Source organism: Pseudophryne corroboree, chromosome 6 (assembly GCF_028390025.1).
Source record: "Pseudophryne corroboree isolate aPseCor3 chromosome 6, aPseCor3.hap2, whole genome shotgun sequence".
Taxonomy (NCBI): domain Eukaryota; kingdom Metazoa; phylum Chordata; class Amphibia; order Anura; family Myobatrachidae; genus Pseudophryne; species Pseudophryne corroboree.
Window position 1 is genome coordinate 84,418,698 of NC_086449.1, and position 52,062 is coordinate 84,470,759.

Below are 52,062 nucleotides of genomic sequence, written 5' to 3' on the forward strand. Positions count from 1 at the left end.
AACAAGACTTTAATAACAAACACAGTGGTAAGAGAGCAATGCTTGTCAGCTTACAATCTATATTAAGTATTTTTTTTTTCAAATGTGTATTTGAAAAGATACTTGATAATTATGGGCTTAGCCAGGGCCATGTTAACATATAGGCATACTGGGCAGGTGCCTAGAGACCCACAATTCTAGGGGCCTTCGAGGAGTGGTGGGTGGTGGTGGAGTTACGAGTCTGTACAATGTGACATCAGGACACATCGTGTTTTAAAGAATCCCCACCAGCTGAGCACAGCGCTTAGAGGCGTATCTGCTGCTTGACTGGAATGTACCATAAGGCCATTGGCCCTCCTGGTAGACATATACCGCATTCAGATCACAAATGCCGGATCCCACCCAGTAAGAGAAACGTGTCCTTACCGGGTGGGATCCGGCATTTGCTCTGCTATGGTGGCTTTCCGACCCGGCAATATACCGGGTCGGTTGCCATAGCAGCGGTGGGGCGCAGCAGCAGCAGGGCGGGGTTGGAGGCGGCTCATCTCCTGCGCCGCGTCTCCCTATGCTGTGAATGGGAACCGTGTCGCATCGACGCGGCTCCCATTCACACTGCACCTGACCCGGTATTCAACCCGGGTATAATCCTTCTTTTATACCGGGTTGAATTACCGGGTCAGGCGACCCGCTAATTCCAGCAGAGTGCTTTCACATCGCACACTGACCCGTGTCGACACGGCAATATGCCGTGTCGATACCGGGTTATTTGTGCAATGTGAAAGGGGTAATAGGTGACGGGGCAATGGGGACATGGAAAGGCGGTGTGGCCTCGGCTGAGAGAGTGTGGCCTTGACTGAGAGGGCGTGGCCTCATGATTTCTGTCTTTTGGGGGAGTGTCCAGTCCTCCCACAACAGCCGGGCAGCTCCCAACTCACCACCCTGCTTTGAATAGATCCGGCATCTATTCAGTGACCACCGGCTGCTTTGCAAATCAATGCTGTGGGCGATCAAAGACTCCCCCAACCCCTCCCTGATAATATAACACCTGTGCATAAGCATGTTTCCATAAAACATGGATTGTTATGGTAGGGTAACTTGAGGAGAGAATTTGAGAACCACTAAAATAATAATGATGTACGTCTTGCTGTGGATTACTTTAATAATTCATAATCTTAACTGTTCGGTGTTAAAGACAGCATTATGAGCAACATATAGCCAAGGTAAAGGATGTTAAACACCTATATCAGGCATTCCCAACCTCGTTCCTCAAGGCAGACTAACAGTCACTGTCGTAAGTTCATCCCAGTCATCGGGAGGCAAGTTGGTGTATCGTGCCCCCCTAAAAAATGGAAAACAAATATGGTGTGTTTGTGGCATCTCACCCTTGCTTCATATACTGTGGCTAGAGCTGACGCCCTATATATATTGTCTAGGGAGTGTCATTTGAGAAGTTATTTTGTATATGTTCTCTTTATCTGACCGTTTGTGATAATTGAAATACTGCGCCTTGGTGCTGGAAGTTCTTCTTGTATACAATATATATATTGAAGTTAGCCAGTCTAAGAGCCTGTGTAAGTCATGTGTGTTCCAGTTTTAAGGTATAGTACGGTAAGCCTATATATCTATTTTGGCCATCGACCATTGATGATTCAAAATCATCGATGGTCTATGGCAAGTGTTAAATACTTTTTCCATCAATGGGGCAGAACCAGATGGTTTCCCACAATTGATGCACAAGCAACAATTATTTTTTTCCAAGGGACACGGACCTTAGCTGTGCCCCAACACTCTGATGAAGCTCCGCCCCCGGGCTTTCATTGGCTTACACCTGAATGAATTATAAAGAAGGGGTGACCATTGGTGGGAAAAACCATCAACGGCTCCCCATAATCAATGGTTGAATCGATGCTAGTCAACAATGGGGGTCATTCCGAGTTGTTCGCTCGTTGACGATTTTCGCAACGGAGCGATTAAGGCAAAAATGCGCATGCGCATGGTTCGCAGTGCGCATGCGGTTTGTATTTTAACACAAAACTTAGTAGATTTACTCACGCCCGAACGAAGATTTTTCCTCGTTGAAGTGATCGTAGTGTGATTGACAGGCAGTGGGTGTTTATGGGCGGAAACTGGCCGTTTTCTGGGAGTGTGCGGAAAAACACAGGCGTGCCAGGGAAAAACGCGGGAGTGTCTGGAGAAACGGGGGAATGGCTGGCCGGACGCTGGGCGTGTGTGTGACGTCAAACCAGGAACGAAACTGACTGAACTGATCGCTATTTGTGAGTAAGTCTCGAGCTACTCAGAAACTGCTAAGAAATTTCTTTTCGCTATTCTGCGAATCTTTCGTTCGCAATTCTGCTAAGCTAAGATACACTCCCAGAGGGCGGCGGCTTAGCGTGTGCAATGCTGCTAAAATCAGCTAGCGAGCGAACAACTCGGAATCACCCCCAATGTGTAAACCACCAATGGCCATCCCTATTTTCAAGTACTTAAACAGTACTAAACTGCAATGCTAATGCAATGGAGTTTACCAAACAATTACATGATAAACCAGTAACAGAATTGTATTAACAGTGACAATTTACTGCCACAGCCGTCTTACATGTAATGTGTTATCCTGGAGTATATGCATGTGTTTGCAACTGGAAGTCTATTAAAAAAAAAAAAGTCCAGGTATAGGAGAAGGCGGGGTTAGTTGTTACAGAGGCAAGTTGAATTTAAAACCACGCCAACGTCACGCCGCGGCTCGAGAAGAAGTTTGAACAGGTTACCGTCAGAGCTAAACACTAACGCAGACATGTTTATGTAATAGGTACCTAAACAATCTCATTTTTCTTGTTACAAAGTAATAATTTTCACCTACATTTTAAGTCATATCTTGTCTGGACTGTTAAAGGTAAGGGATTATCGTTCATTTTATTAGAATCTCAGACCATTAATGTATTATCATTGTTACAATTGGGAAATGAAGCATGGAAATCGAACTATGGCCATCTTTGTTATCTGACGTTATCTAGGGCAGGTTGTTACACAATATCAGAGGCAAGGTGTTACTTGTAACAACGTGCCCCACACCACAATACTACCATTTTTACCATTCTTCTTTTTGGTTTAGATTCTCTTTTGCTTCTCTATATACGTAGGTTTGCCATGTTTAGAAATGAAAGAAAACAGACAGAGGAACAATACCTGAAACTACCTATGAAACGGCCGCAAATTATGTCATCAATGGAACATATTTTCTTTAAGAAACGGAGCTGATTTTCATAAAATTGTTTTTATGACACTGCAATATATGAAGTGAAAAGAGAAAGCTAGCTGCAAAACAAAATTGGTAGGATATACTAAACCCAGGCAAGTATTCTCAGATGAACAGGAACTGGCATCATACATATATAAATGTTGTAAAATATTTTATGTATTGACTAGGACTGATGCCAAAACACTGGTATATGAATATTGCTTTGGTAATAATATCCAAACTACAGGCAACTGGAATATTGAAAGAATTGCAACCAAAGATTGGTTGAAAGGTTTCATGAATCGAAATCCAATTCTGTCCATTCGTACACCTGAAGCAGGGCCGGACTGCCCATCTGGCAGAAGAGCTGATGGGCAGGTGGGCCAATCTGGTCATAGAGAGAGCAGGGAAGACCACGGGCAGTGCAGCTCCCGGCCCTCTGTTTGTGCCCCAAACTACCTGTTCTAACAAAAATGGGGGTGTGCCATGAGTCAACAACCCCATGACTTGTGGCACGCCCCCGTGTGACCTGTCAGGGCACCCCCGCCTATAGTATGCCCTCCCCCTCCCGTAGTGTGCATATCAACAAAATGGGGGGGTGCTGTGAGTCCACACACCCCTGACTCACGGCACACCCCCTGCACCGTGCCCGTGTTCCCCCTGTGCCGGGCATGCACACACATGACAATGCCAGGTCCGAATTCTGGCCCCAGTCCGTCCCTGACCTGAATCAATTAACTTGAGTAGAGCCACAAGCTTTCATAAACATAACATGGGCGAGTTTTAGGAAAACCTCGTTGACGTATATGAGAGATTTCATTTTAAGTTTCAAGACATATGGAACATCAACCAAATGGGAGTTATGACTGCTCAGAAGCCATTGAAAATTCTTGTCACTAAAGAAGAGAAGCAAATTGGAGCCGTTACATCTGCGGAGAGGGGAACGCTAGTGGTGATGATTGCGATGGTCAGTGCTAGTGGAAATTCAGTTCCTCCATTTTTTTTATATTTCTGCACAAATCTTTTAAGCCATATTTTATAACAGACAGTCCAGCAGGGAGGATCGGAACCGCAAATCCAAGAGGATGAGTAAATGATGAGGCATTTTTACTTTTCATGACACACTTCACGAAAAACGTATAATGCACTCCAGAAATACCAACTTTTCATCTCCTTGACAATCATGCAACATATCGTTCAACTGTAGGCATGAAGTATGCAAAAGGCAATGGCATTATTCTGCTTTAGTTTCCTCCACACACATCACATAAATTGTAGCCTCTGGATAGGTCAGTTTATGGCCCTTTCAAACGACCGTGAACAATTCTACAGATGGACGGATGAAAAGCAATCATAGGATAACAATGGGAATCTACAACATACCAACTGTTGCAAAACAAGCCTTGCCGCTAGCTGTAACACCTAAGAACATAGGGGTCTATTTACTATGCAAATTAGGGCCCCCTTCCCTCTGTAACTGATTCTATTTACTAAGCCTTGGATGGAGATAAAGTACCAACCAATCAGCTCCTAACTACTATGCCACAGGCTGTGTTTGAAAAATGACAGGAGTCGATTGGCTGGTACTTTATCCCCAGCGACTTTATCTCCATCCAACGCTTAGTAGATTGACCCCCTTAATGTCAGGCTTCCAAGTCTCCGGCATTTGGCCATTTAACCATGACGTATACTGTGATGAAGATTTTCTACCATCAGCGGCTACAGATCATCCCATGGCCAAACCATTAGGCAAGGATGATGAGCAGCAGCCCATATACCAACAATATTTTGAGCTAGAGCCCCAGTCATCAACAAGTGGAACCAATAAAAGGCACCATACATCACCAGAGCAGATTTGGCCGTTTGCAAAAGCAAAAGAGAGGAAAGGTCGCACAAGCATGCGAAATGTAAAACTGTGATACTCACTGACACTCCCATTAAAGATCAGCTAGAACTAGAGGCAAATATAAGAAGAAGAAAAAAAAAAGGCAAAACTACAGAAAGTTAATAAATCTTTACTCTGGAATGAAGGCAAAAATAAAAAGACTTAGAAGATGTCATCAAAATCTAAAAAAAAGAAAGCGGCCAAAAGATTGAGTTCTGAAGACGAGTGTTTCTGTATAATGGGGGTCATTCCGAGTTGTTCGCTCGTTATTTTTTTCTCGCAACGGAGCGATTAGTCGCTAATGCGCATGCGCAATGTCCGCAGTGCGACTGCGCCAAGTAAATTTGCTATGCAGTTAGGTATTTTACTCACGGCATTACGAGGTTTTTTCTTCGTTCTGGTGATCGTACTGTGATTGACAGGAAGTGGGTGTTTCTGGGCGGAAACTGGCCGTTTTATGGGTGTGTGTGAAAAAACGCTACCGTTTCTGGGAAAAACGCGGGAGTGGCTGGAGAAACGGAGGAGTGTCTGGGCGAACGCTGGGTGTGTTTGTGACGTCAAACCAGGAACGACACTGACTGAACTGATCGCAGATGCCGAGTAAGTCTGGAGCTACTCAGAAACTACTAAGAAGTGTCTATTCGCAATTCTGCTAATCTTTCGTTCGCAATTTTGATAAGCTAAGATTCACTCCCAGTAGGCGGCGGCTTAGCGTGTGCAAAGCTGCTAAAAGCAGCTTGTGAGCGAACAACTCAGAATGACCCCCAATGTGTACTAAGCATTACAATATGTCGAAACCTGGAGAGAAGTGGGTCCAGTGTATTGCATGTAAAGGGTGGGCTCAAAGCGTGTGCGTAAGATGTGATGTGGTAGCATTTACTCGCACTAAGGGCCTAATTCTGAGTTTATCGCAGCAGCAAGTTTGTTAGCAATTGGGCAAAACCATGTGCACTGCAGGGGGGGGGGGGTCAGATATAATATGTGCAGAGAGAGTTAGATTTGGGTGGGTTATATTGTTTCTGTGCAGGGTAAATGCTGGCTGCTTTATTATTACACTGCAATTTAGATTTCAGTTTGAACACACACCACCCAAATCTAACTCTCTCTGCACATATTATATCTCCCCCCCCCCCCCCCCCCTGCAGTACACAAGTACACATGGTTTTGCCCATCTGCTAACAAAGTTGCTGCTACGATCAGGTCTGAATTAGGCCCTAATTGCGAATCAGATATCGGCAGTGAATACGATGAGTGATGTCTGTCATTGTCATCAGTCTGTCACTGTCATCAATATATGCCAAATGTAATTTTGTGATATGCGTACAACATTTTCGAATGAATGCTTTCTATAATAAGATTTTTTTATAGATTATTTTATTGGTAACAAACCCTGTAACAAGTTACCCCTGTCAGGTGCAGATTTTTTTTGTTCCAAAAAACATGTTTTTTATTGTTAATATTAATTATTGGATGTAACTTATACACCCAATATAAACAGAAGAAAGAATATTTTTTTGCTTGTACATTTTTCTGTTTGGTTATGAGTAAAGATTTCTGAGATATCTGAATTTCTGTATTTTTGTCACAACTAGCTCTGCCTTCCTCTACTAAAATCTGTATTTGATTTTTTTAATTCGCTTAAATCTGGGATTTTTTGGAGAGTCAGCCTTCTTTCATATCTAGTGTATCTGGCCATTTAGCATAGGTGAGGAGATGGGGAGGGGGTGGAGGCTAGAGACAAAAGGGGAATGGAATGGGGAGGGGAGGGGTGGAGTAGTAGAACAGTGCAAACAGCAGCAGCAGGAATGTAGTCACTAGCTTGTTTTGCCGACTGATCCTTGCAAAAGCAAAGTATATTATACTGGGACTTTCATGTAACAGTTTATAGTACAAAATTAATTTTGGCTTATAAATCATCTATTACAATGTGTAAACCAAATAAACAGGGCTGGGGCATAGCCAGAACTTTGTGGGCCCCATAGCAACATTTTGAAGGGGCCCCGTCCCAATGCTTTTAGAGAGACGCTTCTCTGCAGCAGTTGTTAATTTTGTGCCCTAATTCATTCTCTGAACCATAGTAGAGCCTTATTTAATGTTATGCCCCATAGTAGTGCCCTAGTTTCTTTTGAGTCGCAGTAGTGCTTAAGTTCACCCTATGTCACATTTCAGAGCTGCCAGTACACATTGTGCCGTATAGTACCCCCAATTCACATTATGATATATAGTGCTCCCCGTTCATATTATATAACATTAAAATGCCCTCCAGTTCATTTTATACCACACTATAATGAGCAGGGGGCATACCTAGATATATTGCAGGCCCCCAGGAAAAAGTCTGAAAGGACCCCTACGTACCAGCCAATGGTGAAAAATGTATATAACACATGTAACTGTGACAGGGAAGGTGGCCCCTCTCAGCTCTGGGCCCCATAGCAGCTGCACTGCCTGCACCTGTGGTAGCTACGCCCTTGACAGAAGGAAAAAATAGTGAATTTTTCATTTATTTTACCAGGAAAAAAACCACACACAAAAAATTTACACCAAAGAAATACAAAATTTCAGTAAATTAATAACGCTGATTATCTGAAAGATGTGTTGCAAAATCTTAATGTTGCATAACGAATTGATTTGTAAACATTTCATTCAGTAGAACAACACTGCTGATCAGAAAGGAATGAAAATCAAAAATCTATCCATTAATTTAATTTTCTATTTTTAACACTGTCATCAGTCTCCAGAGAGACTGTCAAAAATTGCCGATGCTGACTATATTTCAAATCATCATGGCAGGGTATTGGGAAAAGTTTTCAATAAGCAATAATCACGCCTCGGATAAACCTCATTGGCTATGATACTGCCACTGCGCAAAGCTAACTAGTGTTTCGTCAAGCAGGGATCACCTTTCATAGAACCCTGACTCGGATTATGGAGACACAGCCTTTAGTTCACATCTCATTTGGAGCAGAGGATTGTGGGAATGGGTATGTAAGGATGTGCCCTGTGGGCACATCTGTGTTGTCCCTAGTTGGGGACAGCGCTGGGGCAGCTTGTCTGTCCCCAGCGCTGGGTGCGTGGCGGCGGCGGCGGGTGTCCGGTGCAGGGATTACCCTTTTCCCTGCACCGGACCCCAGGCTGGAGGGTTTGAATGTTGGCGCCCTCCGGGAGCCAATCGCGGCTCCCGGAGCGGCAGCCAATCGGAGGGTGACGCGGCGAGCCAATCGGCGCTCGCCGCGTCATAGGCCCCGCCCCCGGCGTCTAACGTCAGACGCCGGGCGGGAGCCATTCGAAAAGGAGGCCGCGCCGAAGAGCGGCGAAGAGGAGGAGCCCGCGCGCAGGAGGAAGAAGAAGAGGATCGCGTGGAAGAAGAGAAGACACGGCCGGGAGCAGCGGAGGAGGTCGTCGGCGCGCCGGAGCGCAGAAGAGGATCCGGCGCCGAGGAGAAGACGACGACCGCGGGGAGAGGAGGTCCTGAGGCCGCGGAAGAGGCCAGAAGACGTCGGCCTGCAGAAAGAAGATGTCCAGCGGCGGCTGGACGCAGGGAAGAGACGGAGGCGCTGCTGGCCAGGACGGGTCAGCGGCAGAAGACGGTGGAGGCCCCCAGGTTAGGTAAGGCCTCAGTGAGGCTATCCTCCCCCTCCCCTTTTCCTCCCTCGACCACCAGGGACGGGCATTAGGCCCGAGGACACAATTCAGGCGCTAGGCCTGGGCGCAGTTAGGAGTTTGGGCCCCCAATATTTGATGAGGTGGTTTGGGCATTAGGCCCAAGCCACCCCACCCATGCGGCACCAGTTAGGCGGGCACTAGGCCCGGGGGACAATCTAGGCACTAGGCCTGTGGGTAATAGAGGGCGTTAGGCCCTAGGGTATTTGTGGCCAAATCCGGGGTACGATAAGGTGACCTTGGGCACAAGGCCCAGGTCACCCAACGGGCAGCAAGGTAGGCGGGCGCTAGGCCCGTGGGCAAAGTCAGGCCTCCGGCCTGTGTGCAGTTAGGGGGCGCTAGGCCCAGCGAAGTAGTGTTTTCCCCGAGGTGAGTACAGGTGGCCCTGGGCGCTAGGCCCAGGTCACCCTGGGAGTACGGTAGGTGGGTGAGCTGTGCGGTCCCCACTACTTGGTGTTCTGGGTCGGGTAGATAAAGGGACAGCACCGTTTTATGTTGTAACTCCGATAGTGTGATATATGTTATCGTGCAGGGCAAAGTGTATGTGTTGTGTAAGTTGTGCATAGTTGTGTTGCACCACACCCACAGAGCTAGTTTGAGGGCTCTGTTGTTGTAGTTAGTATAGGGTGTGACACTAGGTCAGAGTTAGGCCCTGCACGGCTGTTTCTCTTTGCCTCCTTACAGGGACCTGTAAGTGGAGAAGATCGGAGTGCAAGACTCGTGACGGTGAGTAGCATCCGTGTACGTCTGTCCCTTGTTTGTCCCCGAGCGCCGGAGTTAGGATTGCTCACGGACGTGAGAATCCCTTTCATCACACTACGTGCGAAAGCGCGAGTGTGTGAAAGCTGGGTAGCTGAGGCTTTGTGCCGGTGATGACCATTCACCCAGCCGGTGAAGGTCGCAGCCACCCCTGGGGTATCCCCTGTTCCACCGGAAGCAGGGTCGATACCCCCTTTAATGTAGACCATTCTCTCCTCAGCTCGGTCGTCGGTCAGCTCCGAGAGGGAATCGCCGTGTCCGGATCCGACTGAAGATTTCCAGGTCCGTTGAAGGTTCCGGTACCTGAAGGTGAGAGAGAGCGGCGCCTGGTGAGTACTGAGTCTACACCTGCACGGCAGCAGGCACCACCACACGCACTCGCAGGCCCCCACCACCTCTCACACTTGGCGTAGTCGGCAGGATCAAAGAGACCGGATCACGGACACGATGTGGAACGCCACCAAGAAGACCTCCCTGCGGACGGCTCCGGAGAAGACTCACCCCCGGACGTGTGCGGACCAGAGCGACTGGGTGACGGTGTCTTGGGCAGACATCCTGAAGATGGTGCAGCGGTCGGTCCAGCGTGAAAAAGAAGAGCGCCGGGAGAAGGGGCGCAAGAAGGCCGCTGTGACGCCCTGCAAGAAATGTCGGCAAACAGGTCACTTTGCCGACGAGTGTACTTGGCGAGAGACGTCCCCAAAGAAGGTGGTCCAGGAAGCGGACCGAAGATGTCAGAAGGGCCAAGCGAAAGAGTCCTGGTGTTTGCTCTGCGGAAACTACGGGCATGAGCACAACAGTTGTCCCTGGGACGAAGAGTTGAGCGAAGACGAGGTTGATTCCCGGTGTGAAGGCTGTGGAGATCCCCGACATCGGCTCCTGGAATGTCCATGGACGGAAGACAGGACGGACTACGAGGCCACGGTGAAGCAGCTGACGGAGTCTCGTCAGCAGCTTTGGGACCGGGTGGCTGCAGAGCCTGTGTGTGCGCTCTGCGAGGCGAGAGGACATGCGCTTCCCGATTGTCCGTGGAATGAAGACCGGATGATTGCGGATGGTCGCGCCCAGAGATGGGAGGAGGAAACCAGGGAAATGGAGCGGAAGGCCTTGCTTGAAGTTAGTTCGCAGGTGCCCATTTCCTCTGAGCCGGAACCAACGGGTGAAGGAGGTGGACCAGGAACCCGTCTTGGAGAAGGTGGCAGTGGCCCTCCCTTGTTGGAAGTGTCGACGACCAGGACATGTGGCCAGTGAGTGCCCCTGGGAAGATGCCGCGGACCTACTCTGTCCCAAGAAAGTGACCCCAGTAAGGCAGAATCCTTTCCCGCATGAGGCGGAGGTGGACGACTGGGAGGTGAAGAGGCCACGCTGCGAAGAAAAGCGTGAAGACCCAGTGACTGAGACGTCCGGAATCTCCCCGCGATGGAACCGTCCACGACCAGGACGTGCGGAACAGGAGTGTCCTGGGTACCAAGAGATGCCAGCGGAAGCGCAGGAGTACGCTAAGGAAGTAACGATGCCAGCGGAAGCGAAGGAGTACGCTGAGGAAGTAGCGATGCCAGCGGAAACGAAGGAGTACGCTGAGGAAGCAGAGGTGCCAGCGGAAGCGAAGAAGTACGCTGAGGAGGAAAGTAATACCCCAGTCCAGATATCGGAGGAGGACTCTGACTACGGTGAGCTGTCCGCCGACGAATCCCTCCCAGAACAGATGGAGGACGACTCTGGCGTCGGAAGCGCCGACGAGAGTGACTGGCAGGATCGGGTGGAGTCATGCTCCCAGTTGAATGCCCTCCGTGAAGAGGAGGAGATAGTCCTGGAGCAAGAGTACCTGCCGGGAGTGCCGAGATGGACCGACGTACGGGGACAGGACTGTGATGCCGTGGGAGGACCCGTTCCAGAGGAAGACACAGGACCTTTGGAGATGCCCCACGAGGAAATTCGACATGTGGTGGCTGTTGCCCGGGAGGAAACGGATGCCCCGGAGGATTCCGCTGTTGGGTGGTGGTCGATACCACACCCGGAAGACAGGGACGAAGCCACAGACGATATCGGAGGCCAAGAGTGGGTGACTGTTGTCCCCGTGGAAGAAGATTCCCCTTGGTGGCCAACGTCAAGCGACCGTGAGGAGATGCCACTCCCCCAGAGGATCCGCCGATGGAGGTCAGGACGCAAGAGGAACCCGGAGCTGGAGGAGGAAGGATGTGGGGTCACAGCTGGTCCAGGCTGGGCCCCCGAATGCACCCTCGCCGGAGGGACCTCGGAATTCCCTGACCCGCGGACAATGGGCGTCGTGAGGAACTTTGTAGGGACTACAAAGGAAAAAGGGGGGGGAAATGTAAGGATGTGCCCTGTGGGCACATCTGTGTTGTCCCTAGTTGGGGACAGCGCTGGGGCAGCTTGTCTGTCCCCAGCGCTGGGTGCGTGGCGGCGGCGGCGGGTGTCCGGTGCAGGGATTACCCTTTTCCCTGCACCGGACCCCAGGCTGGAGGGTTTGAATGTTGGCGCCCTCCGGGAGCCAATCGCGGCTCCCGGAGCGGCAGCCAATCGGAGGGTGACGCGGCGAGCCAATCGGCGCTCGCCGCGTCATAGGCCCCGCCCCCGGCGTCTAACGTCAGACGCCGGGCGGGAGCCGTTCGAAAAGGAGGCCGCGCCGAAGAGCGGCGAAGAGGAGGAGCCCGCGCGCAGGAGGAAGAAGAAGAGGATCGCGTGGAAGAAGAGAAGACACGGCCGGGAGCAGCGGAGGAGGTCGTCGGCGCGCCGGAGCGCAGAAGAGGATCCGGCGCCGAGGAGAAGACGACGACCGCGGGGAGAGGAGGTCCTGAGGCCGCGGAAGAGGCCAGAAGACGTCGACCTGCAGAAAGAAGATGTCCAGCGGCGGCTGGACGCAGGGAAGAGACGGAGGCGCCGCTGGCCAGGACGGGTCAGCGGCAGAAGACGGTGGAGGCCCCCAGGTTAGGTAAGGCCTCAGTGAGGCTATCCTCCCCCTCCCCTTTTCCTCCCTCGACCACCAGGGACGGGCATTAGGCCCGAGGACACAATTCAGGCGCTAGGCCTGGGCGCAGTTAGGAGTTTGGGCCCCCAATATTTGATGAGGTGGTTTGGGCATTAGGCCCAAGCCACCCCACCCATGCGGCACCAGTTAGGCGGGCACTAGGCCCGGGGGACAATCTAGGCACTAGGCCTGTGGGTAATAGAGGGCGTTAGGCCCTAGGATATTTGTGGCCAAATCCGGGGTACGATAAGGTGACCTTGGGCACAAGGCCCAGGTCACCCAACGGGCAGCAAGGTAGGCGGGCGCTAGGCCCGTGGGCAAAGTCAGGCCTCCGGCCTGTGTGCAGTTAGGGGGCGCTAGGCCCAGCGAAGTAGTGTTTTCCCCGAGGTGAGTACAGGTGGCCCTGGGCGCTAGGCCCAGGTCACCCTGGGAGTACGGTAGGTGGGTGAGCTGTGCGGTCCCCACTACTGGGTGTTCTGGGTCGGGTAGATAAAGGGACAGCACCGTTTTATGTTGTAACTCCGATAGTGTGATATATGTTATCGTGCAGGGCAAAGTGTATGTGTTGTGTAAGTTGTGCATAGTTGTGTTGCACCACACCCACAGAGCTAGTTTGAGGGCTCTGTTGTTGTAGTTAGTATAGGGTGTGACACTAGGTCAGAGTTAGGCCCTGCACGGCTGTTTCTCTTTGCCTCCTTACAGGGACCTGTAAGTGGAGAAGATCGGAGTGCAAGACTCGTGACGGTGAGTAGCATCCGTGTACGTCTGTCCCTTGTTTGTCCCCGAGCGCCGGAGTTAGGATTGCTCACGGACGTGAGAATCCCTTTCATCACACTACGTGCGAAAGCGCGAGTGTGTGAAAGCTGGGTAGCTGAGGCTTTGTGCCGGTGATGACCATTCACCCAGCCGGTGAAGGTCGCAGCCACCCCTGGGGTATCCCCTGTTCCACCGGAAGCAGGGTCGATACCCCCTTTAATGTAGACCATTCTCTCCTCAGCTCGGTCGTCGGTCAGCTCCGAGAGGGAATCGCCGTGTCCGGATCCGACTGAAGATTTCCAGGTCCGTTGAAGGTTCCGGTACCTGAAGGTGAGAGAGAGCGGCGCCTGGTGAGTACTGAGTCTACACCTGCACGGCAGCAGGCACCACCACACGCACTCGCAGGCCCCCACCACCTCTCACAGGTATGCTAATAAGCCACACCTCCCAGACTCCGACATTGCCTTTTATGGTAATTATTGCCTCAGGCCGTTGTTGAGGGTAACTAAAACAGACTAGCCCTGCTTTAGAACTCCGTTACACTTTTCCACCGAAAATCCAGGTCCAACCCAAGATCATGAACATGGTTCCAACCCGAGTCAGTTCCCGGTCAGACCCTGTTTACACTGCTCCTCAGACCCAGGTTATTTCTGGGTCAGCCCCATTTACATTGAACCCGGGTCTGACCTACACGTCATTCACAGAGCCTCCCTTGAGATGGGCCTCTGCATACACAGCCAATCTACTGCTTTTAAACATAATCCAGGTTGGATAACCTGGGTCAAGCCATTTACATTGCATCGTTATCTGGGTCCATCTCTGGTAGCTATCAGGGTCAGATTCCCAGGTCACTTGACCAAGGTTATTTTTCAAGGACCCTTTTACACCAAGTTGTGACCTGGGTAGACCTGGCAATAACCCCGGTTATTGCAGCAGTGGAAAAGGAGTATCAGTCTGATTGAGTCCTCATATCAAAGTGTAGGTACATTTCTTCAACTAAATAAAAAAAAGACACTAAAAGAGCATTTCTCTTCACTTATTTATTTATTAACAGCTTCTTATATAGCGCAGCAAATTCCGTAGCACTTTACAATTGGACACAATGGTCCAACAAAACTGGGTAATAAACAAACAGTCAGAGGTAGGGAGGCCCTGCTTACACTTGACTTAGTATTGTCACAGGTGTGGAAAATTATACATACGTACATATATACAAACAGAAAATTCGGCACTCACCATAGCAAGCTCACTTATTTTCACAACATCAATAAATGATGGGGGTTTAGTTAGTGAATTGGCCATTGCACAGCAGCCTGCAAACCGCTCGCCAAGGTACCCCACCTACATGCAGGTCCTACACTATCACTGAGTCTCAAAAATTAAAACCTAGCAACTGTATCACATAATATAACTGCAAATATGCCCACTTGGTTTAATGTGTATCTGCCAATACTCCATGGCTTTTAAAGGTACACTAGTCACCTGACACTGGCTGATAAGTTACTAAAGAACAGATGACCCAGGTTTAAGATAATTGGGCTTGCATAGGGGTGAATGAACAAAGCTTGTGGCCACAGTTAATATGAGTTAACCAAAGATTAACCCTATATTTTTAAGTAGGTGGCCATGGGCTACATGCACCCCACCCTATGACTGGTGAGTGCAGACACTGCACCCCGCTTCTGGGGTGGTGAGTGCTGCGGTTTTATATTTGTTGGTATATATATATATATATATATATATATATATGTATATATATAATCAGCAACTGGACCCCGGCACTCCGGACTAACGCAAATCCTGCTCCGGTGCCTTCCCTTCAGGGCTTGTCACCTCTGTTTAGCATATAATACCTTGGAGAGGGCGGCACTCAAAGACTTGGCAAAATGATGTAGGTGAAGAAAAAACCCCGCAGGGCAACCTTTATTGTGACGTTTCGGGGACTAGCCTCTTCCTCAGACAACACACGTGAACAAAAACCAGTGTTTAAATACACAAAATAATTAAGTAAGACAACTTACCCTCCTCCCCAGTGTGCTCCCAGGCGTGCCCGGCCGCCGATCTGCAGCGGCACCTCCGGCCGCGGGACCCCCGTCGCGCCAGAAGTGACGTCACACGTCCGGCCCGGTTACCATGGAAACACACTGCAACAGAAAACGGGGCAGCATAAGTTGTGTGTACACACAAAACGACTGACAACAAGAATATACAATGATGTGCAATACAAATGCAATACATGACAGTGCAAAAGTAGTTTAAAATTGTAGTTTAAAATTGTGTAAGATACTGAACGGTGTTACATACATGTGCCCAGTTTACTTAATATCAACCACCATAAAATCATTCTAATTATCACACCTAGGAGCAAAGGTTAAAGTGCTAGTGCAAACAATATTGTTTATATGCTTATGGACTATTAAAATTCTTACAATTAAGAACACTCAATTGACCATGTGCAGTTAAGCAAATAGACTCCTAGACACTGTTGCCCTCTTGTGGTGAAAACTGGAAGCTGCATAAATTGTTTTTAAACGAATAGTTATTTAAAAGTAGTTGGTTTTTGCTACTAAAGAAAATATTCGATGAGATCAAATTACAGGAAATGTGACAGGCCCAGCGATTCGTTGAGTCCCTTAGGAGATAAACAATCCAACCTGAAGATCCAGCGGGATTCCAGTTGTAGTAATTTTCTCCCTCGGTCCCCACCACGACGTGATGGGGGTATGTGGTCAACAGCCTTATACCTCAAACTTGCCAGATTGTGTTTAAACTGGACAAAGTGTCGGGCTACCGGTTGTTCGCTTGTCCCTGACAGTAAGGCATTTCTAATAGCCGACCGATGCTGGGTCAACCTCACTTTTAGTTGGCACTCGGTCTTCCCGACATAATAGAGGCCACAAGGGCATACCAATATATAGATTACAAATCTGCTGGTACACGTTAGTGGCCAATTGATTTTGAATCGCTGCCCTGTGTGAGGATGGGGTATGGTGTCACCTGTTAATAAGTAAGAACATGTTGTACACCCCAAACATTTAAAACATCCATTTTTTCTGGTAAGAAAATTTTGGGGTGTGGGAGATGTTAAAAACCCTGTGACATCAGTCTTAACTAGCAGGTCTTTTAAATTCCTGCCGTGTGAATAGCTGGGTCTTAGTCTGGTTTTCTGGATCTGAACTGACCATCTGCCATAATTGTTTGGCCTGTTTTGTGATTCTTGGGCTTTGCGTGTTAAACTCATTTACCCAAGTAACCACCTCTAGAAAGAAAAAACAGGAGGTGGTTACTTGGGTAAATGAGTTTAACACGCAAAGCCCAAGAATCACAAAACAGGCCAAACCGATCCCCTGTCGTCCAGAGAACCGCGGTGCGCTCACTAGAGCGACATCGGGGTAGATCAGGACATAAAGGGGACACGGTTTGTCCGGAGTCCTCATTACCTTGAGCACTAGCTCTGTCCCAGTCCCTGCACTGCAAGTGGTCACTCAGGGGTACCCCACGCCTCATCTACTGGACTCCATTCTTATCAATAAGACATTCTACTTATCATTATTGCTATTGGCTCTGGACTATCCACATTTCAATCAAGGACACTATTCCACTACTTAGGTGGGACGCCACCTCTAGAAGTGGAGCACCAGCACACCCATCTGAGGGTGTTCCTATATACTTGAGGTTACTGCCGTATCCAAAGCACCAATATTACTCTTTCCCATCCCCTTCCCGGACCCCCCCCCCCCCTCTCTGCATACAGCAGACGTTGTCACTGCAGAAAATAAATACACACATTTTTTTCTTATTAGTTACTGTGTATTGGTATTGTTTATTTATTGTCAGCACCACAATAGAAAACATCACCTGTTCAGAGTGCATTAATTATCAGTCATTAACCATATAATTGTAACGGGCGCACTTGTGAAATTTCTTGTATCACATCTAAATATCAAACCAATCATTATGACAACTCCCAGGATACAAAGGAGAAACTTTCCTACACTCACGATAACATTTTGAGCCCATTCTCCTAAACCTGAGAACCAATTGCGTAAGTTCAACCATGAGACCCAGCCGGTCAGTTCATTACTCACAGCAGTAAGGGTAAGGTTGTGTCTCCTCCGGAACTCCCACTTCAATTGCAAGATATCGTCCATCTTTTGATCTATGACCTCGGTTGGGTCATCAGTGCTGTTTGTAATGTACGTGCAGCACTTTACACCATACTGAGTTGCTAAGGTGACACAGTACCCGCCTGTCACCGCTGTGATATAATTTATAACCATCCTGTGCTGGATCAGTTCCGTTTTGTAAGCTTGCAATTCCCTCCCCGTATACCTGAAGGTGTCATCATACATCTCGGTGATATTATCTATCAGGTTTGCTAGCGCATGAATATACCTATAATTTATAATTCCTCTGGCGGTACGGGTGATATCTAACGCGAGTAGGAATTGAATCCCGGTGGATTCGTGGATCAAATCAGAGGCTGCCTGCTCTGTCCTATCTATAAGGTGTCTCTTAACGATGTGTTCATAGTGAGTGTGAGTGTAAGGAGCTTGAGCATTGCGGTGAACGTCTTTCATCTTATTATGGGTTATGGTCATAACTTCTGGCAACACTCTTCCAATGTAACACGACCCCTCTGAGTTTGGGGCAAGCCACTTATACGCCTTCCTCCCGCATATGAAATATGCATCATCGGGGAGAACATATAGGACAGAATATGACATTACCATATTGCAAACCTTCCAAGTGAAAAATCCTATCCCTAACTCTCTCATCTGTTCAGTACACGTATCAGGCTGTATGATATGCGCACAGTACCCTGGTGATACTTCTCCAACCCGCATGGTCCTACTTCCTAGAGTATACCTGTACCGAAAATACCTTCCACCGTCGGCTATTTGGCGTATAAGTTCAGTGTCTACGGGTATTCTGTCGGATCTGTGTGAGAATGTCATGGTTTGGTTATTCCATGTCACTTCCCAATTTCCCGGCTTTCGGGAATTGGAAATGTTGAAACATACTAAGGATCTATCCACATGATATTGGTGGAGCTTCAAACTAGGGGGCCTAGAAATATTAAATTTCTAGTCCACCGGTCTCCCACCCCTTAATTCAAGTACCTCATCTATTGTTAATGGATACGGTACTAGTCCTGACTTGCTCTGACCTTGAGGTACTTGTGAGCACACCCAGCATTCTGTTTGGTTTAAAACCTTACCCACTAATGAGTGATAATCACTCAATGGATGACGGTCCATGTTGATATTAAGGCTGGACTGACATCTCTGGATGCACCCGTCCTCAACTATGTTTTCACAGTTTCTACAAATACAATTTTCCTCAGCCAATAACCCTTCACAGTGTCTCCTAGTTTCTTGACTACCAGATTGTTTTCTGATACTCGCCTTTGCTCGGTGAATGTGTTGCTCTTGGAATTCTACAAATCCGTCCTTGCCATCAGAACCCATTCCAGATCCTTTCTCGACCTCTCTGGTACTCTCACCGAAACAGACTGCTCTGGTCAACAACAGGGTCAACAGGAAAACCCAGAATGCAGTCTCTTGGGGTAAGTCCATCTTGCTAAGGGGAGAGAAAAAGGAGCAAGGAAGGGGGGAAAGGAGGGTAATGGGAGATGGAGAAAATAATAAAAAGGAAAAAGAAATTTTGTGCGACAACCGCCTCTGGTCTTGTAGTTCTCTGTGCTCAGTTGCCGTGACAACAGTCCTGCCTCTCAACCTTCCCGGAACAGGCACTCCAGTGATACGATTCCCTCTACACTCTGCTCTTTGTCACGGGCTTTCTCTGGGTCAGCGACCTTCTTACAGTGGGACGAGTGGACCCAAGTCTCTCTCTCGGCAACCTTTAATGCTGTCGTGCTGGTCAGTAAGACTTGGTACGGTCCTTCCCACCGGTCAATAAGGCAACCTGAGCGTAGAAAATTTTGAATCATTACATAATCCCCAGGTTCAATGTAATGACAATTACTGTTTGGTAGGTAAGGAATCACCAGCTTTAGATTTCTGTTTTGATTTCTCAACTGCTGGCTCATCTTAACCATATATTTTACAGTCACCTCATTATTGCATTTCAAATCATCCTGGGGGTCAATCATTACATGGGGTTGTCGACCAAAAAGAATCTCAAAGGGTGATAGGTTAAGGGGGGACCTGGGAGTGGTTCTGATGCTGTACAATACAAGTGGCAAAGCTTCTGGCCATAACAATCCAGTTTCAGCCATCACTTTGCTCAGCTTGTTCTTAATAGTGCTGTTTACTCTTTCCACTTTCGCACTCGCCTGTGGGCGGTACGAAGTATGCAGCTTACTATTAATTCCCATCAGTTTGCACATAACCTGAAAGACTTCACCTGTAAAATGGGTACCCCTATCGCTTTCAATTATCCTAGGGATACCATATCTGCACACAAATTCCTGCACGATTTTCTTTGCAGTGAACGTAGCAGTATTTGTGGTAGCGGGGAACGCTTCTACCCAATTTGAAAACACGCCAATACAAACTAACACATACTTTAAATTTCTGCAGGGTGGCAACTGTATGAAATCAATTTGTATTACCTGAAAAGGGCCGTCTGTTGGCGGGATATGGGATGGTTCTGTTGGTATTGACTTTCCAATATTCTTGCTCAAGCAGGTAAGACATGTCATTGCTCTCTTACCCGCATGAGAAGAGAATCCTGGCGCACACCAGTAGGCTCTCACCAGCTTACACATAACCCTCTTTGCCCAGATGAGTCAGACCGTGTGCCGCCTCAGCTAAGCTTGGAAGATATGCTCTGGGGGCTACTGGCTTACCTTGTCCATCTGTCCAGAGTCCTGAGGACTCCTGGCCATATCCTTTTGACCTCCAGACTGCCTTTTCCTGTGGGGAACACAAATTTTGCATTTCACTTAATTTTTGTGTGTTGATGGTATTGAATACCATCAGTTGTGTGATATCTGTCTGTGTGGGGGTGCTGGCTGCTGATTTAGTAGCTTCGTCTGCCCGACTGTTACCAAGTGACACTGGGTCTTGACTGTAAGTGTGTGCTTTGCACTTGATAACAGCCACTCTGTCAGGTTCCTGTATCGCTGTTAGAAGCCTTTTTATATGGGATGCATGCGCTACAGGTGTGCCAGCTGCCGTCATGAAATTTCTGAGGCGCCATAGGGCCCCGAAATCATGCACTACTCCAAAGGTATACCTAGAATCTGTATAAATATTGGCTGACTTACCCTTAGCCAATTCACACGCTCTGGTTAGGGCGACCAGCTCAGCAACTTGTGCTGAGTGCGGTGGGCCCAGGGGTTCAGCTTCTATGATACCTTTGTCATCTACGACTGCGTATCCAGTACACAAGTCTCCCGAGTCCGTCTGTCTGTGGCAACTACCATCAGTGTAAAAAGTAAAATCTACGCCTTCCAGTGGGTTGTCACTAATGTCGGGTCTTGCAGTGAAAGTTTGGTTCAGATATTCCATACAATCATGTGTGTCAGTGTCTGTACTAAATCCTCCTACACCATCACTCTCATCCTCCACCCTTTGTGCCTGTCCAGGCATACCCGGGAGGTAAGTTGCAGGATTTAGTGTGCTGCATCTCTTTATGGTGATGTTTACAGGGGCCATTAGTGCTAATTCCCATCTTGTAAACCGTGCTGATGAGACATGTCTGGTTTGGGCAGAGTTCAGTAAGGCTGACACTGCATGAGGTGTATGGATGGTCAGGTTGTGTCCCAATACTACATCTTCACTTTTACTCACTAGCAATGCTATCGCTGCAACACTTCGCAAGCATGTGGGGAGAGACCGTGCTACGGTGTCCTAATGTGCACTGTAGTAAGCTACCGGCCTGCTGGCATCACCATGTTTCTGGGTTAGGACACCTGCCGCACACCCAGCACTTTCCGTACCGTATAACTCAAAAGGTTTCCCATAATCTGGCATGCCTAATGCAGGTGCCTGTGATAGGCATTGTTTAAGTCTCTCAAATGCCAGTTCGGACTCATCTGTGTGAGAGATCCGCTCTGGTTTGTTCGAGGAGACCATTTCCTGCAAAGGTAAAGCCAGTATGGAGAACCCTGGGATCCAGTTTCGGCAGTACCCACACATTCCAAGGAAAGTGCGGATCTGCTGCTGGGTTTGTGGCAGAGTCATGTCGCGAATCGCCTGTATTCTATCAGCGGTGAGGTGTCTCAGTCCTTGTGTCAAGCAATGTCCCAAATATTTCACCTTGGTCTGGCACAACTGTAACTTATCCTTTGAAACCTTGTGTCCCGTATTAGAAAGCTGAACCAGAAGCTGTTTCGTGTCTTTCAAGGATGCTTCGAGTGAATCTGAACACAGCAGTAGGTCATCTACATACTGTATTAATACTGATCCGCTCTCAGGTTGAAAGGATTGTAAACAATCATGCAAAGCCTGGGAGAAAATACTTGGGCTGTCAATGAAACCTTGGGGTAAGCGAGTCCAGGTGTACTGTACTCCTCTGTATGTAAATGCAAACAAATATTGGCTGTCAGGGTGCAGAGGGACCGAAAAGAAAGTGGAACAGAGGTCAATGACAGTGAAAAATTTCGCAGTAGGGGGAATTTGCATGAGGATGACAGCTGGATTTGGCACTACGGGGAATTGGCTCTCAACTATCTTGTTTATCCCCCTTAGATCCTGCACTAGCCTGTAACCCCTCCCCCCACTCTTTTTCACAGGGAAGATGGGACTATTGGCAGTGCTGGACGTCCTAACTAGGATGCCCTGTTGTAGCAAGCGCTCTATGACTGGGTACACTCCTAATTCCACCTCTGGCTTCAGAGGATACTGTGGGATTTTTGGAGCTATTCTACCATCTTTTACTTGCACCACTACAGGAGCTACATTTGCCATCAATCCAGTGTCTTGTCCATCTTTGGTCCAGAGGGATTCCGGTATCTGGAAGATCATTTCCTCTACCTTGGATGGACACCTGTCTATAACAGCAGAGTGTGACATTAACCTTTGTGGGGTTTCTAACATATCCTGCACTTCCTGAACGTGATTCTCGGGTATGTCTAAGAAGACACCCTCAGGAGTACAATATATGACACACCTCATCTTGCACAATAAATCTCTCCCAAGTAGATTAGTCGGAGCCGATGCAGCTAGCAAAAAGGAGTGCTTGGTCTGCAAAGGCCCTATCGTAATCTCTGCTGGTCTACTTAAGGGATAGTGTTGCACTACTCCTGTTACCCCCATTGCTGAAATTGTTTTACCCGTTGTTTTCATACCTACCGTTGAATTTAACACTGACCTGGCCGCCCCTGTATCTACAAGGAAAGGTAGTGATCTACCAGCTACGTCAACTGTAACCTCGGGTTAATTTCCAAGGCTAGCAATCAACTTCACTGGCTGTAAACTACAGGTGTGGCCTAACCCCTATTGTATGTTGTGACCCTCCCGCAGCGCGCTGGCAGCTACAATATGTGAGGGGGGTAGCTGAGAATTTCCAGAGGTCTGCCAGTCCTTCCTAGGTGGGTACCTCCTTGTTTCCCCTGCATGTGGCTCCATAATTCCTCCTATGCGGTCCCTGATCCTAATTTCGTGTGTTATGCTGGGAGTCATGTTCTGATCTAGGGGGTCGATATACGTTGCTTTTATAATTACAGTTCCGTGAGTAATGTCCTTCCCTCTGGCAATTATAAAATTTTACTACATACGACTTACCATCAGGGGTCTGGGGTTTAGGCTGATGTGGCTTCATTGTCAGGGCTTTGATACTTACGGTCATCAGCTTATCCCCCTGTGACTCCCTGTGCTTAATGATGTTCCGATCGTGCTCGATAGCGGACTCTCTTAATGCAGCCACCGAAATACCTCTCCAGTTAGGTTGAGTGCTTTGTACCCTTGTTCTCAACGCTTCTTTCAAGCCGTCCATTAATACGGACACAGCTACCTCTCTATGGTGTACATTTTCCTTAATGTCCTCGACCCCAGTGTATCTAGCCATTTCCTGCAGTGCTCGATGGAAATATTCAGAAGCAGCTTCACCTTCTTTTTGTCTAATGGAGAAGATTTTATTCCATTTGACAACAGTAGGGAAATATACTCCTAACTGCAGATTGATCTGTCGTACATTCTCCTGAGTGTATTCATCAGTGAGAGGTACCTCTGCGTCTAATTTACAATCAGCAATGAATTTGACAGGGTCAATATTGGAGGGCAAACATGCCCGTAGCACTGTCCGCCAATCTTTGTTTGTGGGTTCGGTGGCGTTACCTAGTTCTCTAATAAACCTCTGACATGCGGCTAGATCTTTTCTGGGATCGGGAAATTCAGACATAATTGTCCTCATTTCTGTCCGGGACCAGGGACAATGCATAGCAATGTTCCTGACGGGAGTGATTCCCTGAGCGTCAGTCTTCCCATTGGGGACTGCGATCACCCTGACAGGATTTAGTTCAATTACATCATTCTGGGTTGCTTCTACAATGTGAGGTGCAATTGTCTCTGCATAATGTACTGAACCGTACTTACCTGTGGAAACGACCTCACCTGTCCCTCCGCTAGGGGCCTTTGCTACTGCTCTTACTGGTTGGGCCGTGCCCACTTGTGTGTCTTGTATGGTGGCTGCCAGAGAGAGTGCCGATATCGTGCTGGGCTCATCTTCTTGGTCGCAGTCCTGAGGGAAGTTTAAGATGGGATACAACTTGCACGGGTTAGCATTAATACATTTATCAAGTTCACTCTTATCATATATTAGTATGCCATTCTCTGTAGCCACTTTCTCCCCTGTAATATACGGTGGTGGTGGTGGTGGTGGGGCAGTTGCAATCAGTTTCCTGCTAGGGTTGGAACCAGCTGTGTGAGCTAGTTCCCTTTGCATATCACTCTCTCGTTGCCATAAATGTAAACAGTTTGAGTGTCTGATCCTTTCTTTTCGGGATTTTAACAGACATATCCTAATCCTTAAATTCTGCAACACCTCTGGATTAAAACTGCCTACCTTAGGGAATTCCCTATCTTCCGCAGTCATACGTTCCCATTCATTGCATAAAACCTCTGTGTGAGAGCCATATTTCTCACACATTATGTACCTCGCCGACCCCTTGGGCCGCGAAATATCAACCTGAACCCTGGTTGATCGTCCCCTACTTGAGCAACTGGCCCCCATCTTTTACAGGTATTGCCTTCTCAGCAAATTCCTACAAAAAAAACCAAAATACTCAGTGGTAAGGCAATGATGAAAGTTCTCCGAGCGCTCTCACCCACTCACGCCCACGTTGGCCAATACACCTAAACACTGTCGTCAGCGCCGGTCGTACCCAACCTCGGGCCCCTGTGTAACCTCTATTTACTGAGAGTGTGTGGGAGTGACTTACCCTTCCCAGTAAATATTGGTCGTTGGAGATTTCCTGAGTGACCAGCGAAACTCCCTTAAAACAAAAAAATTGTTACACAAATCACGTTGCGTGTACTACACTTAGCGCCAATGAGCCCGCGATCTTTTACGCACAACTCGTAAAAGGGAATCGTGGTGGGCTAAGTATTGCACTCACAAACGCGCGGTACAATCTCCCAGCGTATAGGTAACTGTTACTTATCCGCCGTACGACCAATGGAATCGCTTTTCAGGCTGCGAAACCTCAGCCGGAGCGTTTCTGAACGGGCCTATATGGGTACTACGCCAACCCCCTGGGCTGCGCTCTCTACACAAAACCTCGCTGACCTTTTAGGCCGAGGTATTCAGAGCTTCGCTTGACTTTGTCAGCGGTTTTCTGACTTCGCTGACCTCTTGGTCTGCTGTTATACTAATTGCTCCTTTATACCTTAATCAATGTTAACGTGAGCAAGCCACTCTCACGCCACCAAGTGTCCACTCACCTGATGTGGTCTCCGACGGGATCCCGAATTCCCTGGGTCCACAAAACCTTTATTGTTTGCACACTCACGCTCGTTCACCATATACACTTTGGTTTTTCTGTACAGAAAATTAACTTTCATTCAGGAAAACAGCCCCAATTCCAGAGGTGATACAGTAAAAAAGGTATTTAAACTAAATATTGGACACTGATCAATTTGTGCTATTATCGCGTGGCTACCGTTTCGCGCCTAAACTAAAACAATGCTACTGTGTGCTTTGTATTTAGTGGGCGTACCTGTACGCACGTTGCGTGAACACGCCACGTGTGTAGGCCTTTACGTTGCATACGCAGTCCTGAACGTTGTCCGAGACACGTGTACAAAGGGCGTACGTCCGCAGTACTACAAATCCCACACTTCTATAAATGTAAGCGATATTTAACTATGATCACTCACTTAACACAGCACACAGTTTCTACTGTATAAACCTTTACAACTAGGCCAGGCTGCGTGTGCGTCTTACACTTACTTCTTTAACTATTAACACTATATTTTAACTAAATAGCAACAAATTTTCTCAGTACAGGTCAAAATGAATCTAGTAATCAATGTTTATGGCAATAATGCGAGCAGATATGCAAAGTACAAAATACAGGTGTGTGCGTGTGTTGCGTGCGCATTTGGCACCAAAACAGAAATTTACAGATTTAAAAAAAAAAAAAAAAAGCTTTTGCGTTCTTACCTTATGGATCCCTCCAGCATCCCTTCAAACCATGCAGCGCAGATGCTTATCTAAGCAGCACTAGTGTATCCACCGACCAAGAGAAGGCTACGGGGGATACCTTTCCGCCCTTTGCTGATAGATACAGTCTGCGTAAGCCTGCTAGGCTGTGGGTATGAGAAGGAACCGGACGAGCTCCCAATTGATAATGCTGATATTACCTTAGACCGCAAAGCTATACCTCTAAATACACTTTTACCGTGGAGCCGTTATGGCCGCTAGACTGGCTACACATGCTACGCACTTTGTACGCTATTTGCGTACAGAGTCCCACACATGGTACGTACTTGGCATACACGCGCCGCGCTGAGTGTACAGAGTACGCTCAGCGTGCGCACACACAATGGATAACCTTTAAACCTTGTTAATGATACAATGTAATGATATGCTTACACTTTAAACCCTTAACAGCGAAGTACTGTAATGATGTAATACCTTTAAACCTTAAGTAACGCTGGCGATACAAAGTACCCGCAGTGCGTACACCTTATCAATGCTTATACATCTTATACAGATTAATACCCTATAAAGCCCATGCAGGAGAGTGAAAACACAACACTGATTTGTAGTTGCAACCACAGGGTTCTAAGACCTCAGTGGATTAATTCCAAAAGGTAAAACAATACAAATCATACACTACAGGCTAACAAGTAAATCTAAACAGAATAATGGCTACAGAGAATGTACATACGTGAGAATGTTCGCAAGCGCAACCCGGCCGATCCTCCGCTGGTCATACAGATAGCGTTCAGAGTCTTCTGACCGGCCAGGCAACAATGGTCTTTTTATACACAACATGCATACACAATACAATGGTCACTGTAATCTCATTGTCCATTGGACACAGGGATGTGTCTCTACATTACAGAAAAGGTCATAGGTGGATTTGAAAGGATGGGCGATGTCTTTCCCCAACTGCTCTTGTGGGTGGTATCCTCTGGATTCCCGCCGCATACATAAAATACAGTAAATACAGTTAATGTTCATATTCTACTTTTGTACATAACTATACGCAGGAACAAGCGATCTTTCTCTAACTAACACCGGAATGTTACCCTCAAAATACCCTACAGCTGGATACTAGACATCACCTTCCAACTTTTATCTGACCCTTCCTATCATGCAAAGGCGAATCTCTCTGTCCAGGAACTGTTTAAACTATTAATACTCGCTGACATGGTCTAGGGGAACTATATCTACAATGTACACTATTTGGGTTAAATATGCAATGTTCTAATAACCCTCTATGCGTTCACAAACTCTACCATAAAGGCGCATGGCCGTGAAAAGCTCCATTACGCAAATTGCGGATATGTGCACGCACGGCAGACTGAGTTCACGCGCAGCGGGCATGAGCCTGGGGTTAGTACATTAGGCATTCATTACAATATTTTTCGACTTTGACAGTAACTACTGGGACATAAAATTAACTAGGGCACTACTATGTGGCATAACATTAACTGGCAGTATGGATGGTGTAATGGTTAGCATTACTGATTCACAGCAGTAATGCAGCAAGGAATGGATTTGATTCCTACCTTAGCCCTAACTGTGTGGGGTTTATGTATTCTTCCCATACTTGAGTGGGTTTCCTCTGGGTACTCCGGTTTCCTCCCAAAATCCAGAAATATACTGGTAGGTTAACTGACTCTCAGCAAAATTAACGCTAGCATGTAAGTGTGTGTGTGTGTGTGTGTGTGTGCGCGCACGCACGCACGCACATGGGCAGACTAGACGGGCCAAGTGGTTCTTATCTGCCATCAAATTCTATGTTTCTAGGATACTACTATGGGAAACAACATTAGCCAGGGCATTACTATGGGGCATAAAATGAACAACTGCAAAAGAGAAAGTGTTTCTCTAGAAGCATTAGAGGGGGTGGGGGGCTTTCAGAATGTAGCTATGGGGCCCACAGAGTTTTGGCTACACATCTGTTGATAATTATATGATCAGTGAATCATATCAAGCAGACACATCTGGTGGGCTCTCTATTGGGCCTGGTCTCCACCACCATCTGAGCCCCATAATCTTCTGGATAAGCCAAGACCCTAATCTGCACACCAGTGTTGTGCTGCACAGTCACATCCTCAGGGCTGTGAATTTAGTCCCTTTAATCAAGTCCATGGATGTGGCCTAGTCCACCTCCAATCTTCTGAACTAACATCACCTACTCCCCCCAATCACCGATCTGCTGCCCTTCGCCAGGGTCATCCATTCAGGATTCTAATGCTGCTGGCTCCCTGTTGATCTCCAATTAGGCCCGCAGTCACAAATCAAGGCAGCTGCTTAGTCCGCCTATGATCCTCCTCCTCCTTCACATGCACAGCCTCTCAAAACCGCTTCCTAATCCCATAGGTGGTTTTGACTGACAGTTTGTCAAAACTACCTGCCTTGCCTACACTGGTCTCCTGGGATCTTTCCGCAGAGTGTTTAGATATAGGCTGTGGGAGGGGGGGTTAGGTTTAGGGGGGTCAGGTTTAGGCACCACAAGGGAGGGTTAGGGATAGGCTGTGGGTCTAGGTTTAGGCTTCTGCCAGGGAGGGTTAGAGGGGTATTGAGGGAAGGTAAGCATAATTACCTAGCCCCTTTCAGGATTCTAAGCATCGGGATGCCGTAGCCAGTCTTCTGACCGCCGGTATGCCAAATGCCGGCACATCGCACATATTTTATATAGATAGACAGATAGATAGATAGATAGATAGATAGATAGATAGATAGATAGATAGATAGATAGATAGATAGATATTTGGATATACAGTGGCGGCACTCAATCGGGACTTATACAGCGTCGTAAAAGAAAGAGACTAGGCTCTGTTCTATTGTTAACGTTTCAGTTTATAACTTTCGTCAGAACATTAAACAAAGAAAAAGTGACATACCTTTATACCTTCACCATTACACGTGAACTCTACCCGTGGCTCGGTTACGCCGGCGGGGGAAGGGTGATGTCATCAATCTGCAACACTTGCAGAGCGCTCCTCCCCGTCATCGCTTCGGTTACCATAGGGGATGTTCCAAACAAAATATCACAGTGTCAAAACATAACGATCCTGGATAGCCCGTGTATCGACACGTAATAATCAGACTGTAATACTGGTATAATCTACCAAACATACCAAGATCAGACTATATGCAAATAGTCCATATTTAATTTATGAACCGACCCGTAATAAATACATATTTATTTAATAAAACAATTTAAGCTAAACTGTTAATTGAGGCCTCCTGGGGTTACTGTATATAGACGGTGTATCCACCTAGCCTCTCTTTGCAACAATAACTTGTTTCTATCGCCCCCTCTAATACTTTTAGGTTTTTGGTCAATGATCTTGTACTGTACTTCAATGTTGCCAAACTATGTTTGAATTTGGAAAAATGTCTAGCCACCGGCTGTGCTTGGCAGTCTCCCTCCAAGGCTGCCCGAATGGCTGACCTGTGCATCGCCATCCTTTCTCGGAACTGGTGTGCAGTTTTACCCACATAAAAGAGTTCAGAGAAAGGATGGCGGGGCAGGGAGCTCAAGTTGCTCTGAACCCGGCGTCCAAAGGGGCAAGTTGCAATCGGTGGGTGGAGCTTCCTATGGGTCAGGGGCGGAGCTTCCGACGGCCGCTTGCACTGCAGGCTATGCAGCAGGAATTAAAGGGCAAGCTACGGGATCCCCGGGGGGATGCGTTTCTTACTAACTGCGGCAGCAAGCTACAGGGGCGGGTGGGACAGCCCAGTGAAGGGATTTATGTTGCACTGTCCTCTTTTGGAAGGGGGAAGAAGTAATTTTTACACCAGTCAGTCACAGCGGGCCGCCCCCTCAGGTCCCGGTGCTCATAGGCAGCTGCCTGAAGCTGCCTACAGTCTGAAAGCATCGGCTCTGGACATGGCAGTGCGATACCTTCACTAGGTGACTGGATCCTTCGCCCAAAGCCAAGAATCCCCGTTCAAGGGCTCACAGTATTTCTCCCCACAGCAAAATCCCATCTTGTATCAGCTAATTGAGGCCAAGGCCTAGTAATCTATTCAGCAGCCAGTGTCCTCTCTAAACCAAACTACCTATTGTTTCATGACAACTGCCTGTAACACAGCCGAGCAACAAAAAGAGGATACCGCAACAATTCTCCTAGCCTCTGGTTTCCCTGTCTCTCATTTTGTTTTCCTATTTGTACTATATTGCTTTCTTGCATGTGTCACCGCCTCACATATTGTCTTCCCCGTATTACAGCCTTCTCAACCTTAATTAACTCTGTTTTTCTGTACACTGATCTCCTGACACTGAATTACCACATTATTTGTCACTGTATCACCTCACCTTTACCCTATGTCTGTCCACCTTTCGTCTTCCTGGTTTGTATTTCCACAAAGTTTTTCATATAGCCACATATTGTTTACCTCACCCAGTATAACCTATGTAGTGCATCCAAGACAGCTGCCGCCTCTGAAACCTTATTGGGTAGAACGAAAAATCCACAGAACTTCTAATTCTCTGCATATATTGTATTACATACTTTGTATCTCTCCACTGTGTAATCATATTTCTGCATACTGCTTATCCCACCCATTGTAAAATATGAGTGGTGCCCAAGATGGCTGGCTCCCTTGTAATATGATTACTGCAAATGCAAAGCACTTTCAGTCCTTCCTTTTTAGCCACTACAGTTGCATGCCTGCTCGCCCTGTCCCATCTTCTCGCTGGTACATCCTGACACTAGCTCCTCTTATTCTCCGGACAAACATATGGGTTGCAGATGGGTGCCACATAAAATATTCCTCTGCTCTGCCATGAAAACTCCATCACTTGTAATCTAGAGATCAAGATCGATCTGCCATTCCGGGATTCAATTAAGCTGGTAGGTTATTATTAATTGCTGCTGAATTTAATTTTAATTTTTTTGCTCCTTTTTTCCATATGAAAAATAAGAATTTACTTACCGATAATTCTATTTCTCGTAGTCCGTAGTGGATGCTGGGGACTCCGTATGGACCATGGGGAATAGCGGCTCCGCAGGAGACTGGGCACAAAAGTAAAGCTTTAGAACTACCTGGTGTGCACTGGCTCCTCCCCCTATGACCCTCCTCCAAGCCTCAGTTAGGATACTGTGCCCGGACGAGCGTACACAATAAGGAAGGATTTTGAATCCCGGGTAAGACTCATACCAGCCACACCAATCACACCGTACAACTCGTGATCTAAACCCAGTTAACAGCATGATAACAGAGGAGCCTCTAGAAAAGATGGCTCACTACAGCAATAACCCGATTTTTTGGTAACAATAACTATGTACCAGTATTGCAGACAATCCGCACTTGGGATGGGCGCCCAGCATCCACTACGGACTACGAGAAATAGAATTATCGGTAAGTAAATTCTTATTTTCTCTAACGTCCTAAGTGGATGCTGGGGACTCCGTAAGGACCATGGGGATTATACCAAAGCTCCCAAACGGGCGGGAGAGTGCGGATGACTCTGCAGCACCAAATGAGAGAACTCCAGGTCCTCCTCAGCCAGGGTATCAATTTTGTAGAATTTTACAAACGTATTTGCTCCTGACCAAGTAGCTGCTCGGCAAAGTTGTAAAGCCGAGACCCCTCGGGCAGCCGCCCAAGATGAGCCCATCTTCCTTGTGGAGTGGGCATTTACAGATTTTTGGCTGTGGCAGGCCTGCCACAGAATGTGCAAGCTGAATTGTACTACAAATCCAACGAGCAATAGTCTGCTTAGAAGCAGGAGCACCCAGCTTGTTGGGTGCATACAGGATAAACAGCGAGTCAGATTTTCTGACTCCAGCCGTCCTGGAAACATATATTTTCAGGGCCCTGACAACGTCTAGCAACTTGGAGTCCTCCAAGTCCCTAGTAGCCGCAGGCACCACAATAGGTTGGTTCAGGTGAAACGCTGAAACCACCTTAGGGAGAAACTGAGGACGATTCCTCAATTCCGCCCTGTCCGAATGGAAAATCAGATAAGGCTTTTACAGGATAAAGCCGCCAATTCTGACACGCGCCTGGTCCAGGCCAGGGCCAACAGCATGACCACTTTCCATGTGAGATATTTTAACTCCACAGATTTAAGTGGTTCAAACCAATGTGACTTTTTTGGAACCCAAAAACTACATTGAGATCCCAAGGTGCCACTGGAGGCACAAAAGGAGGCTGTATATGCAGTACCCCTTTTACAACGTCTGAACTTCAGGGACTGAAGCTAGTTCTTTTTGGAAGAAAATTGACAGGGCCGAAATTTGAACCTTAATGGACCCCAATTTCAGGCCCATAGACACTCCTGTTTGCAGGAAATGTAGGAATCGACCCAGTTGAATTTCCTCCCTCGGGCCTTACTGGCCTCGCACCACGCAACATATTTTCGCCAAATGCGGTGATAATGTTTTGCGGTTACATCCTTCCTGGCTTTGATCAGGATAGGGATGACTTCATCCGGAATGCCTTTTTTCCTTCAGGATCCGGCGTTCAACCGCCATGCCGTCAAACGCAGCCGCGGTAAGTCTTGGAACAGACAGGGTCCTTGCTGGAGCAGGTCCCTTCTTAGAGGTAGAGGCCACGGATCCTCCGTGAGCATCTCTTGAAGTTCCGGTTACCAAGTCCTTCTTGGCCAATCCGGAGCCACGAATATAGTGCTTACTCCTCTCCATCTTATCAATCTCAGTACCTTGGGTATGAGAGGCAGATGAGGGAACACATACACTGACTGGTACACCCACGGTGTTACCAGAGCGTCTACAGCTATTGCCTGAGGGTCCCTTGACCTGGCGCAATACCTGTCGAGTTTTTCCCAACGGTTTATAATCATGTGGAAGACTTTTGGGTGAAGTCCCCACTCTCCCGGGTGGAGGTCGTGTCTGCTGAGGAAGTCTGCTTCCCAGTTGTCCACTCCCGGAATTGCTGACAGTGCTATCACATGATTTTCCGCCCAGCGAAGAATCCTTGCAGCTTCTGCCATTGCCCTCCTGCTTCTTGTGCCACCCTGTCTGTTTACGTGGGTGACTGCCGTGATGTTGTCCGACTGGATCAACACCGGCTGACCTTGAAGCAGAGGTCTTGCTAAGCTTAGAGCCTTGTTAATGGCCCTTAGCTTCAGGATATTTATGTGAAGTGATGTCTCCAGGCTTGACCATAAGCCCTGGAAATTCCTTCCCTGTGTGACTGCTCCCCAGCCTCGCAGGCTGGCATCCGTGGTCACCAGGACCCAGTCCTGAATGCCGAATCTGCGGCCCTCTAGAAGATGAGCACTCTGCAACCACCACAGGAGGGACACCCTTGTTCTTGGTGACAGGGTTATCCGCTGATGCATCTGAAGATGCGACCCGGACCATTTGTCCAGCAGGTCCCACTGGAAAGTTCTTGCGTGGAATCTGACGAATGGGATTGCTTCGTAGGAAGCCACCATTTTACCCAGAACCCTTGTGCATTGATGCACTGAGACTTGGCTCGGTTTTAGGAGGTTCCTGACTAGCTCGGATAACTCCCTGGCTTTCTCCTCCGGGAGAAACACCTTTTTCTGGACTGTGTCCAGGATCATCCCTAGGAACAGAAGACGAGTCGTCGGAACCAGCTGCGATTTTGGAATATTGAGAATCCAATCGTGCTGCCGCAACACTACCTGAGATAGTGCTACACCGACCTCCAACTGTTCCCTGGATCTTACCCTTATCAGGGAATCGTCCAAGTAAGGGATAACTAAAATTCCCTTCCTTCGAAGGAATATCATCATTTCGGCCATTACCTTGGTAAAGACCCGGGGTGCCGTGGACCATCCATACGGCAGTGTCTGAACTGATAGTGACAGTTCTGTACCATAAACCTGAGGTACCCTTGGTGAGAAGGGTAAATTTGGACATGAAGGTAAGCATCCTTGATGTCCCGAGACATCATGTAGTCCCCTTCTTCCAGGTTCGCAATCACTGCTCTGAGTGACTCAATCTTGAATTTGAACCTCTGTATGTAAGTGTTCAAAGATTTTAGATTTAGAATCGGTCTCACCGAGCCGTCCGGCTTCGGTACCACAACAGTGTAGAATAATACCCCGTTCCCTGTTGCAGGAGGGGTACCTTGATTATCACCTGCTGGGAATACAGCTTGTGAATGGCTTCCAAAACTGTCTCCCTCTCAGAAGGAGACATCGGTAAAGCCGACTTTAGGAAACGGCGAGGGGGAGATGTCTCGAATTCCAATTTGTACCCCTGAGATATGCCTGATTCTGCTTGTAAAGCCCCAGCGTCATACTGAGGGCTTGGCAGAGGCGGGAGAGGGTTTCTGTTCCTGGGAACTGGCTGATTTCTGCAGCCTTTTTCCTCTCCCTCTGTCACGGGGCAGAAATGAGGAACCTTTTGCCCGCTTGCCCACGAAAAGACTGCGCCTGATAATAAGGCGTCTTCTCATGTTGAGAGGCGACCTGGGGTACAAACGTGGATTTCCCAGCTGTTGCCGTGGCCACCAGGTCTGAAAGACCGACCCCAAATAACTCCTCCCCTTAATAAGGCAATACTTCCAAATGCCGTTTGAAATCCGCATCACCTGACCACTGTCGTGTCCATAACCCTCTACTGGTAGAAATGGACAACGCACTTAGACTTGATGCCAGTCGGCAAATATTCCGCTGTGCATCACGCATATATAGAAATGCATCTTTTAAATGCTCTATAGGCAAAAATATACTGTCCCTATCTAGGGTATCAATATTTTCAGTCAGGGAATCCGACCACGCCAACCCAGCACTGCACATCCAGGCTGAGGCGATTGCTGGTCGCAGTATAACACCAGTATGTGTGTAAATACATTTCAGGATACCCTCCTGCTTTCTATCAGCAGGATCTTTAAGGGCGGCCATCTCAGGAGAGGGTAGAGCCCTTACAAGCGTGTGAGCGCTTTATCCACCCTAGGGGGTGTTTCCCAACGCACCCTAACCTCTGGCGGGAAAGGATATAATGCCAATAACATTTTAGAAATTATCAGTTGTTATCGGGGGAAACCCACGCATCATCACACACCTCATTTAATTTCTCAGATTCAGGAAAACTACAGGTAGTTTTTCCTCACCGAACATAATACCCCTTTTTTGGTGGTACTCGTATTATCAGAAATGTGTAAAACATTTTTCATTGCCTCAATCATGTAACGTGTGGCCCTACTGGAAGTCACATTTGTCTCTTCACCGTCGACACTGGAGTCAGTATCCGTGTCGGCGTCTATATCTGCCATCTGAGGTAACGGGCGCTTTAGAGCCCCTGACGGCCTATGAGACGTCTGGACAGGCACAAGCTGAGTAGCCGGCTGTCTCATGTCAACCACTGTCTTTTATACAGAGCTGACACTGTCACGTAATTCCTTCCAACAGTTCATCCACTCAGGTGTCGACCCCCTAGGGGGTGACATCACTATTACAGGCAATCTGCTCCGTCTCCACATCATTTTTCTCCTCATACATGTCGACACAAACGTACCGACATACAGCACACACACAGGGAATGCTCTGATAGAGGACAGGACCCCACTAGCCCTTTGGGGAGACAGAGGGAGAGTTTGCCAGCACACACCAGAGCGCTATATATATACAGGGATAACCTTATATAAGTGTTTTTCCCCTTATAGCTGCTGTTTTATTTAATACTGCGCGTAATTAGTGCCCCCCTCTCTTTTTTAACCCTTTCTGTAGTGTAGTGACTGCAGGGGAGAGCCAGGGAGCTTCCCTCCAACTGAGCTGTGAGGGAAAATGGCGCCAGTGTGCTGAGGAGATAGGCTCCGCCCCCTTATCGGCGGCCTTATCTCCCGTTTTTCTATGTATTCTGGCAGGGGTTAAATGCATCCATATAGCCCAGGAGCTATATGTGATGCATTTTTTGCCATCCAAGGTGTTTTTATTGCGTCTCAGGGCGCCCCCCCCAGCGCCCTGCACCCTCAGTGACCGGAGTGTGAAGTGTGCTGAGAGCAATGGCGCACAGCTGCAGTGCTGTGCGCTACCTTGTTGAAGACAGGACGTCTTCTGCCGCCGATTTTCCGGACCTCTTCTGTCTTCTGGCTCTGTAAGGGGGCCGGCGGCGCGGCTCTGGGACCCATCCATGGCTGGGCCTGTGATCGTCCCTCTGGAGCTAATGTCCAGTAGCCTAAGAAGCCCAATCCACTCTGCACGCAGGTGAGTTCGCTTCTTCTCCCCTTAGTCCCTCGATGTAGTGAGCCTGTTGCCAGCAGGTCTCACTGAAAATAAAAAACCTAAAACTAAACTTTTCATTAAGCAGCTCAGGAGAGCCACCTAGTGTGCACCCTTCTCGTTCGGGCACAAAAATCTAACTGAGGCTTGGAGGAGGGTCATAGGGGGAGGAGCCAGTGCACACCAGGTAGTTCTAAAGCTTTACTTTTGTGCCCAGTCTCCTGCGGAGCCGCTATTCCCCATGGTCCTTACGGAGTCCCCAGCATCCACTTAGGACGTTAGAGAAATCTAAATGAAAGCCGTATCTGTCCATCATCCAATACACTGTAGTAGATTAAGAAGTAAAAAGATTCCCAGTACAAGATTGCTAAGCATTAGATGACAGTTTAAAAAGCTGTGAAGAATTTTATGCTACAGATGTCACTGTATTTACAAAGGAGGTTGGCCACCGATGGGTCTACCATCAATGGTCTCCATAGATGGTGCCATCAGTGGTGTACATTGGTGGCAGGAAACCATTGAGCAGCTGGAGGTGAGACTTGGTGGGCCATTCAGGGAAGGGTGCAGTGTTTTGCAGGTCTGGATGGGTGTGCAGGTAAGCTCTGTGCAAACTTTGTTTCATGCACAAACATTAAAAAAATATTGTATAATATTACCTTCTGTCACACATTGGGGTCTTAGCCATACTTATCCTTTCCGGTGGTGCCATATCATGTTGTTGTATGCTTCTACGTTACTGAGCATCAGCATCTTCATTGTATGCAAATGCTCTAATTACATTGGTATGGTCATATTGGATTTGATCAGGTAAACACTTCAGTCCAATCAGATGCCAAGAGCTTTGCTCACATGACTGCTGCTACCAATTGTAGCTGAAGGCTCCCTATTAAAACCTTCCTCTGTGACTTCTTTGTGGCCAGAACAACTCACTTCCTATGAAGAGGATTCTCCCTGACTCTTGGCTTCAGCTGCTTTATTCTCTGCACCTGTTTAACCTGCAAGCAGTCCTGTGTTGATCTACAAGTGCTTCTGTTATCCATTTACACTCCTGTCATCTGTAGTACCGAGGGTGTAGGGGATGCAGCTGCTATGGGGCCTGAGATGCTTCCAGTGCCCGCAGCTCCCCCTGCACCCAGTCAACTCTAAGGGCCATTTTACCCCCTTCGGGGAATAGCCACAGGTGCCCCCTCCCCCCAGAAGTACTGGGTGCAGTCCACAATCCTCTGCTCCACTATGGCCAGTGTGTGTGCGCAGACTCAATGGACACGGCCACTGCATGTGAACGCAGCGGCTGCATCCATCTCTGAGCCGCCCTTGTCCCTCATGTGATGGGTCATGTTGGGAGGTATGCTAGTGTCAGCTTTCCTCCTGCTTCAACTTCACCCAGGGGTCCCGATATTAATTAACAAATATAGACAGCCTTCACACTATGTGTATAAGGTGTATATGAAATGCCTATCATGTTTAGACTTGGGTCTCATCCCCAAGATATCTCATTATGGTATGAAAATATTACAAAATCTGGAAATAAAAACCCAAAATACTTCTGGTCCCAAGTATTTCAGATAGGGTCAGACTCAACCTGAATTTTCTTATTATATGGTTTGTATATACGAGTGTGTTTTATGTGTGTGTTCGTATATGTGTGTGTGTGAGAGAAATGCTCTTTTTATTGTTGTTTTTTTTTTTTTTTTTTTGCCTACACACTTTCATATGATGACTCAGTAAGACTAACAAACTTCTTCAGGAGTGCTAGTCTGTTTCAGTTACCCTGAACGGCCTGAGGCAGTAATTGCCATAAAAAGGCAATGTCGGACTCTGGGAGGTGTGGCTTATTAGCATACCCATTCCCACAATCCTCTGCTCCAAATGAGACGTGAACTAAAGGCTGTGTCTCCATAATCCGAGTCAGGGTTCTATGAAAGGTGATCCCTGCTTGACGAAAGACTAGTTAGCTTTGCGCAGTGGCAGTATCATAGCCAATGAGGTTTATCCGAGGCGTGATTATTGCTTATTGAAAACTTTTCCCAATACCCCGCCATGATGACTTGAAATATAGTCAGCATCGGCAATTTTTGACAGTCTCTCTGGAGACTGATAACAGTGTTAAAGATAGAAAAATAAAATTACTGGATAGATTTATTTATTATTGCTTTCTTGTTTCCACTTCCCATACACGTGTAAGTGTTCTACTGAATGATATATATTATGCAACATATAAATTTTGAAACGGATGTTTAATCTGTGTTTTCACTCTGAAATTTGTAATTCTTTGCTGTAAGTGTAAATGTTTTTTGTGTGTTGATGTTCCTGGTACAGATTCACAAATTTTTTTATTTTTCCCAGTTTATTTGGTTAGCACACTGCAATAGATGATTTATAAACCAAAGTAAATGTAACCTTACAGTACAAAATTAAAGTCCCAGTATAATATTCTTTGATTGTGCAGGTATCAGTCAGCAAAGCTGTGACTACATTCCTGCTGCTGCGGTTTGCACAGTTCTACTACTCCTAACTCCACCCCTCCCCTACCCATTCCCCTTGTCTCCAGCCTCCACCCCCCTCCCCCATCTCCTCGCCTATGCTAAATGGCCAGATACAACGGATTAGAGAGAAGACCGACCCTCCTAAAATCCCAGATTTAAGTGAATTTAAATTCAATTACAGATTTTAGTATACACTGGATTTATTTTTCTTAATAGACCAGCAGTTACAGATGCATGCATATTCTCCAGGATAACACATTATACATGCAAGAACGCTGTGGCAGTAAATTGTCACTGTCAATACAATTATGTTACTGGTTTATCATCCAATTGCTTGTAAAACTCATATGCATGAGCATAGCACTTTTAATACTGTTTAAGTACTTGAAAATACAATTCTAACAGTATAATATTATATATATATATATATATATATATATATATATATATATATACACACACATACAGAGACTGCCCGGCACTCCTCCAAATGAACTGGCTGTGGTGCCCTTCCTTGTGGACATGCCAGTCCACCAACATGTACCAAACGAAATCAGGTGGCACTCACAGACTTGTAGCTCGGTGGAAACACACTTCACCCCGTGAAGATTTTTATTGAAAACAACAGGTAATGTTTCAGGGACGTGTCCCCTTCCTCAGACAATTCAATAGTGCAAACAGAAGTGTATAAATCACATACATTGACCCCACTTACCCCCACAATCACGACTCCCAGCTGCGTGGACCACGGAGCATCTCGGCGTCCCCCACTTCCGGTCTCGACGTCACAGTCCGACCGGAAGTGACACGTTCAGGCTTTGCCGGTCACCATGGCAACGCGCTGGGAGCGCTGTGAATATAAACAAAAACAAAACAGCACTTATAAATCACGATCACAGATAACAATGTGTCATAAAAACGGCACACATCTCAAACGCGCTCACACGGAGCTGGAGTGTGCCTATCAACACAAACATATGTGTGATGATAAAAGCATCATGAAAATTACAAAACATGAATTTAGCAAACAATTTTTTAAAAACAACAACACACTGTGTCTAAAGCAAATGGAGATATCAAGTACAGTATTACCAACTCTCTAGTGCAGCTAAATCCAGAGCTCAATCAGAATTAACTAGAGGTGGACGGGCATGGATGGCACTGCTCCAGGAGAAACAACTTTTTATTTGCCAAAGCTGTCCCTAATGTAGACCAGCAGCTCTACTAATTGCAGTAATGCTGTTTTACGCTAGTTATTAAGAATCTAGAAGCTGGGCCTAACAAGGACATAGATGAAAGGGTTCTTATGCCAATTTAGAGAAAGTTAATTAATCCCAAGGACTCATTTAACCCTGCTGGTCTACATTAGGGACAGCTTTGGCAAATAAAAAGTTGTTTCTCCTGGAGCAGTGCCATCCATGCCCATCCACCTCTAGTTAATTCTGATTGAGCTCTGGATTTAGCTGCACTAGAGAGTTGGTAATACTGTACTTGATATCTCCATTTGCTTTAGACACAGTGTGTTGTTTTTAAAAAATTGTTTGCTAAATTCATGTTTTGTAATTTTCATGATGCTTTTATCATCACACATATGTGTTTGTGTTGATAGGCACACTCCAGCTCCGTGTGAGCGCGTTTGAGATGTGTGCCGTTTTTATGACACATTGTTATCTGTGATCGTGATTTATAAGTGCTGTTTTGTTTTTGTTTATATTCACAGCGCTCCCAGCGCGTTGCCATGGTGACCGGCAAAGCCTGAACGTGTCACTTCCGGTCGGACTGTGACGTCGAGACCGGAAGTGCGGGACGGGGGACGCCGAGATGCTCCGTGGTCCACGCAGCTGGGAGTCGTGATTGTGGGGGTAAGTGGGGTCAATGTATGTTATTTATACACTTCTGTTTGCACTATTGAATTGTCTGAGAAAGGGGACACGTCCCCGAAACGTTACCTGTTGTTTTCATTAAAAATCTTCACGGGGTGAAGTGTGTTTCCACCGAGCTACAAGTCTGTGAGTGCCACCTGATTTCGTTTGGTATATATATATATATATATATATATACATATACATATACATATACATACACACACACACACACGACCAGGAGAACGGGCGGCACTCGGAGTCTAGACAATCTGAAGAAGGGGCAAGTCCCCGAAACGTCACTTGCACATAAAAATATACCCTGAGGGGGTTTTTATGCACTTCACTGGATTGTCTAGACTCTGAGTGCCGCCCGTTCTCCTGGTCGTGCATATCGGTGGGTTTGCTATATACCCTCAGGGAGAGCACTGGAGCAAGTATCCAGCAAGTCCTGAGTGCCGGGGATTGATTGGACTAATATATATATATATATATATATATATATATATATATAACTACAGAGGGGTCGGACTCAGAGGATTTTTCAAGTGTTATATTCAATCAAACAGCATAAATAGCTCCACCAATGTTTCGGTGCTAGACAGCACCGTCTTCAGGACGTGCACGACATGGTGAAAACGATAAAAATGACTCCTATATATATATATATATATATATATATATATATATACACACACAAACAGAAAGTTCAGCACTCGCCATAGCAAGCTCGCTTATCCTCACAACATCAATAAATAAATGATGGGGGTTTAGTTAGTGAATTGGCCAATGCACGGAAGCCTGCATACCGCTCGCCAAGGTACCCCACCTTCATGCAGGTCCTACACTATCACAAAGTCTCGAAAATTGAAACCTGGCAACTGTATCACACATAATATACTGCACACATGCCCACTAGGTTTAATGTGTATCTGCCATGCATCTTATGGCTTTTAAAGGTACACTAGTCACCTGGGGTGGCGAGTGCTGTGGTTTTCTAGATTTGTTTGTATATTACGGGGTTAATCTTTGGTTAACTCTTATTAACCGTGGTCACAGGCCTTTTCATGCACCCCTGTGTAATCTCACTTGTTCTAAACCTGTGTCAGCTGCTCCTTAGTAATTTAGCAGCCAGTGTCAGGTGACTAGTGTACCTTTAAAAGCCATAAGATGCATGGCAGATACACATTAAACCTAGTGGGCATGTGTGCAGTATATTATGTGTGATACAGTTGCCAGGTTTTAATTTTTGAGACATTGTGATAGTGTAGGACCTGCATGAAGGTGGGGTACCTTGGTGAGCGGTATGCAGGCTTCCGTACATTGGCCAATTCACTAACTAAACCCCCATCATTTATTTATTGATGTTGTGAGGATAAGTGAGCTTGCTATGGTGAGTGCTGAACTTTCTGTTTGTATATATTTGGGTTGGTGGCCATGGGCTGCATGCACCCCACCCTATGAGTGGTGAGTGCAGATATTGCGCCCCGCTCCTGGGGTGGCGAGTGCTGTGGTTTTCTAGATTTGTTTGTGTGTATATATATATATATATATATGTGTGTGTGTGTGTGTGTGTGTGTGTGTGTGTGTGTGTGTGTGTTTAACATACTTTTCCTAGGTTATATATAGCTTATATAGCTGCCTTTAGCACCAAACAGTTAAACTAATTAAATACTAAAGTAATCCACAACAAAACATTATACATCATTAATATTTTACCCTACAGCAGTGGTGCTTGAGCTCTGTATACCCTAACATAACAGTCCATCAGGTCAATCCAATTAGGGGTGAGTTGCCATTTTTTTCCACAAATTCACATCACAAATTAATATTGCAATTCAATTAGAAACTTACGGGGACATTTACTAAGCAGTGATAAAAGTGGAGAAGTGAGCCAGTGAAGAAGTTGCCCATGGCCACCAATCAGCTGCTCTGTATACTCTTATAGTTTGTAAATTATAAATGTTACATCAATGCTGATTGGTGGCGATGGGCAACTTCTCCACTGGCTCACTTCTCCACCTTTATCACTGCTTAGTAAATGTCCCCCTTACACTGATCCTGACAGAGTAAACTCACATTTTTCCGTTCGCACCTCACTGATGGTGAGAGATGGTAGATAAAATCAAGTTATGCACCCCAAATGTAATGAAAGCATTTATTTAAGCCAAAAAGAATTGATTTGGATGAGGGTTTTTTTTTTTTACTTTGAAATGGCTGCAAATTACCCCACAAGTACCTTTTTTTCCAAGTTTTTTTTTTTTGCATTTTTCTTTGAATTCCTTTGTAATTAAACAAAATTTGTAAGCTTTTTTACATTCCTTTGCTTAAAAAACAAAACACACAAATCGGCCATATGATACCTTTTAAAAGCGTCAATTTTTTTCCTTTTGCCCACTAACAGCCGTCTATTTGATTCTGCTAACAAAATTGTCATTTTCTGGGGTCCAGGAAAGTCTCAACACTTTTTCATGCACTTATCCCACATCACATATTGTACCAATGAGGATACCGCAAATGTGCATTTTTAAGTGGATTGGAGAATTAACATTTCCCATGAAAAATTACTCCAATCAGTGGTTGGACCACCAGAAATTGTTATAAATATAGGAAAAATAGATTTTGGACAGATTTGTTTTTATTTGAAAATGGCCTCTGACTTTCCTGCCTATTGGCGCAGAAGTCTGTCACTTAGAGCGACTCTAAAATCTGTAGGCACAGAGGTGCTTTAAGAGAGGAGGGGGCCCGTGTGCCGTTTCCGATTGGGCCCCCTCCTCTTCGGCCATGCAGTAGACTTTTGGAATTGTGCCGGAGTCTACTGCGCATGCTGGTCTCTGGGAACATGGCACCCGCCCCGTGTTCCTGAAGACATCTCTATTATGTATGCACGAATCACTGGAAAATAGCTGCAGTGGACATTTTCCAAGTGATTTCTGCAGCCAGCGCCAGGCTGACAGAGAGGTGAGTATAGTTATATGGGTATAGGGTGTGAGCGGGGTGTGGGACCCCTGCACCCAGAGGCCCGTGTGTAGTGTGTACACCTTGCACCTATTATAGATATGCCAGTGCTTAAGCAACAGTCCGGGTTTTAGAGTGATCCTCCATGCTTAGGAGTCCAGGTTTTACAGATATCCATGGTTGTGCACAGATTGCTTTAGTACATGTTAGTTTGATTATACCATCTGTGCACGAGCATGGGCAGTTAGGGTACCAGAGGACAGAGTTTGAGGGAAAGCATTCAATATCTGGGCTTTCAGGATCGCGGCGCGCAGCATACCGGCACCGGGATGCTGACAGGTGGGATATCGATTGCTTCCCCTCAAGGGTGTACTTTGATATCCCGACAGCCAGAATGTCGGCAGTGGAGTGAATGCAAAAGAGCCCCTTGCGTGCACACTGTGCTCGCGCCACACTGCAGGCATGGTGGCGCGCTATGCTATTAATTCTCCCTCCAGGGACACCCTAAGAGGGAGAATAGTTGTCGGTATCCCGGCGGTCATATTGACTACTAGACTATATATACATGCAAAGTACAGCTTTATATGGGCCAGATGTACTAAGCCTTGAAAATGTATAAATTGCAGGGTGGTAAAAGTACCAACCAACCAGCTCCTGTCATTATTCAAACCCAGCCTGTGACATGGCAGCTAGGAGCTGATTGGCTGGTACTTGATCATTGTGGAATTTATCATTTTCTCCCTCTTCTTTCAGCTGTTCCCTGCAAATGTAACTGATCAGCTCAGTCAGGGGTGTAGCAGGAACTTTTTAGGCCCCATAGCAAATTTTGAAAGGATCCCTTCCCACTTCTAGAGATACACTTCTGTCCACCGTGGTTGTTCACTTTATGTGCCATAGTAGTGCTCTAGTTGACTTTATGCCCCACAGAAGTGCCCTAGTTCATTTCTGAACTATAGTGGTGGCATAGTTAATGTTATGCCCCACAGTATTGGCCTAAATCACAGTACACCACACAGTGCCCCCCCCCCCCCCAGTTCCTATTATGTCCAATTGCAGTTCCCAGAGTTAACAATATGCCACATTGTACTGCCTGCCTCAGCACATGCCACACAGTGCCCTCATTTCATATTATGCCACACAGTGCTTAGAGAGCATTTTTGGAAATCCAGTAGACAACTTTAAAACCTAGGTGCAATTGAGTCAGGCCCCAGAGGTGGGCTCCCTAAGCCTCTGTGCCCCATAGTAATGGCACCCTCTGTACCCACTATAGCTGCACCCATGATTACCAAGTATATTTTAGAAACATAGAATTAGAAACAGAATTTGATGGCAGAGAACCCTTGGCTCTTTTTTGTACATTTTGGTAACCTCTTACTACTGCTTGTTCTCAATTGTAAAGCTCAAAAGGAATATGCACAGCGCTATATAAGTAACTGTTTATAAATATAAACCTCTAAAATTTATAGGAAAATGGTAGAAAACCCCATTTCCTAATACACTAGACTACTATTTGTGCATGTTTCTGCGATTTACTCAATTGTACTATGGCCCTCATTCCGAGTTGATCGGTCGCAAGGCGAATTTAGCAGAGTTACACACGCTAAGCCGCCGCCTACTGGGAGTGAATCTTAGCTTCTTAAAATTGCGACCGATGTATTCGCAATATTGCGATTACTAACTACTTAGCAGTTTCAGAGTAGCTCCAGACTTACTCTGCCTGTGCGATCAGTTCAGTGCTTGTCGTTCCTGGTTGACGTCACAAACACACCCAGCGTTCGCCCAGGCACTCCCACCGTTTCTCCGGCCACTCCTGCGTTTTTTCCGGAAACGGTAGCGTTTTCAGCCACACGCCCCTGAAACGCCGTGTTTCCGCCCAGTAACACCCATTTCCTGTCAATCACATTACGATCGCCGGAGCGAAGAAAAAGCCGTGAGTAAAAATACTTTCTTCATAGTAAAGTTACTTGGCGCAGTCGCAGTGCGAACTTTGTGCATGCGTACTAAGCGGATTTTCACTGCGATGCGATGAAAAAGAACGAGCGAACAACTCGGAATGAGGGCCTATGTGTGGGTTTTGCAAATCCTGTTAAATATGAACTAAAGACAAACGCCCGAACAGGGACTTGAACCCTGGACCCTCAGATTAAAAGTCTGATGCTCTACCGACTGAGCTATCCGGGCTCTGAGTTACTAGAGAAAAGCAAAAAACAGCTGTCGGAAGGTGTCCATTTCTGTGCTATAACATCGTCTTTCATTAGCCTTATTTTCATAGTAAGTTTTTGGTTCTGGTTCCGTCTGACAAGTAGTGTATGGACTGGTTTATGTGTGTTAGTGTGTCCTGCCACCATGTGGTGATACTATAGCATTACAAAGATAAGAATTTTATTATCTTTCCACTTCCTGCAACGTTTATAAATGAGGCAGTCTATACCGGACACCTATAAAACCTACACTACTAATTCTGGATTTATCTGTAATTTGTTTAATAGAGGCATTTATTTTTTTATTCCTTAAATCAGAGACTTTCAACGCCGATCCTCAAGAACCCCCATCAGATCATATTTTCTTGATTTCTTCAATCATACACAATTTAGTCTATTTTCCTGAATTGTCCCACTTAACAGGAAACCCTGAAAACATGGGCATTTGTGAGCACTTGAGGATTGAGAACTGCTGCCCTAAATTAAAAGTTTACGCCCGAACAGGGACTTGAACCCTGGACCCTCAGATTAAAAGTCTGATGCTCTACCGACTGAGCTATCCGGGCTTCATATTGGTTGTGAAAAACAACCACCAACTCCTGGAAATGATGGGATACGTACCCTGCATCTCATTACCACATTTCTGTGATTACTTTTTGATTCAGATTTTTGTGTAGCAATTGAAAGCTTGCATTTATTTCACATGAACAGTGAATCCAGCCACTAGGGGGCATTACTATATATATTACATTTTGCGTGCAAGTGTTAGTGCCAACATTCATGGGTTGATGCTTAGGTAGGTGAAAAAAAATCCAAAAAGCCACACATAAGAAGTAGCGTATTTCCACCTTTTTGCCAAAGCATACACAACGTAAGATACACCCAGCGCTGCACCGGTAGCCAGTGGCGGATTTAGGGGGGGGGGGGGGGGGGCACCAAGGCACGTGCCCCCCCCCCCCCTGTCATTTTTAATAGATTTTTTTTATTGTCCGTGCCGCTGTGCGCACCCGCCCCCGGCACCCGACATGTTCCCCGCCGCTGTGCGTACCTGCCCCGGGCACCCGACATGTCCCCCGCCGCTGTGCGCACCCGCCCCCGACATGCCCCCCTGCTCTCCTGTCACCTGCTGCTGCTGCTCTACTCACAAGGTGTGTTCCTCCTCCTGATTGGCTCCCTGGAGAAATGTGACATGTAGTCAGTGCGGAGGAGCCGAGCAGGAGGAGGAACTTCACAGATGCAGCCCGCCGCCGCTGGGGATCTCTACTACCGATCTCCGGCGTGGTGGTGTGCTCCCCACTGACACCACGCCGTGTACGCTGTGCAGTGAAAGTGTACTACTCACACTCTCACTCTTAGCCGCCGGCGCCGATCCTCCCCTGCCTAATATCCAAAGGGAACCTGGTGCCCGCTCGTAATGTGAAGACATCACGCCATCCACTGCAGCTGTCTTCTCCTGTACCCTTAGGACCTGTACCCGCCGTGCGCTGTCGGCTCCTTCCAGTCCTCAGGTACCAGCCAGTGGGGCAAACCTGCTGTAAGGTATTTGCTCCAAAATAATCAATGCCCACTGCCTTGACTATAATATAATACTGCAAGTGCGTGGACTGTAATATAATGCAACAAGTGCCTGTAATATAATGCTATAATGCACTTTATTATAGTCCATGCACTTGTAGAATTATATTATTTATATCCCATGCATTGTAGCATTATATTACAGGCACTTGTAGCATTATATTACAGTCCATGCACTTGTAGTATTATAGTAAATGTGATGCCGGGAGGGAGGGATGGGCGTGCGATATTGTCAGGGAATGCTTCATTATTTAGATTATTTTGAATAGGAAAGTATGGTTTTTTGAGAATAGTATGTACAGTAACATCATGTGTATATAATATATATACTGTATATTTTTCTTTCCTGAAACAAAAGTTTTGTCCCTGTATCTCCCCCTCAGCCCCCTCACCCTCCCTGTATCTCCCCCTCAGTGTCCCTGTCCTCATCCTTTAACTCCCCCTCAGCGCCCTTACTCTCCCCCTCACCCTCCCTGTATTTCCCCCTCAGCACTCCTACCCTCACCCTCGCTGTATCTCCCCTTCAGCGCCTTTACCCTCACCCTCCCTGTAACTCCCCCTCAGAGCACTCACCCTCTCTGTAACTATCCTCAGCGCCCTTACCCTCCCCATATTTCCCCCTCAATGCCCTTACCCTCACCCTCCTTGTAACTCCCCTTCAGCACCCTCACCCTCCCTGTATCTCACCCTCAGTACCCTTACCCTTCCTGTGACTATCACTAAGCACCCTCACCCTCCCTGTATCTCCCCCTCACCCTCCCTGTATCTCCCCCTCGGGGGGGGGGGGGGGAGTGGGGGTGACCTGGGGAGAGAGAATGGTGCTGCTGTAAGCGGTCTTTTGCTGGGGGGGGGGGGGGGGGGAGTGGGGGTGACCTTCCTGCTGTCAATCTTCATGCGATCGCCGCTGCGATTGCTTTCTTCTGTGTTCTTGTCGTTGCCCAGCAATGGCCGTTGCTGGGCAATAATGCGCCTGCGCATTGCGTCCGCCACGTATGCGCAGTTCCGACCCGTTCGCACGGCTGCGAAAACCAGCAGCGTGCGAACATTTTAGAATGATCCCAATAAGGTATAAGAACTAACTGTGGACCTTTACCCCCTCCAGCAGTACACTTCGATCATAGACACACTCGATACTCACATTGAGCAATTGACCACACACAATTGGTCACACGCACTGAAACTTGGCCACGCCCACTCCACTTCTAACTCCACCCCCCTTGATAGCACAACCACTTATGGTGCCCCCCCTGTAATTCTTTTCTGGATCCGCCCCTGCCGGTAGCATGTGCCTGGTTTTTGTCAGATGTACTTACAACCAGATATACTTACAACCAACCAGAAAAGTTTGTTAACATTTGTTTTGATAGCGACAAAAAAAACATTTGGTTTTAGGTTTGATTCAAAAATTATTATTTTTTCTAAAAAAATCCCGTTAATACAGAATATAAACCTCTCTCTTGTGTACAAATGAAAGCAACAAAACAGAAAAGAAAGGGAAAACATCTATTGATGATCAGCCAATCAGAAGCGACCATGTAATATGGATGGTGATCATTATCACTGTGTATTTGCTCCAGTCATCAGGCATTTGTAATTGATACAGGCACATAGAAACATAACATAGAAACAGAGAATTTGATGGCAGTATAGACCACCCAGTCTGCCCTTTAGGGTTAGAGTATTAGGGTTAGGGTATTAGGGTTGGTTTAGTGGCTTGGGTTAGTGTATTAGGCTATTAGGAATAGGTTATTAGGGTTGGTTTAGCAGTTTGGGTTAAGGTATTAGGTATAGGATGCTATGGTTAAAGAGAGGCTCGTGATTAGAGTATTAAGGATATGGCATTAGGATTAACCTTTAGGGTGAGGTTTAGGTTAGACTATTAAAATGAGGATTGGGGTAGGGATGCTCTATATCCCGGATTTACCAGGATTGCTCTGAAATCAGGGTATGTGCCATAGCTCCTGGGAATAGTGGTGCAGAGAAAGTGGTTTCGGTCACCTGTTTGTCAATGGGGTGCAGGGAACAGAGCCCAAGCCAACAGCAGCATTAGGAAGAGTGTCAGGCAGAATTTCACAGCCAGGTCATTGAGGTCCAGCTGGGCAGAGTGTCCAGGATGGGGTACAGGAGCCATAGGGGAGAGACTAAAAACAATAAAAAAGTGTTTACACCTTGCAATACTACAAGCAGGGTACCCAGTAAGTACTGTCCAGGTGTTTGAATTGGGCTGAGGCCATAAAGCAGTTTCCTCAATGTAGTTTTACTGTAGGACAGATTTCAGGCAGATTGTTTTCCTCCTGTTTAACTCCTGTATAACTCTTAATAATGCAAAATGCTAGGATATCCACCTGCCCCATTTCCCAGCTAGGCAGAGGTCTCATCCCACTTCAGGCATCTACTAGTGCTTAGACAATTCTTTGTATATGCAGCAAGTGTTCCCCACTATCAGCGGGTGGTCTTCAGTATGCCGACTGTTGGTATACCGGCGCCGGAATCCCGACAGCTGGCATACTGACACTTTCTCCCTCGTGGGGGACCACAACCCCCCTGGAGGGAGAATAAAATAGCGTGGCACGCATAGCGCGCCACCGTGCCCACAAGGGGCTCATTTGCGCTCGCCACGCTGTTGGTATACCAGCGGTCGGGCTCCCGGTGCCGGTATGCTGGTCGCCGGGAGTCCAGCCGCCAGCATACCATACTACACCCCTATCAGTTACTCCTCCAGTATGGATAGAGGGGCTGATTGCACCCAGCGGCTGTGTAAAATTAAGTAAAAAGATGCCCAGTGCAGGCTCCAATGATCCGCTGCTGCATCCGAAAACACAGCATAGGATAAACTGTGTTAATCACGCTGCCAGGACTGTGTCTAAGAATGTTAAGAAAATGGGGCCGTCACGCCCCTGTTTTTCTGCCCCCAATGTCAGCAGCATATCAACCATGCTTCAGCTAGAGGACTAGAGCTTCTGTCCTCTAGTCTAGGTGTAGCCTCTGCCGCCAGCACTATTGAATTTTAATTTTGTTATCCTATAGCTCTGAATAATATGATATGATTGTTCCCGACACTGTATAAGCTGCATAGATATGTGAGATGTGGAAGTGTGATACCAAGCACTCGTGGTCAGAAGCCACTTGTGATATGCTGACATAGTTTTATCACCATCACTTGAATATTGAGTGATAAAACGAGAAATATAATAAAGTGTAGGTCACCTTTCAATAATACTCAGCTAGATACAGTGGACCGATGGGAGGACACTACAAGTTAGAAGCATTCTAAATGTTTGAACACCTCAGATTCGTGTGAGAACACATGCTGGAGATACATACACAAAAAACTTATATTGTCTGTTACACATTAGCGCATGGTTATGACCAGGCTCGGGCTGGCCCACAGGGGTACAGGGGAAACCACTGGTGGGCCCTACAGCCTGGGGGCCCACCTCTTGCTTTAAAGATCAGACTGTGCACTTGAATTATACATTATACATATGTTACCTTATACTGGACCATGGTGTATTTTCTACAGTTCTGTTTTTGCTCTGTTATTAATCTGGTACATTATCATGCATGCAGCAACTGAATTTACTGTATATATTTATGAATGGGCCCAGACGTTGCACTCTCTAATGGTTAGTCAAACCAATGAGATGGCAGGTCACACCCCCTCTGCAGACTGGCCACACCCCTAACATAGGCCCATACCATTGCATTCCCCCGGGGGGCCCTACATGCCCCAGTCCGACACTGGTTATGACATATGCATATGTAAAACACACAAATCAATGCTCCATTTATAAACCAATGTTCATATTATATGTATAAACCACAACGATCACACAGTAGTAATAAAATACATGTGTGTTTAGAATTACAGTCAGCTGACACTATACTTGCTGTTTAGGCATATATATATTAGATATATATATATATCTCCTATATAATAGCCCAGATCTGTCACTCTGTGACTGTGTGGCTAGCGATGGGCGTGTCTAGGAGCTCTCATTGGGTTAGCAGCAGGTCTATCACACCCAGTCCATAGCCAGAGGCATATCTAGGGTAGGGCGAGTAGGGCACGTGCCCTGGGCGCCTTGGCAGGCCCAGGAGAGGGGGGCGCCGCCGGTGTCCAGGGCATCATGCCCCACTCGCCCCCGTTGACCCGAAATGTGAGGGGAGGAGAGCGCAGCATCTCTCCCCCCCCCCCCCCCCTCACCGCCGCTGCCAGCACTAGCAGCGCTGCCAGCAGCGCTGCTGTGTCCGGTCTCCGGCGTTAGCCAATCAGAGCTTGCGGACCGGCTCTTGATTGGCTGCCGGTCCGCGAGCTCTGATTGGCTAGCGAACCGGCGCCAGACAGCCGCCGGGGACCTGGAGCGGCGAGGGGAAGGAGAGGCGCTGCGCTCTCCTCCCCTCACATAGCAACAAGAAGCCACCAGCCGGTAAGTGACGGGGGGGGGGGGGGGGGGGCAGCGGCACAGTGGGGCATGTATCTGGCACCAAGTGGGGCCTGGCACTGTGGGGCATGTATCTGGCACTGTGGGGCAATGTATCTGGCACTGTGGGGCATGTAACTGGCACCAAATGGGGCATGTAACTGGCACTGAGTGGGGCCTGGCACTGTGGGGCATGTATCTGGCACTGTGGGGCAATGTATATGGCACTGTGGGGCATGTAACTGGCACCAAATGGGGCATGTAACTGGCACTGAGTGGGGCCTGGCACTGTGGGGCATGTATCTGGCACTGTGGGGCAATGTATCTGGCACTGTGGAGCATGTAACGCACCAAATGGGGCATGTAACTGGCACTGAGTGGGGCCTGGCACTGTGGGGCATGTATCTGGCACTGTGGGGCAATGTATCAGGCACTGTGGGGCAATGTATCTGGCACTGTGGGGCATGTAACTGGCACCAAATGGGGCATGTAACTGGCACTGAGTGGGGCCTGGCACTGAGGGGCATGTATCTG

General features: G+C 47.1%; 4 non-coding genes across 4 annotated transcripts; 1 reads left to right on the top strand and 3 right to left on the bottom strand.

The window, feature by feature from the left end:
- Positions 1-7,833: 7,833 nt before the first annotated feature.
- LOC134938550 (U4 spliceosomal RNA) lies at positions 7,834-7,974 on the bottom strand. Its single transcript, XR_010181085.1, has one exon. It is a non-coding gene; the product is annotated as a U4 spliceosomal RNA (small nuclear RNA).
- A 30,001-nt stretch (positions 7,975-37,975) lies between these two features.
- Positions 37,976-38,116, top strand: LOC134938369 (U4 spliceosomal RNA). Its single transcript, XR_010180935.1, has one exon. It is a non-coding gene; the product is annotated as a U4 spliceosomal RNA (small nuclear RNA).
- A 7,320-nt stretch (positions 38,117-45,436) lies between these two features.
- On the bottom strand, positions 45,437-45,509 carry TRNAK-UUU (transfer RNA lysine (anticodon UUU)). Its single transcript has one exon. It is a non-coding gene; the product is annotated as a tRNA-Lys (tRNA).
- A 513-nt stretch (positions 45,510-46,022) lies between these two features.
- TRNAK-UUU (transfer RNA lysine (anticodon UUU)) lies at positions 46,023-46,095 on the bottom strand. The gene has a single exon. It is a non-coding gene; the product is annotated as a tRNA-Lys (tRNA).
- Between the last annotated feature and the right edge of the window lie 5,967 nt (positions 46,096-52,062).